The following is a 65,885-nucleotide window of genomic DNA, read 5'->3' as shown; positions in this document are numbered from 1 at the left end:
ACGGTTCATGAACATAAACGAATGAACGTTCACAAACAGATTATCGAATGTTCACGAACGTACATGAACGAACGAGAGCTTTGTTCATGTTCGTTCATTTAACTAAATGAACGAACTTTCCGCCGAACGGTTCGTGAACTGTTCAGTTCGTTTACAACCCTACCACCACCACCACTACCACCACCGTGTTCAGGTCACCACCGCATTCCAATCGAAATGACACAACCACTTTGCCTCTGTGATCGTCATCATCTCCATCATTTTTATCATCAATTTATTTTGAAGATGTTAATAACAATGGAGGATCTACTGAATACGAATATATGGCTTTTTGTTGTGTAAATTCAAAATTTTCAGGTGATAATCAAATGTAATTAGATAACATGTGATTAGATCTATTCTAACATTTGAATTTGTAAGTTTTATTGGTTATTTAATTGACTTTGTTGTTTGGTACAATATTGCCTACAAGGTGTTGGATGAAATGTTTAAACCAAATTCTCTTATATATGATTTGGTATCAAATCATATTTGATTGAGTATTACATACAAGGTGTTTGATAATATGATTTAATCATCTTTATGATTCTGAATCAAATTTGATTTTGAACATAGTTGATTTTGTATATGTTTTTCACAATGTATGCGTAAAATCAATTTTGATTTTGAATAGTTCATTATGTATAGGTTTTTCACACTGTATGCTTAAAATCATTTTTGATTTTGAATAGGTTTCTTTGTATGGAAGCCATTTTCTTGACAATGTATGCCTAAAATCATATATGATTTTGAATAGGTTTAATGATACCGAACTCATTTGTTTTGTCTAGATGTATGAATAAAATCAAATATGATTTCGTATGGGTATTTCACATTGTATGCATAAAATCATTTTTGATTTTAAATGGATTTCTTTGTATGAAACTCATTTAGTTTTGTTTCAATGTGCTATACAAAATGTTTTTCCCAACGTATGTGTAAGATCATTTTTTATTTTGAATATAGTTGATTTTGTATATGTTTTTTCACAATATATGTCTAAAATCAATTTTGATTTTGAATAGTTCATTATGTATAGGTTTTTCACACTGTATGCGTAAAATCATATATGATTTTGTATAAGTTTTTCACACTGTATGCTTAAAATCAATTTTGATTTTGAATAGGTTTCTTTGTATGGAAGCCATTTGCCTTGACTCAATTTGATACGTGAAATCATACATGATTATTGTTTTTGACATGTATATTTTCATACAGTTCCTATGTTGAAAAAAGCACTTAAAATAAATGTTACACAAACATTTCAAACACCAGATGGATCGTAGTATGGAACACTTGAAAACTGTCAGAGAAATTACAGCAGTGTGAAGGTACGAGTCACAACAACAGGATATGTAGAAAGAAGAAACAAAAAGTAGATGAAAAAATGGATACTGATGGAGCTACAAACAATTAGACAGTCATTTTTTCTTTATTATACATGTTTAGAAAAAATAATTTTTATCTGTTTACAGATTTTATACTTGGATGGTAGTTTTCATTAGTTGATCATTTGTCTACAAATTATGTTCTTGTTTAACAAATCAAAATTGGTTGTGAAATATGATAAATTGTGTTTAGTTCTATTTTTCATATTTAATTTTGTAAGGGTTTCTTGATATGAACTCCATTTGTATTTTAAATGTATGCATAAATCAAATTTGATTTTGTATAACTTGTTAACACTGTCCATATAAAATCAAATTTGATTTTGTTTAGGTTTCATGATATGAACTCTATTTGTTTTTCTAAATATATGCATTAAATCAAATTTGATTTTATATAGGTTTTTTGATATGAACTCTATTTCTTTTTCTAAATGTATGCATAAAATCAAATGTGATTTTGTAAATGCTTCTTGATATGGACTTCATTTGTTTTTCTAAATGTATACATAAAATCAAATTTGATTTTGTAAACTATGACTGCTTAAATGCTAATCAAATTATATTTCACATGTATAATGTTAAAAATCAATGCAAAATCATTTTTGATTTTATGCATACATTTTAGAAAAGTTGCATTCTAAAACCCTAAAATCTAAACCCTTGGGGGCTAAAAGCTAATCCGAGGGGGAAGTGTGATCACAGGGGCCTTTGGCCCCGCACTTTAGTTTAGGGTTTGAAGTCGTAGGTTTAGCCTAACGGCTAACCCTACACAACGGCTAACCCTACGACTTCAAACCCAAAACTAAAGCTTAATTTCTAATCAAATTTGATTTATGTATAATGTTAAAAATCTATGCAAAATCATTTTTGATTTTATGCATACATTTTAGAAAAGTTGCATTCTAAAACCCTAAAATCTAAACCATTGGGGGCTAAAAGGTAATCCGAGGGGGAAGTGTGATCACGTGGGCCTTCGCCCCGCGCTTTAGTTTAGGGTTTGAAGTCGTATGGTTAGCCTAACGGCTTACTCTCGACCTTCAAACCCTAAACCCTAGAGCGGGATTTAGTAGGACAGGGACGTAAAAAATCAAATTTGATTCAGAGGGGGGGGGGGACGCATTCTAAAACCCTAAAAAGGACACTCATTTCGGAGCGGATGGAACTCATTTGTTTTGTCTTAACGTGTGCACAAAATCAAATTTGATTTGTATAGGTTTTTGAAACCGTATGCGTAAAATCAATTTTGATTTTGTGTAGGTTTCTTGGTAAGAGCTAAATTTGTTTTGTTTAAATGTATGAATAAAATTAAATTTGATTTTGTATAGCTTTTTACACTGTATGCATAAAATCAATTTTGATTTTTAATAGGTTAGTGATATGGAACTCATTTGTTTTGTCTCAATGTGTGCACAAAAATCAAATTTGATATTGTATAGGTTTTTGAAACCGTATGCGTAAAATCAATTTTGATTTTTGTAGGTTTCTTGCTATGGACCAAATATGTTTTGTCTAAATGTATGCATAAAATCAAATATGATTTTATATAGATTTTTACACTGTATGCGTAAAATCAATTTTGATTTTGGATGGGTTTAGTGATATGGAACTCATTTATTTTGTCTCAATATGTGCACAAAATCAATTTTGAAACCGTAAATGCGTAAAATCAATTTTGATCTTGTGTAGGTTTCTTGGTTTGGGCTAACTTTGGTTTTTCTAAATGTATGCATAAAATCAAATTTGATTTTGTATAGCTTTTTACACTGTATGCCTAAAATCATTTTTTGATTTTAAATAGGTTTAGTGATATGGAACTCATTTGTTTTGTCTTGATGTGTGCACAAAATCAAATTTGATTTTATATAGGTTTTTGAAATCTTATGATTAAAATCAAATTTGATATTGTGTAGGTTTCTTTATATGGAACTCATTTATTTTGTCTAAATGTATGCATAAAATCAAATTTAATTTTGTATAGCTTTTTACATTATATGCCTAAAATTATTTTTGACTTTGAATAAGTTTTTTTTTGTATGGAACTCATCTGTTTTGTCTCAATGTGTGCACAAATCAAATTTGATTTTGTATAAGTTTGACACATATGCATATAATCAAATTTGATTTTGAATAGGTTCTTGATATGGAACTTATTTGTTTTGTCTAAATTCTCTATACATAATCAACTTTGATTCTATACATAAAGTTGTAAAAACAGAAATCACTAAAAATATCAACACAAAATCAAATTTGATAGTAGGCATATAGTCACAAACACACAGGTAACTCTATAAACTGAATACAAAATCAAATTTGATTGTACAAACAAAGTTACAAAATCAAAATCTCTAAAATCTCTATACATAATCAAAGTTGATTCTAGACATAAAGTTGCAAAAATAGAAATCACTAAAATATCAACACATAATCAAATTTGATTATAGACATATAGTCACAAACACACAGGTAACTAAAAACTCAATACATAATCAAATTTGATTGCACAAACAAAGTTACCAAACACAAATTTAACAAATTCAAATTTTAGAATAGATCTATGTACAATCAAGTATGTTTGACTGTACAATCAATAAATACGTATATAATTGTCACACCCTCGAAAATAGGGGCTAGCACATGGGTGTGACTTCAATAATATCATAACACAAGATATAATGAACGACTACTAAACGTTGTTGTTTTAGAAATTTATTAAAAGTAACATTGTTTTCCAAATTCAAATACAATACTTGAAAAAGTAGATTGTTGTAAAACATTAGACATTTATATAAAAGACATAATTAAAGATAAAGACTTTAGCAAATCGACGAGTCATTCCTAAAGTCAAGGTAGTAGGGCAAGGCCATGAGATTTCCTGCGTCATCAAGTAGTCCAAAGCAAAGCATCTAGTTACCTGAGAATACATGCTACAATTTGTCAACATAAAGTTGGTGAACATAAAGTTGGTGAGCTTCACAGGTTTAATAATATATAGTTTCCGTGAACCACAAGATTTAAGTAGCAATTGTCCTACAACAATGCTATAGAAATAATGTATGCAATTTTTACTAAGCTCATGAAACGAAGCTCGACAAGTTAATATAGTGTGCCTCAACAGTATCTTGCTCATAATACTTAATAGTTTACAAGTATGCATGCATCCGTTCGACCACCACGAGTCAAGTTGGCGCTACCAACCCGGACGGGGGTGTCAACCCAAATAGTACTATCCAACATACTCACTCTTAAATCCATAACTAACGTTTCACAATTAGGAGGGCTTATAGATGGGCAATATAACTTAGACATATAATGTATACTAGCTTTAAGTACTTGCGTTCACACGTAAAACATAGAGCATGTATCTTACCCCAAAAATATATAAAGCAAAGTGGGGCTATAAAGACTCACCTTAGTAGTGAATGCGAGAAAGTAGTGATGCAAATAGTCTCCAAGTGTTTATGATATTAACCTAGTGCAAGAAAAGTATATAACTCTCTTATTATTGTGCTCAATTGATATAAACAAATGATTAAGTAAATAATAAATAGATTTTTAAAGTTTTTCATCACCCAAATAATATACTTAATAAATTATAAGTGTATTAATAAATAAATACTTTTGTCAAATAACTTTCATATTTAAAATTAAAATCTCTTGAAATCTTATAAAAATTAAATAAAAAAAATGTTAACTAGAATAATGTAAATAAGATAAATAAACAAATAAATAAATGCAAAGAAAATATTTTTACACTTATGACTCTTAGTTGGGTTTTGTAAATTGTTATAGTAAGTATAAATTAAAAATTTGTATTAGTAGTAGTAGTGGTAGTAATAATAATAATAATAATAATAATAATAATAATAATAATAATAATAATAATAATAACTGTAAGGTCCTATGGTTGTGTGGATCGTAATATGACGTGATTCGTTATGTCAAGACTGCGGAATCCTCTTGAGATAACTAGATTGCTATTGTCTTTTGTTAATTAACAAGTAGTTAATCAACCTAAGGTCACGCACGAAGTAGCAATTCGTGTTAGAGAACACACGAAGTACTTAATCAACTTAATTCGTAGATTCGTCAAAAGTTCATTAACCATCAATTACTAATTACGTGTATTAATGATGTATTTATACTATTAGGGTTATTGGTTCGTGCGGGCTTGGGCTTCACACGAAGTGAGCCAAGCCGATCCACCAAACGTCTATGTCTTCATGCTGACGTCAGCACGAGGACCACTCAACGTGCTGATGACGTCAGCACGAGGTACGTTCTCTTAGATGCTTTATTTCGCCCGTACATAACGTTCAACCACCGTTTAAGTATTCTAAGACTCTTATAACCTTGGTTCTACGTCCTTGTACTTGCAAAACAATATATAACACACAAACACAGTAATAAACCTAAATAGATATAATATTGAAGTTCAAACGTAATCATTAAATACCAACAAAAGTTCTTATTTAAAATGATTACAAACATAATTCCTAAAACATAAATGATAATCAAATCTATGTTGCTATTATCACACAAATCTGCATCTACAATAACAATAATATACTTTCACTCAAAATTTTCATTTTTCAAAAATGATGAAATATAAATCTACACAACTTCATGAAGTAATATTTCTAGGAGTTAACCATTTGTACACACATATGCATATTCATAACACTCTAATGCATGTGGAACCGAACGAGTGGTTTGTTGCCGGATATATCTCCAATGCATTAGTGTATTGTTATGATACATATATATACAAACATTAATGTCCCCAAAATCAGGATTCAAAGTTGTATAGTAAATATTTTTGTTAATAGAAATATCCAAGTATACTATATATATAAATACGGGAGCTCAAATTATAGATGCTCCAAAATAGTTTTAAATGAACTAATGGTTCATGTCTCAAAAATATTTAATATATGTAGACATAAAACTTAAAATTCCTTGTTTCAAAAAAATGTGTAATGATTAAAAAAAAAAAGTTTTTGCCACTACTTTCCTTTGTCAGTATCCAACAAAAGATGAAACATTCCTAGAGTTACCAAAATAATTTATTTCTTTTTATAAAAATAAAAGTAATAAAAATAAAATAGCAAAAAGATATCATCATCAAATCTGTTGTACTTTGTGCAAACATCAACTTTTGAAGACGAATAAACTGATAGAGTTTCCCTCATACTAGTGTCATTTTCCATTTTTACCATGTAACTCAAAAAGAACAAATCTGACTTTTCAAACTTACTTTCATCAATGTTTTCAAATATATATATATACATACACGTATGAAAAGAAAAATAATAAAATAACTTGATGAGTGATGGTATGGTACAAATCAGTGTCATGGACTTTTATATTTTCATTTTATAAGACATCACTTTTCTTAAAAACTTCCATGCAAGACATCAAGAAGTCTTCTTCAAATGGAACTACACCATTTAACTCAAAAGTATATATATATATATATAACTCTTATAAAAAAGTAATTAACCAAGCTTTTTAAAGCCCTCATGTAATCTAAAACTATATTGAAAAAATGCCACATAGGATTTTATCCTATGTGTCAACTACATATTTTTTTCAAAAATAAACTATATATTTAGAAAGAAAATGAACTTATATATATATATTAATAAATAAATAAATATATTGTAGAAATCTAAGATTTTCTCATTAGATAAACTGATATCTTCTCTTTAACTAAAAAATCACGTATATACCTAATGATATTTTATCTTTTTTATTCAACATTACATAGAGTTCTTTTCCTTTTCTTCTTATGATGATTATATGAATATACAAAAATAAAACAAATAAATAAAACAAATTAAGTGTAAAAAAGAGATTTAATTAGTTAAAAGATAACATCGAAACTCATAAATCTTAACATTATATTAACTACACCTTGAATATATGTTCCAAAATTTAACTTTTTGTATTAATAAACAATATCCTCTTTTAAGTATAAAAACTACATGTGACTTTTAACTTTTTTGAAAAGAAATGTAGTGGAATTGTCACTCTACATTACGGATCAAATTGTATGTCTTTGAGTTCTGTTGTAACAAGACGACTACATGATACATGTTGTAGATGTAGATCATTTATTGGCAACAAAAGGCAAATTACTAGAATTACTAGAAGAAAAACATATTACTAAATTCTTAATGATAATTTAAAGTATAGCTTAATAGCTTAAATCCTTCTATCTCTTTAAGTTCATATTTTGTCAAGGTTTTGGTTGAATCTATTTCTGTTCAACCATATGTTTATATGTTACTAAACTATTTATATAGTTCACATCACGTAATTCTAATGAAATATGTTCGCTATCGTTTCTTCATATATAAAGTGTATTATGTAGTTTTTTATACAGCTCGAGCATCGCGCGGGTCAAAAACCTATATATATACATGGATGTAAATATAAGTACCCATCAAAACTCACATTAGTATTTTGAACAACATTTTTATAAAGCTTTTTGGGTGGTGGTGAACCTTAAACAAGATTAGATAAATTAAATAGGTAGATAAAAAAATATGATATAACATAAGTGCTTCCACAATATGTAAACATGTTCATCTTTATCAAGATCCAAGTTTTTAATACCATGGTTAAACGCTCAAATAACAATAGATGATTAAAACTTGTTAAAAGAAATGGTGTTTTGTTGTTGGTGGGTTTTGTATTTACCCAAAAAATGAAGGAAAAAGAAGTGGGTCTTGAGTTTAGATGATGAAAAGTGATGTTGTTGATGCAAGGTGGTGTTGTGGTGGTGCTCCGGCGACGGCTGGTCCCCTTGGTGTGGTGGTGACGTGGCTGTGAGGAGGTGGTGGATGGTGGCGAGTTGGTTTGAGAGTGAAAGGAGGAATTGGGTGAGTTTAGGATGAGTTGTGGTTGATGAGGATGTGTTTTGGAGATTTACCGGTGAGGTTGATGGCAGCGGCAGGAGGAGGAGCTGTCGGAATCTTCAAGTGGGAGAGAGAGAGAGTCTTTTATTGTCTTGTATGTTTTTGTTTGTTTGTGAAGAGTGGGATGTGAAGTGGGTATAGGGAGACCATAAGGATTATAAAGGATTTCTTCATTTAATTATTTAGTTTTATAAAAACTATTTATTTATTCATTGTTGGTGGGCTTGGATAGTGGAGACCGAATGTAACAACCGCGAATTTTGACACTTTGACTTTTATGCAAAATGTTTTAGTAAATTTAAATAAAGAATGATTTAGCTCATTTGAGATTAAATAATGGGCAAAACGTTTAATGGGTCACTTGACCACTCGTTGGATAGTATGATCTTAGACGACAAAAGGCAACATTTTATTTGAGCTAGTGATGTGTGGGTCGGGTCAACCCATGACCCAAGACCCATTCCCCTTCTACCACCTTATCCTCCCTCCCGTCTATTCATTCTCCATCCCTGATTCTCTCTCTTGAATTCTTACAAAAACACACACACACAATCTCACTCTCTCTCTAAATTCTCTTCATCAATTAGTGTATCTCAAGCTAGATTAATGCAAGATTTAGTTTCATCATCATCTCACGTTCATCATATCAAAAATTTGGGTCTTGAAGTCCAAGGATTCTCCCATTCGGGTCAAATTCGGGTCTGAGCACGAGGTGAAGGTTTTGGTAAGTTAAATTCATCCCATAGTTATCATTTCATGTTTATTTACATGTTTCTAGTTGATTGCAAACGAATTCGGGTCACAAATCGGGCAAAATCGAATTAGGGTTCAATTAGGGTTTGAAATGGGTCAAAATGAATTTGGAACTAGATTTGATGTTTTGGGAGAAGATTATGAGATGGGTTATGTTGGTTTATGTTTATATATGTGTATTTATGCTTAAAAACGAGTTAGAAAGGTCCTTGGGTCGATCTTGGGTCAAAAATGGGGTTTTGGGATGGTTTGGATCGTTTTTGGCCATGTTTCTGTTGCAGATTAGGCTCACTGCGGCGCAGTGGGAGGTGCTGACCCCACTGCGGCGCAGTGAAAACTTGCTGAACTAAAAACTCTTCGTCAACTTCAAACGCTTATAACTTTTGATCCGTAAGTCCAATCGAGTCATATGACCTATCGTTGGAATCGTATAAGAGTCTACTTTCTTGTAGTAACATTCATTTTTCATAAATCTTCCTCTATATTTAAAAATGTCGAGTCAAATGTGTCTTGTACTTACGCGGGAAAGCGGTTAGACGTCTAAGAGTTGTGACTCGACCTTAATCTTACCAAACCAACTTGTTTAGGATTATAGAAGTTGACTTTGATGATAATATGATATGTATTGCTAGGTTGCAGACTCGTAGCGGTTGTTGAGCGTTTGTAACTTTTCATTAACTCGTTATTGTAGCTTGGAAGCCAAGGTGAGTTTCGTAGTTCCCTACTCGATTGAGATTCGGGCTGGAAAGTGCACCTATACGTGTTTAATTGTTTGATTGACTTATTGATGTGTTGTTGGTTTATTTGATTCATGATGCATACGTTTATGATTGTATATTGTGTGATTAGATGATGCTTCGAGTTGTGGTTTGATTATTGGTTAGCTTGTAACTGTTGATGGATTGCGCTTTTGATTGTGATATGATGAATATTTAGGATAGATGTACCTACATGGAAGTCGGTTATACCTTCAAGGAGTTTGAGATGTGGAGGGTTAGCCGCTGGTACACCCTGTATACAAACATCGAGAACTCGTTGAAAGTAGAATCCTCTTAAGTGTATGTACGTATAGTTTTGGTTTGTTTGATGATTGACGGATTGTTTGATGGATTGTTTGTTGGATTATGCATATGTTTGGTTAATGTGGTTATTTAGGATAGATGTACACACATGAAAGTCGACTATGCTTTCAAAAGGTTTGAGATGTGGTGGGAAGGCTACGGGTGACCCTGTATACAAACATCAAGGACTCTTTGAAAGCAAGCCCTCTTAAGTGTATGTATGTATAGTTCAATTGCATTGGTTGTTATTGATGAGATGTACGTAGCCCCACGCTAATGGGAAACGTGAGCGAGAATGTTCGCACCTCTGTGGGGAATCGTGTGCGAGGCCGTTCGCTCCCCGGGGTACGTAAGCTTGCATTTGATGAGATGATTGTCTGTTGAGACAAATGTTTATCCGGGGGTATAGACGTATACACCGGTGTTGATCGGGTATATAAACGTATATACGCCGAATGCATTGCATAGATGGCCATACATATCATACGCATCACGACATTGGCATGCATATCATACACATTATGACATTGATATGCATACGATTCCTATTTGGCATTGACATTATATATGTTTACCATTACACGCTTGTTTATATTGTGAAATCTTGATGTGTTGTTAGTGTGGCACGTGAAGGCTACTGGTATGCTTGATCTTCCTTATATGTATTGTGATTATTGGCGATGGCTTCATGTGATCCATCACTACAAACTCACCAACCTAGTGTTGACCTTGTTTAGTGCACTTTTCAGGTATTCGTGTGTAGTTGGAGTATTGATGGCTACTTGTTGTTCCCCCTAGAGCTTGGATTGGGACTCCCATGGATCCGTGATCCGTTGTCCACTTAGGGTTCATGTATAGTACTTATGAAATTAGTTTTAATGACCCGTTTTATTTCTCATTCATGACTACTTGTTTACTGTGCATCTTGTACCTTAAATGTTGGCTTGGATTCACCGAATCCTTTATTTTCATGTAGTTATGTTCTACGATAATTTCACTGTGTGCTATATAATTTCCGTAATATTTCGAGCCCTAGCTCGAGGTGTTACACCGAATTTCAAAGGGTTTTTTTTTTTTGAGTTAGTTTATATAAAATTTTATTTGTAAGACTCTGTGCCATCATCTAGTAAATTGTAATTATTTTATGTAATATTTATAGATTATTATACTTAGGGAATACTTGAATAATTTATATTCATATCCGAAATTTATATGTGAGGTAAATAAAAATGGATTCTTGTCTATCTAATAAAATATTGATTAGTATTATTGGTGCAAGTGTACTAATGCAACTAGTCTATGTGCAAGTTTAATTATATAAATGATTTTTAAATACGTAAGAAGTTCTAATATCATATAAGTCAAGCATATTTATATTTATATCTACTATATGCACATATTGTCACATATACTCATATCGTTGTAAAATGTCGCATGTAATACTCAATGTTATAAGTTTGGCCGACCTGAAATTTGCGGGGTGTTACAATACTCAAATTTGATTTAGTACATACATTTTAGTTTAGACATTTCATCAAACACTTTGTGGGCAAAACTCGTTATAAAAATTTTAAACAACAACAACCAAAGATACAATTTCTTATCATTTGAAAAAACAAAAATAAGAGAAAAAAAACTACAAATCATGGATAAAAATGGTTTGTTTATCCATTTTTTATTTAAAAAAAACATAAAATACATAAAATATCACTCTAATAATATCTAAAACATTAGCTTCCATTTGTTGTTGTTGCTAGTGGTTTGAGATGAAGATCTAGATTGTAGTGATGGTGGCGGCGGTCAGATATGGTGGTGGTCACCGTCCAAGGAGGAAAAGAGAGGGGAGAGTGTGTGTTTGTGTGTGTGTGTGTGTGTTTTGATCATGAGAAAAGAGAAGAAGAGAAATGGAAGATAGGGTTCTTTTTTTTAATGTAAATTACGAATATACCCATCCGTGTTTTATTTTTAATTAGGGGTAAATGTTAATCTCAACCATTCATGGGAATAATCCAAGGGCTGAGATTAAGCCCTTGAGATCCATGGAAAATTAATGATGTAAATGAACAAACACCATGCATATTTAAGTATGTCGTGATAATAATATTGTTTGATCAAATAATTGCACTATGGCTCAACCGGAGGTGTGAATATGGTTGTTGGTATTTATCGGCTCAGAGGGTCGGAGACCGCTTTACACCTACGATTTGTTGATCCTAAGCCGTTCGTGTTCGACCTAGGGTTTTAGGGATTTGTTTAGGATTTATTCGGAGGTCGAAGAAACTATGAGTGAGGGTTTATGTATGTGATACGTATGATATGATGCCTATGCCGTGGGGCTTCCTCCTCTATTTATAGAGGGTAGATAACTTGGAGAGGAGGGTAAGAGAATTAGGGTAAATCTCTTCCTCTTTTGTGAATATCTTGTTTCCTTCTTGAGGAAATTTGTGGCAATCTTGTTACCAAATCACGTCCGAGTATATCGGAGTTTAATACATGTTTTATAAGATAATTGTGGAAGAGATCTTTGTCTGATCTTTCTTGTGTATTTCCTCGGAGCTGGGTATTTGTTACCTTCGGAGCTCCGGGATAATTATATTAATCAGAGGTTAAGCTCCGTTGTGACGTATATGCTTATTAACTGCACGAAGGTGACTTCGTATCCTGCTTCTGCTTAGGGTACGGAGCTAGAGCTTCGTATGGGTATATCATCAAGCCCCCTAGTATGATGGGAGGTTTTATCTGTAAAATATCGCATTAGACTTCAAAGAAAAAATAATGTTACAAGCATACCTTCGATGCTTCGATGAGGACTCCTGAATCTGCTGGTGATGCGGTCAGTTCTCCGAGGCGTGGTTTTAAGTGTAAATACGTCATTTTGGTCTTCCGCGTATTTGCACCTCCGATGGGTTAATACGGATGCGCGGATCTCGAGGGGAGATTTTAATCGATGGTTAGGGTCATCGATGCGGCGTTTTTTCCAACCATATGTCACATCCTTTTTATTTTCTAACAGCTCCAATATCCTTCTTTGTTTCCCCTATCCCCTTGGTTGTTAGGGTTACTGGATTATTATGAACTGCATGTGTCCATGGTACATCCTCTGTCGATCATTGTTATGGTATCGTTTATCATTGTTTGTCGGGTGTTTGAATGAGAACCCCGAATAAGTTTGTTTGGATATTTTTTCAAGTTTTATGTTCGTGATGGTGCAGGAAAGACCCGGTAGGCTATTTTTTTAATATAGGTGATTCTGACATGCTGAACTGGAGGCCAGGGTTTATTTTTTAGTGAGGAGTATATTCATCCGATGTTTAGGGGTATATTGGATAGGAGTAGGTTGGTGCCGAGGGTATTGTTTGGGGATAGCGATCTGGCTTGGCGTTCTTTAGAAAATGAGTTGATTCGCCAAGTGCTTGTCTCTCCTTTTTCACTGATTCCATATCCCAATGTAATCTTGTATCTTGCCGGGATTACGTTATCATGGGAAGGTTCTCCTGATATGCCCGTCTTGATCTGGTGTTGCGACGGTACTATCCCTTCTTCCTTTAATCTTCATTCTGCGTTCTTCGAATAGCTGATGTTTGTATCTTATATTTTTCATATGTCCTTTGTAGAATTGACCCTTAGGGACGCTGTTATTATGAATCCTCGGGGAATGGTGGTTGGCAGAAGGCCCTTGGTTCCTTTTGATGGTGAGGGACCTTCGTTTGGTGGTGTGTAGTTGCTGCCTCCCAAAAGGAGAAGGATTGGTGAGGGCCCTTCTGCTATAGAAGATGTTGTAGGTAGTGAGACCCATGTGATTATACTGGATTCGCCTACGAGGGATGAGACTGGTGCAACTATCATTCCTCAAACTGCTGGTGGCCATGAAGGTTTGTATCTTTTCCTTTTGTCCCTCCCCCCTTTTTTCTTTTCCTTTACTTTTTTGTTATTATGTGCATTCTTTTTCCTTTTGTAGCTGGGACTTCTGACCCTGGACAGAGGCCTGGAGAGGACCCAATTGATGAAACTGGAGCCACCACAACTGTCATGGGGACTACCTTGGTTAGGCCTACTTCCACCGGAGCTACCACAACTATCGTTAGAGCTTCTTCTAGAGCAGGTATTTACCTTAATGTGTTGGCTTCCTTTGTCTGTTTTGGTTTGCTTGATTTGTTTTCTAATCGTGAACTTTATTTTAGGGATCTCACTTCTTGGTGATCTCCCTGATTCTCAGCTTTGGCCGTCAGAGCCTGAATATGATTTTCCCTGGTCGGTTGAGGACCATTTTGGAGACCATGCCTGTTCAGAGGCTTGCTGAGATTTCTGATCAAGCTTCGTTTACTGCTGGCAATTTTAGTTTTGCTGCTGCTGCCAGGATGCGCCATATGGAAGAGAGTTTGGAGAGGCATAGGTCAGAATTGGTTTCCCTTAGGGCTGTTTCGTCCTCTATGAGTGCTTCGACAGCAGCTGCATCTCTGCGGAGGGAGTTGTCTGAATCGCAGGAGGCACTATCTCAAGCTACTCAGAGTATGGACGCTGCTCATGAACGTATTGCCTCTCTTGTTTCTGAAGGCCTTGCTGGTATGATCAACAGGTTGGAATCGGAGCTCGTGGATGCCAGGAATGCTAACCGGCAGCTGATTTCTGGTGTTATTTCTCATGTCTTCCGAATGCTGATGGCGAGTCCTGAGTTTGGTCGCAGCCTGGATGAGCTGGTGGAGGCTAATCGGGCTGATGCTCGGGCCTCTTTTGCCCTTCGTCTAGAGCGTGATGGGATAATCACGCTTGGAGGTGATAGGGAGAGGTTTGCAGGTAGAGAGGTGAGGATTGATAATGCCGAAGAGGTGTTAAGGAATATGACCTATCCCTATATCCAGCAGATAGCCTCTAATCTCGATGCCTCTATTTCTGATTTGTATAATATTAGGCCTCAAGGGATGTAGATTTCTTGATATAATGACTCCTTTTTTCCGTATTGCTCCGTTTATATTGCTTTCCTCTTTAATTTACTAGAGAATGATATCCCTCATAAGTGCATTCCTTTTTTAGGGGAATGTCTCACACACTAATGCTTATGTACTTCAATCATAAGGAATGAGTAACTTATGCATTAGCCTAATGGGTTATTACCTCATGATTGTTTTGAAAAGTCTTACGGGCATCCCCTTAACAATTCAAAGATTTAAATTTTATGCGCATTTAGAATAATATTACGATCGTTTTTATTTATTTGGGAGCTTATAAGTACATGGAAATAGGATTGTACAAAAAGAAATTTGTATTTTCCTAGCTCCTACTTTTGTGCTGCCCTATTTGCTTCGTTTAATATGGCTTATCCCGACAGGAGATCATGCTTCAACCGGTCTTAATGCCTTCCGAAGTCTTTTGTTTAACGTCCTCTTCGCTCTCCGTTTCTTCGGAGCTTTCTGTGCTTTCCTCTTTGAAGGATCATTCTTCCGCTGTGGGCCCCATTCGTCCCCTGGGCCCTTCTGGATAATTCTTTGGTTACGTTTATACAGGGCTACGGAGGTCTCACCCTTTGTGTCTGCAACCAATGGGGAGATTATCATTTGTATTCCCCCGTGAGATCTGTATTGTACGCATCCGTGTATTGTGGATACTATCATTTCGAACTTCCTCAACCCTTCTCTGCCTAACAGCATGTCGTAGGGTGAGTTTTCTTTTATCACTACTGCCAAAATCCTTGCGGTCCTCCGCCATGGGAATCCTCCGATGGTTATGTCCAACCATATTTGTCCCAACAGGTGAGTTCGTTTGCCAGTGAATCTTATCACTTCGCCTTTTAGTGGCAGTATCGTTTCCCGCATCTTCTTTGGCAATCGGATGAAGCTTTATTCATAGATTATGTCACGTCCACTTCCGGTATCCACTTGTGTGTTTTTCAGGCATATGCTGCCTATGTTGACACTTATCAATACCGGGTCTGCCGAGCCTTGTCCATCCTGACCACCGAAGTGGTAATGTTTTGGTCCTTCCTTGATCAGGTTACTTGACAGTATCCTTCTTCGGTGTTCGTCTAGTTCCAGCTCATCGAAGCTCGGCTTGGTTCGCTTTACCAGATGCGACAACTTGTTTTCTCTTGCTGCGTCGTCTATCTGTCTTAGCAGTTCTCTGCAATAGTCTGTGCTATGACCATATCCATTATGGAAGCTGATGTGCAAGAAGTTTTTAATTTATAAAGTACAAGGTTAACTTTTCTACTACACTCACTCACAGGCAGTGGATCCGTTCGTTCATAGTATAGTAAATAGGTAAGACCAGGATCGTTCGCATGGACTATGTCTAAGAACTAAGCTAGGTGTAATTTTAGGATTTTTGGGGGTTTGTCACGATTTAAATAAAACTAAAAAAATAAAAACATGAAATGATTGATTTAGCAAAGTAATAATGATCAAAACATTGCATCTATTTGGAACAGTTCACATGTCATGATCATTTAGAAAACAGTTTAGATATGTTGAACAACTCTTCTCACGTAAGGATTCTCATTAGATTCACTAGACTACTTAGTAGGGCTGTTGTTAGACTCACACTACACCATAAACAGATTCTCGCTAGATTCACTGCCATGCATTAATACCTGAGTTTTGTAACTATGACTTAATCTTTTGTGTAAGTCAAGATTCTTTTAGGTTTCTTAAAAAGTCACTTGATACTGATTACCCTAGTCACCCGGATCCGGTTTCTGCTCGCCAGATCAACTAGATTAACCTAATAAAACACATGTTGAGTTGAGCCAAATTATTAATTAACTATCCCCCGCTCGGTTACAAGTCAAGAGACCACATTAATTATAGACCGATTAATGTTTCGCAAACCATATTAAATGACCCTAAGGCCTTAGCGCTAGGTCGACCTAACCAAGTCAATAAAACAGGTTTGTACATGAAAACTAATAACATTTGTGTGACTCAATAACCATGGATTTGCGACAAGCATAGAAACAGTTCAACAATCTAATATAAAAACTATCATGGCATGATCACATTATCCAAACAAATGCAAAACTACTTAGCTACTCATGACAAGACAAATAAACCTAACAATCATAAATAAATCCATAAAGATAATTGTCAAACAAATAGTCTTGCAATAGTAACCTAATAACAATAATAAAAGTACTAAACAATAAAGAGAGAGATCAAACTAAAGAGGTGAATAACAGATGATGCCGGATTACTGCTGGTCAAGGTTGCCGTGGTGACTTCCACATGCGCCACCACCGAACACACTCCTAGTTGATGAACTCTCCAAATTATTGAATGCGGCTGTGTTAAATTGATTATTGTTTGAATAATTGATGCTTGATCTTCCGGATGATATGGAGGTGTTACGAGGGTTTAGATCTGATGAAAATACCCTAGAACGGCCCCCAAAGTCTACTGGAAGATGTGAGCTCCGAATCTTAGGGTTTAGGGGGGTATTTATAGGTTTTCAGATGAAAACCCTAGTTGGCCGATCGACCTAGACCAGCGGCGCTAGTTCTGGGCTGTAGTGGGCCAACGGCGCTGGTGGCTGCTGTTCGTGCTTTTGCGTCTTCATTTGGCTCCCGAATCACTTCTTGTGTCTTGTAACTTCATAGGCTTCCTTCTTGAGTCACTTGATGTCATTTACCCTCTCTCGCATCTCCCGTGAACCTGCACAAACACATCATTCATTAAGTACCGATAGTTCCAGAATAATAACTCATTTAAGTATAGAAATGAAGCCTTTCACTAGGGGTTTTTATCACAAAATGGACGCTCATCATATACCTCCACACTTAAGCCTTTGCTTGTCCTCAAGCAAATAGTCCAATAAAAATAAAACAAATGATGAGTGGACATCTTAAGTGTCAAAGTAATCTACTATATTAGATTCATTTGAAAGCGTAGTCATGCAAAATGATTTGAGAAAGCTTTAGACAAAATCAGTAAGCTATAGCTAATGACTAGATAATCAGTCAATCGAAACTAAAAGCTAACTTTTTATTTGTGTTAATACCTCTAAAACAGTTCTATACTTCCACATATCTTACAGCTCAATCTTACTACCTTCTGCCGAATAGTTAAGCACTTAATTCAAGTTTGTATAACAATCAAAACTACTAGCTACTAGCAAGGCATTTATATTTCAAGGTGTGTGTACTTGTGAGTCACTACTTAGATATACTTCTACACTACAGTCATGTTTGCTAGCTAAATACAAAAGCAGTCATACAATATTATCATCTTTAATAGTTGAGACAGCGGTGACAGGTCGGTGATTCCTCACGTGCAGAGCGACATAACTCAACTAAAAGTTTATATCAAGACAACGGTGACAGGTCGGTGGTTCCCCACACGCAGAGCGACATAACTTGATGCATTTATATGGATTTTACTCGTTAATAGTTCTTTGAAGTTATTTAATCTACTGATTGCCTTTTCTTTAGATTTACTACATTATTCATGCAATAGACATTATCAGAGATCCCAAATGACTCAAAATCCTACTCTGCATGCAATTAGTTCACATTAAATAGTGTAAGATTTAAGGTAGACCATACATCTAAACTATTTCCTATACAAGCACGTATATAGATTTCCTTATCTATCTTATCCATATTCCTCCTTATCTAACTTATCTTCTTATCCTATTAAATGTTATATAGATTTCCTATTATTAACATTTCCTATTATTCTAGTTATATAGATTTCCTATTATTAACATTTCCTATTATTCTAGTTTTGAAAAGATCATGGTTGGAATTTGTGCTCTTTTTATATACATAAAAATGAACTAATTTTATAAAATAAAAAATTACAAAAAATATTTAATTAGTTATCACAATCTGTTTTTTTATATTACAAAATACACATATGATACAATACATACTACAACTTATATGATTACAGACTTGTTAAACAAACTTCCTAGAAAATTAAAAAATACAAACTGATCAATGGAGTCCAAACTATACTACATAATACAAAGTAATTAACAAAAAGATAAAAACTGTTCAAAAGATGTTCATTGCAGTGATATCATACAATGCTAAAACATATTATAATACATAACCATCACCATAACTTGGTTTCATCGAGACATAACGGAATCCTCCTGACGGTTTATAGATTCAAGGCTTGATCTACTGGATTCCAAAGAACGAGATTTAAATAACTCTTATCTTTTCTAAAGTTTAAAAACAATTGATGGTAAAATGTATTTATCTTAATTCATATATGTTTTGATAATAATATAATTAACAAACACGTTAATAGTATAGAAGACAAATGTATATTATTCAATTCAAATGAAAAGTACTTTTATGGTCAAATTGAAAATAAAAACATCAAATTTAAATTAACAATAACGATGATAAAATATGATGCAACAATTCAGAAAACGACTACCAGAGAGAAAGAAAAAGGAAATTGTATTCGACCGGGGATGGATGTACACTCGTAAGTTAGCAAGGTAGGGATAATCGTCTAGATCTTATTGCGAAAGAAAAAGTCACCCCTCCACCGCACTTGTACGGAGGTGCATGCGTAAAGGTTTGGAACTTTTCTATTATCTTAATCTTAAAAACAGGACTCTACCCTATTCTCGAACCATGTTGAGCTCCACCATGCCCGCATTTCTATTTTTCTTTTATTTTTGAAGGGGTCAAAGAAATATCTCCAAGAAAACACATTTAAGAGATATAGTCAATAAATAAAACAATAGTCAATTGTTTTGATAAATAAAGGCTACAACATTTATTTTGACTTTGTATAGAGTCAGATCTCATTGCTCAAACATTCATAAGTGGGTTATATTTGGCTTCAATCTAGTTATTTGTATAATAATCGACTTTTAAATTTTCTCATAAGGGTTATAAGAAACCAAAAATAAAAATATAAGGGGTTGTTAAGGTCATACCCCTTCCAATGGGTTGTAGGTATTAGGCTACAATATAGTAATATCAAAATTTGAGGAAAAAAATGTCATTAAGAAAGTTGAAAAAGACAAGGTATTGTGACTTCATGGGTGTAGAAAGTAAAGTAATCACATTTCCATACATGAGATGTAATGATGTATAGATGCATGTCACCATCTTAATTAGTGTATGTATCTTATATGTAAAAGGAAAAACAATGTAACAAATTACCTCGGTAAATTAGAATATGGAGACATACATTGAGGCTCCAAGTAATTATTTATTTATATATTTATTATAACACCTGTCATTTAAAAATATATATTTTCAAAAATTTTCCCCTAACGGCATCAAAAGAAAGCGAAAGTAACTTTAAAAGTCCAAGCCACAAAATCTGTTTGGTTCATTTATTAGTTGTGTTACTAACCATATTATCAAAATAAGTTCAAATGGAAACTCGATTGCCCAACATTAAACAACCGACAACATTGTCAATACAAGTCATTACTATCTAAACATAAAGCAAATGTCTAAGGCGAGCAACCACTATGGGTAAACTATGATCATCTTTGATATCACATATTTTATATAAATTTATTTTATGCGATATCACCACTTTTATATGTGTATTATTGTCATTTTTATATACTTTTATATTTAATATATGTGCTTTATTGGATTATAGGTTTATGAAGTGGAATATGACGATAATGGGCTAAATAGAGATTAGTTATGAAAAAAATGATGATCGGAGCGGAAAAGACGATAAATGTTCACAAACGATGACTCGGTTAATTGGAGTTTACAAGACATAAACCTGTGAGACGAGGCTAAATGTGCAACGTATAATATGGACTAATAATATAAGTCCAAAAAATGGTGGTGGTTTTGTTCGTGTATTCAGCCGAGAAAGAAAGCAAGAGTGGGCTAAGCCCACTGTTCTTTTGGCCCTTGTCCACTTTGAAGTCAACAGGCAGGAAACCCAAAATTGGGGGTTAAGTCAACATAATTGACCTATCACTATATATCTCTTAATAACTATAAACCAGTCACTTAAATTCTATTTTTGATTAAGTTAGAACCCTTGGATGAAAAAAGATCATAACTTCTGTCTGTTAGATTCACTTTGTAACTTGCACGCGCTGAATGTGTACCACTACCCTTTCAATATTCAATTCCAGTATTAAATTTAACTATAACTATTGATAAATAATAATAATGATTATTATGTAAACAATTACGTTCTTGAAACTTCTAATTCGTCAATCTTTGTAAAACTTATACCTACTTTATTAAAACAAGTAGTAATCAAAACAGTAATCCATCATATGCATCAAGATATCGAACTTGTAACTCAAATCGAATTAAGGGCATTCTTTGTATCCTTCAGTATCATATGGTGGTATCATATTCTTGGAAAATTCATGGTATGTTCTTTTACTAACCCATTTACATTTTCTTGAATTTTTTCTTCAATCTACAAAATATATGCACACATATTTTCAATAATATTATGGGTTTCAATTTAAGGTTTTTTTTGGTCGCCCATTATTTTTAATTTCAATTCAAGGGTTTTGTTATTTTGAAATTTTTTTTTTTTTGCTAAAACCTTACCTGTCTTGATTTGATACATAAATTATATGGGATAATAACCTGTGAATGTAGTGAACTATAACAAAATGTCTATGTTATGTATTGATCTAGTCGGAGTCTATGTTATATAATTAACTTTAAAAAAATGTCTTAATAATGTATGTTACAGGCTATTCTAAGTTACCAGTTACCAAATTTAATTCTCTTTATTTTTACTGTAACGTGGCATGTTAACTTGAGCTTTGACCCAGATTTTTCCGATGACAAAGAATCAATCAAAATCAAAGACATCAATTCCCATTACTGTCATTACAATTTACCTTACCAACAACACAAAAAAATTCTCACATTACACAAATATTGATAAATCATATACGAATATAATTAATCCCAGCAAATTGAAATCACAAAAAAACCGCATAACAAGAAGAAAAAATATATAAAAGAAAATTGACCTTCCATAACATACAAAATTACAAATTTATCTTATATCTATACGCATAAGATTATTTAGTCAAAGAAGTTCATTAGATCAAAAGCCTACTTTTAAAATCCAAAACAAAAATAACCCATAACCATCGGAGATCCAATCGACATGGTAGTTTGAACCACCCAACAGAGGCTTCCAACAATCGCGAGCATTTGAAATTCCGATATAGATATGTATGTATTGTATATATATCTAGAGCCCGGAAATGGAGGTCCAATTAAGAAGATAACGAGCGGCTGATCGGAAGTATAGAACATGTCAAGTAAGAGAACAAGAAGTTCTCAAAAAATGGCCTCATTTTGCAAAAGAAAGTGATTGGGTTCAGTTTATGATCTTGCTTTCGAAACCATCACCACCGTCCACAGTTGCCATTGTTATCAGCAACTTATGCCTTCGAAACCACCAACACTATTTGTGTGATTTTAAGTGATCGATTGAGAATACGATAGGGTTTAAAACCCCTCTTTTAATTTCTTGGATCCTGATTTTGTGGGTATATGAATGATTCAGCAAATGGTAACTGACTACTTGATTAGCCGGTCATGGGTTACATTAACTAGACAAAATAATAAAGTTAATTACTTTACATAGACTTTCCGTTAGATTAATACATATAATAAACATTTTATCATAGTTCTTTACATTCAGAAGTCATTATCCCTAAATTATATGATTTATCAATTAACTTTCTTTATTTTTTTGTTTTTGTTGAACAACTTTTCTTGGTTGATTTAAGTAATTAGTAATGGGGAAGAATTTTTTGTGTAATATAGATTTAGAAAAAATATGGACTTTTTTTTTATTACAAAGTCTAGTCGGGTTTTGTTTTCTTTGTTTTTTTTTCTTGGTTACCTTCTTCTGTTATAAAATTGTAGCTAATTTACGTATTTAGTAATGGGGGAGATTTTCCTGTGTATTATACATTAAGCAAAAAATTGGTTGTAGATGGGAAGTTTGAAAAGCAACAAAATTTATCTCGGGTAGACATAATGACTATACGGGTCAAAGTGGGTTTACTGGAAATGGGTGGTAAAGCCATTTTCGCTTTGGTGAATGGAGTGGTTAAGATTATTAGAAAATTTGCAAGGTCAAAAAATGAGCTTTTAGAGCTTAGGGAGAGGTTGAAGGGTGAGGTTTATCGAGTTAGGCATTTTAAGGTCAAAAACTGGAAGATAAAGAAGCTGAGGTAACTTAGCTTTCAATGGTGGTAGTGATGTTGGTCAGGCATAAGTTCACTTATGTAAGTATCATCATTGTTGTCCCCTAATAATTAAATAGAATATAGATGGTGTCGTAAATATCTAAAAAGATTATTCATTTTGTAGAAAAAACTTTTTTCTTGGTATTGGTGGTTGTATGTAGAGTGCATAGCTTGCCTAGAACAAGCATTGAATTTGTTCATTCAAATTGGGAGGCTGAGCATGTCTTCATATTGTAACGTGAATTTAATTTTTCATATAAGAACAATATGGTTACTTGGCAGTATATTTAACATTAAATATGTGTGAGCAGGCTGAGTTATATGACGAGGGGAGAACATCAAGCATGCCATCTCTTACTAAAAGAAAGCAGTTGATCCTTTCCAAGGTGAAGAAGTAAGAACTTCTACAAATCAATGCATGCAAAAAATTGCACAAGTTCCAACTCAGCTCAGTAAGTTTGCTTCCTCAATGTAGATATTAGTAAGGCCGGTAAGTTGGGGTCAGGTAGACTAGCTGATGGGTGAAATCGGGTTCAAGTTGAAATAGGGCAATTGTTTGTCTCAAAACAGGCCAGGGACCGCTGCACAAACAAAAAAGATTAGCTACACTTTGAAATCACATTAGCTTATGTATATAGAAAAGTCTCAATGCTTATCTCATTAGCTTTAACGATTTACATTTGGATCTAATACAGTAATATATTTTTGCTCCTTATGGATTGAAGATGTTCTAATATTTTTATTTCTTAAGTTAACTGTATAAGGTGCTTTTTTTTTCCATAAAACTATGGGGTTAATATCAATGCTTAATGAGGCTTCAAGTTTCTCCAAAGCCGCAACGCATTGTTAGTGCCTTAGATGTAGTTTTGGAAATAGCCATTGCTAATACTTTTGGGGCTGTTTCAGTATAGAGTCAAGTTGGAAGTCCAAAAGATAACATTATGCCGAGAGTCATGTTCTTTCTTCAAGTATTGATGTGGAATAATTAGGGTTGTTTCAGCCAAGACTCAAGTTGAATGTCCAGAAGATGCCAATGCCGAGAGACATGTTCTTTCTTCAAGTATGTCTTTAGAACTTGCTCACTCTTTCTATTATGGCCAGGCTTTAAGAAACTTTAGCATTGTGAATTATATATGTGATGATGGATGTATACACGTGTTTTAACGAAAGGGAGACAATGCAACAACTAGATTTCTTGATGTTATAAGAACGATAAATGGGCTTTGCAATTATGATATCAAACTATTACTTTCACAGTTGAAACTCATCATGATTGTTTTTCATCCTCATCCAACTTAATACGTAATTGACTTGATGTCAATATTTTGAGTTGCAGGTTGTTGTTGATAGAGAATACGGTACCAAGCTTCTATCATTCCAAGAACTATCTTCACATGATAGAGGAGGCACAAGTTGAGTAATTGTAGTAGATAACATGAAGGTTTTGTTTATATCTCTGCAAAATATGCTTAAATTTTATTTTATTTTTTGACCATATTGGTTTTTTCCGATAGACAAAGAATACAACTAGCTGTATATGTCCTTATTTATTATCACATTTATGTAATTAAGATGTATAGGTGTTAATCGATAAGAGCCAGTTATTTTAGATTCTCTGTGATTCATGTTTGTTAAAAATGTGATATGACCAATGAACCAAAGCATAAAATGATAAATTGGCACCACTGTTTTGTCTCCCTTTTCTAAAATATTAGATTGATCTTGAAAATAATTATTTGATTACGTCTGTTTAAGGATGAGAAAAAAACCGTTGACCCGCGCCCGACCCGGAACCGGCCCGAACCGACCCGGCCCGGCCGAAGCCCAAACGGGCCGGGTCACGGGTCACGCATTTTTGGTTTTCGCGGGTCACGGGTCACGTGGGTCGGGTCGGGCTGGGTCGAGTGAAGGCAAAAACCAAAAAAAAGTGAAGGAAACCTGTAACCCGCCCGCGACCCGCCCGTACCCGAACCGGCCCGGACCTTCACGGGCTGGGTCACGGTTTCGATTTTCATGCATTCGCAGGTTGCGGGCCGGGCTGGGTTTTCGCGGGTCGGGCCATTTGCACATCCCTATGTGTAGTCTATAGACTCTTCGCAGAAGAAGTATTCCGCCCGAGCTTTTGAATTGTTGAGTAATACAACTCCTATTCGGGCTAACTTTCATTAGCTGTGAATCAATTAACAATATATATTTTAATTAATACAACTTACAATATCTCATAATGTAACATTATGAATTTAACTTCTTAAACTTCTTATATTTGTCGCTTTTAATTGTTGAAATAATATTACCATTTATCATGATATTATCAATTACTCCGTATCAAACTACACGAGAATACACAATGACACAACTTTATATAATAAAGATCAACGATAAACTATATGTATTAGCATGCATCATAACTTTTGATATATTGTTTAATGTGTTTTCTCGCGTATTACGCGGGTTCATAATCTAGTACATTATATATTGGTAGACGATTAATTTTGTATGTAAGTTAGAAGGGAGGGGGAGTTACGAATTACGAGGAGTACGAGGGGACGTGAGATACAATTACTAGGAGTTTTTGGTGTGGTCGGTTCGAGAGGAGGGCGTGAGGTAGCCGCCAAAGGAGTACGAGAATTAATTGGCAAAGGGTTTGGGATTGGTTCGAAGCCGCAGCCGCAAATAAAGATTTCAATTTAGGGCATGCTTGGTTAGTGGTAGGGAAGTTCTATTTGGACACCGAAAGAATCTAAATGAACAATGAAAATCCAACCTAGTCACTTAGGTATTGACACGTGTCTTCCAATATGGGGATTCTTTTTTAAATGGTTTTGAACAAACATATAATTATCAAAAATTAATTGCCACTGCAAAGTTTCGAACTCAAGACGCACTGGCTCACAGTTTCCCTTCAATGCCAATTGGGCTAACTCATCTAGTGCTAGGATGCTTTACTAGTTAATTATATCCTTTTTGTACGTGGCTAAGATATCAAAAATAAATCATTTTAGGATAAGTGTGTGCTGCAAATTTTTTCACATTTTCTAACATTAAACTTAAATTTTCAATATTGATTTTAAATAGTTCCTAAAAATACCCCTCTCATCTATTTTATATTTATCTAAAATAACTATAATACCCTTTCTCTTTCCTCAAAAGTCTTAACCAATCATTTTTTTTCTCCCCCATAAATCATTTCATGTTCTCTCATTAGAGATGTCATTCGATATACTTTTGATGAATTTTTAAATCTGAGGACGGAACACGTACGGTTAAGGCATTTGATCACACTCTACGACCTATCACACTTTATGACATATCAATCACACCATCTCACCGCCGCAAAGTGCGGATACTTACTCTCGTATAATATAATAAAAAAAAAAGATGTTCAACCCATTGCTTCTAATATCATATCATTATATCACCATGGTAAAGTCTTAGTTACACATGTGAGGTTGTTGGTTTTAGATTTTTATTTTTTCCCACAAATCTAGTTGCAAGTAGCAAATGAAATTTAAAATACACAAGCCTTTATAGGCTATTCAAATTTTAGGTTGTTCGGGTTTGGATCTTTTGGCTCGGATTTTGGGTAACCCAAATAAAATATTTGGGTTATTCGGGTTAACCCAAATGACGACCCACAAAATAAATAATCCGACCTATTTTCAATATTTTGCTATAATGTTTTTGAAAAAATACCCTACTTAATGTAATGAAACAAAAATATGACTACTCACTTGTCAAAAGTCCATAAGTATATATAAGAAAATTACGTAGATGGTCTAAAAATATATAGACATTTACTATATTTGTTTTTATATATTTGGTCAATGCATTTTTACCATCTAATATATATTATTAGTAAGAAATCAGATCATCTAATTAAATCATAACAAGTGTCCACAATCAGGATCACAACTTGTATTAATTTAAATTTATATTATCTATAAAAATACATCATCATAGCTATGCTATATGACATGTAAAACTAAGGGTGTTCAAAGTTGGATATCCGAAGTTTGAACTATCTGAAATTTCGGATAGTGGATTTCAATATTCGAACATATATCCGAAATTTCGGATATTCAAATTTTAAGAAATATATATATGTTTTTTATAGATATTTTCGGATATAAACTATAAATTTCTCAGATAGTTTCGGATAAAATCAGGTACTTTTGGATATAAAGTACTAAAATATTGAATTTATTTTTGAAAAACAAAGTTTTTCAAAAATCACTATCAGAATCCGAAATTCCGGATATTAGAAGTTCAGATATCCGAAATTTCAGATATCCGACTTTTCAGATAAGATCGGATCGGATATTCGGATAACGGATTCGGATACGTATAGCTTTGAACACTCCTATGTAAAATCAACAACCTCACGTGTAACTAGGACTTTACCATGGTGATATAATGATATAGTATAATAAGCAATGGATTGAACACCACTTTTTATTATGTTATATGATAGATTGTCGATGCCATCAAAACCCGTCACCGACATCACTAAACTGCCGTCGTTGGTACCGTTATCGCATTGCGCGTGTATCATGCTAGTTATATAAAGTTAAGTATTAATATTTTCATTTAATAAAGATGAAATAATTAAATATAATCTAATGGTTCCAAATTAAAGATGATACTCATCTAAGGATTTTATTTGTATAAGAATGTATTTAGGAGTTGATAAATTTATCTATACTATATATAAAAATTATAGGGCCATGTTAAAAGTTTATAAAAATAGGACATGTGAATTGATCAAAATACCCTTAATGAATTAAATCATCATCAACTTAATGTAATAAATCAACATCAATTCTTAATATTAAATTACATCATTAGTCTCTTATATTATAAAATATCTCTACTAACCTCCTTTAGATCAAATACATTTACCTACACCAATTAGTGCCGCCACCACTATCACCATCCGTCGCCACTATCACACCATCGTCATCGTCGACTCGCCGCTGCATTGCGCGGGTACCATGCTTGTATTCTACTTACACATATGTGTATAACTATGTTTGTTATTAAAAATATACATTATGTAAATATATACTGAGCAGAGCGGAGAATCTTTTTTGATTCCAGCCGAGAAGACTAGTAAAAGGAAGGATCTATGCTATATTATAAAACAATCCACTTTTGAACTTTCAACTTTTCAACATTCAACATTAAATCTTAACCACTCAGTTTTTCTCTCTCTCCTCAAATCTCAACTAATCATTTTTTTTTCTCTCTCTTCTATAAATCATTTTATTCCTCTAACTATTTCAAAATCTTTTATCTCAAAAAACCGTACATCGATAAATTATGAAAATTATATGTCATTCGATATACTTTCGACGAATTTTTAAATCTGAGGGCGGAACCCGTACGGTTAAGACATTTGGCTATCGCACTTATGACCTATCACCCCACCATCTCACTGCCGTAACGTATTCTCATTATTAAAAATAAACATTTTGTAAATATAGAAACAATTCTCACTATAAGTGAGAGCGTAACACATACTTATCCTAAAACTTTAATTAGTCACGTATAGAATATATGTAATTTGGAAAGTATTCTAGGATTTCTAGCATCAAAATGGGTTTTAAAATAACATGCAAAAAAGCAGGCCCATATTGTGCTAAATTAAAATAATATTGAAGCCCCACTTTTACACGTGGCATTTAGGGTTAAGTCTAAATAGAAAGTGGAGTGTTTAAATAGTATATCCCTAGTGGTATTAGGGGTAAGTAATAGGATTGATTATCACTAGTGGTGCTTGATTTATTTTTACCTACGTAATCATTGGCCAGTATTAAGTAATATATTACTCCCCACTAAATTGCGGGTAATGGACTAAGTAATCAATTTATTAACCGTATTCTTCCAAAATTTGATCACACTTTTCCTACATTTACTCTAAACAGCTGTAACTTACTTTTTAACCTTTTATTTTTTTCACTTCAATTAGAAGTTGATTTAATTGTTTTTGTATACATTCACACTTCATATAAAAAACTACGTCGGTTTATATGTAATGAAATATTATACACATATAACTACAATTATTTTTATTATTATTAATGGTCCCTGACACTAACTTTTGTTAGTTTTGACCGTTTAAATCCATCACGTGCAAAACATGTGAGGGTATAATCGTCTTTTTACTAACCATAAGGACTATATGTGATAAAAAAAACCCTTTTATAATTAAGAATTTACATATATATGCACATACGTATCTAGGGATGTGCATGGGTCAAAACCCGGCCCGACCCGACATGACCCATGACCCGCGATTGTATAAAAAATGGAACCGTGACCCGGCCCGTGAACCTCCCGGTCGGGTCGGTTCGGGTTTGGATTCTGACGGGTCGGGTTCGGTTTTAAGGTTTGACCCGAAATTCGGGTGAAGAAAATGATGACGGTTGATCTTCATTTTGCTTTACGATTCATATATGGATCCTGTTAGCCCATTTTTTGTTGTAGACATGTGTGATTTGTAAGAACCAAATTTTGGATGATTGGAAAAAAGATTATGATGATGTTTCTGTGTACATTCAAGACTTCAATAGTATTATATGTATTCGTATATATAGATGATTGGAAGAAAGATTATGATGATGTTTTTCTGTGTATATTCTCTCTTGAAGAAGAAAAGTATTATAGTTTATGAAAGCCTTTTGTTTACTGATTTGAAAATTCAGATTTTGTAATATGTGCGTACGTTTCTCAATGTGTTGGAGTGTTAGACTTTGAAACTATAAATAGATTGTATTATATTTTTTTATTTGCTGTCCCAATTCCAACCACAAGTTTTATTTTTTTACATACAAAATTGTATTCATCCAATGCCATAGGTCAAAGATAGTTGTCATCCATTGAGTAGTCATAAATAAATTAGTACATATATCTATACTATATTAATAAACAAACTAGTATTTCCCTTTTCAACTCTCTACCTTTAAAATACTCAAACTACCCTTATTTTTCAACACATTATTAACTCATACACTAAATTTATCCAATATATTTCTAAAATATATTACACCCATATTTATCCAAAATATCTATCTTCTTTATTAAACTTAATCTCTATAATATTCTTAACAAAGTTATTTACAAAAAATACATCTGTTAACCATAAAATAACTACACTATCATTTACATCATTTACTTTTAGATTAATAACCACATCGTTACCACCACCGCCGTAACATTGCCCGGGTACCCATCTCGTATGAATATATATAGATAGATGTTAGGGTTATGTAAACAATTTCAACTTTTCAAGTTCCAGTTATTCCTTTTAAACTCATACCCTATTTTCATTCTTTTCCAACACACTTTTCTTTCTCTGTATTTATATAAATAGACTATGAAATATGAAGCACACCTTTCTTGATTTCTTATGTACTATCCTTCATTTTTCTTTCTTTTCAGATATATATCATTCACACACGTATATGTGATATACGAACATATATATATTACCGATATACATATATATATACTCAAGTCAGTGTTTCACGGGTTTTATCGGGTCAACCCGCAAAACCGCGGTTTTGACCCGGCCCGAACCGAGAACCGAGAATCACTAAAGTTATGAACCGAGAACTGGCCCGTCTAGGTGCCGGGCGGGTCGGGCTGGTCCGGGCACGGGCGGGTCACGGGTTTCGGTCCAAATGCTCATCCCTGTACGTATCTGTATTTTATATTCCTTTTACAGCTACATCTCACATACAATCTCCTTAACATAATTTTCTAATCTTTTGCAAGAATTTCATTTGATTTTTCACAAACTCTAATCTAAAATGTACAACTCTATGTGTAAATACACATATCAGTGTTATGGAAAGAAAAATAAAATCCATACATCCATCTATATATACATCCATCCATATGTTCAATATATATATATACACACACATATATTTGTGTATGTATGTGATCCTATCTATAGGAGAGGATCCCATATTTCTTCAAAAACCCACCTGCTGGAATCACTCACCGTTGCTGGTAAAAGGCACCGGTCGCCTCCCCCTTTACTCTCTTGCCAGAAAATGCACAAATATCCCTTGATCTAGTTATCCTCCCCTTCCATCTTATTCTTTATCTCCTTTCTTCTTTACTTCTTTTACACCCGTACACTTCCCGGTGGTGTTAACATTCTTGTTTCTTCCATCATCATGTTTTTTTTTCTTTTTTAAATAGGGTATCATTTTTTCTTAATCAAGTCTCTAACTTATTATTGTTATTATTATTAAGGGTTTTTTATGTTTTTTAATTAATAAACAAATTAATAAACCTTCTGTTTTTTTAATTAAGAAAAACCTTCTTTTAATTAATAAAAAAATTAAGGGTTTTTTATGTTTTTTTTGTGTGTATTTATTCATTTGATCTTTAATAGATATAAAAAAGATGTTGACTTTGTTGAGAAGTGTAAATTTGAATGCTTTCATTAACTTCTGTGAAGTCTCTCACTCGATGGTTTAACCCACAAGTGTAGAATACAATAAGTCAAGTAATCACTAGATAGGACTAGTATGAAACGTCAAGTAAGCACTAGATTGGACTAGTATTACGATAAATATAAATGCAAGAATATATATAACGTAATACATACTTAAGCAATATAAAGATAAGCAAGTAAAGTAAATGGTGAGACACTATGTAATTTTCAAGTGTATTTTATTTATTGATGTTAAATAAAATACAAGGTTGTTGCTGAACAAGATATTACAAAGTAAGTATCTAAACAACCTATGAATTACAAGTGATCTAATTTTGCTAAATAAACTCCTTGATCGAAATACTTAAAGTTGTGAAGTATAACTGTTTAGATCGAGAGTATTTGAGCAAAGGCACCAAATTGCAAAAGTATGTAATTTGGACGAGGAAGTGACTTGGTATTTATAGGCAAAAAGAATAAATATAATATTTTTTTTGCCGTACAAATATGGTTACATGTATTTAAGGAAATTACTTTAATTCCTTAAATGCATTGATTAAAATACAAGAATAAAGTCACATGATAGTGACTTGTCTTCTAATTAATCAACCACCTTTACATGCGTGTAAGGCTTTTAACAAAGGACAAATAGATTGTCCGGGTAAAGGCATGTAAAGGCATAAAGTCAATTCCTCATAATCAGTGTTCAGACTTGTAAGGTCTAGAACACTGATAAGGACTCCAGTCAGGAGATCTGGTAAGTCTTCCAGTGAGCTCCGCTATTTGTCAGACTTCTTTCTTCAGACTTCAGTGTTCTTCAGTAGAAAGATCTTGACTGGAGTGAAGTCCAGTGAACAAATCTGGTGGAATCCAGATTCCTGTACAAGTAAGTTGTTCACTGGTCTTCACATAATTTCTGGACAAATCTTCAGAGGGCTCCAGTAGTTACGTTTGGAGCGAGTCCAGTAAATCTGGACCTAACAAATTCCCCCTATTTGTTTAGAAATTATGCAAGGATTTTCAAGCTCTTATCTATACAAGTTTGTGCTTGAGAAATCCTTGAAAAAATTTGACTAAGTCTAATTTGAATTACTGGAGAGCCACTTTATAGATCATCAGTGTTCCCAGTTTATACATTTTAATTTCTAAACTTAATCTGGATAAGTACTTGTGAAAAATAGGAATTGCAACTTATATTTACAGACATCAACTGGAGGAAAAAAAAATACAAGTACAATATCAGAATCAGGCCATTTTCTTTACAGCATGCTCAGATGGCTCTTCAGTGGCCTTCCTCTTTACACCTGGAGATGATGAAGTAGTAAGAGAAGTCCTTAAGCCCAGCTCCATCTCCATCTCCATCAGTTCCTTCCTCATCCATTCCTTGCCAATCCTCTTCATAAAATACTTAACATCCTGGGAAACATCTTTACCCTGAATGAAAGGCCAATCTCTCTTAGTTCTGACAATCCGAATGCCAAATCACAGGGATCATTTGTGACATTTTCTCTTATTATTATTATTATTATTATTATGCTTTATTATAATTGAATAAATTAATATATATATATATAATGTATATGTATATACTTGAACAACATACCAAGCAATATCAATGGAATATGGAATACTAAGTAATCCCCATTGTATTCCTGACTATTATCATTATCTTTCCCTTTCCCATTAATTGTTTTGAACCAAGCACCCCCTTAGTTTTCGAATTCAACATAACAACCGCAAGCCAACGATTTGTTGGAACTCTTTTATTTCTCTCTTTTATTATTATTATTAGTTGCTTATTGCAATACTTTATTACTATACAATTATTATTATTATGAATTCTATCTATTTGATTATTGTTAATTTTATTTATCTTGACATGAGTAGCTAAATCTTTAATCATCTACTAAGATGAAGTGATACAATTGAATGATGGTTGCACTATTTTTATAATTCAAGTTGATGTAATTTAACGTTGTGTCGAGATCTCAGCTTATTAATTCTTTGTTATCTAACTCTTGATTGCGGATACTTTTTGCATGATCTTAGTGGTAACTTAGGTTGTCTAGAAGTTATTTTGATTGCTTGGTTAGAAGCAATTGTTTCTATAACGGGTACGGTAGAAAATACTTAATAGTTAATAAGAGTTAACGGGTTAAGGGTTGGGTACAATCAATAGACACAATTGTTATCTAAATAATCAAAACAAATTGATTAATTGGGTAGATTATATTAAACGTTGGTAGTGCCAGTTTTTTATGATTGAACTAGTTAATTAAGGGAATTGAATAAAGTAACGAACTTGACGGGTACAGGGTGAGTCTTTGTTTAGTTCTCGGTTATTAATCAATATATTTGAATTGGTTTGTTCAATTAAGTGCAACATGAATTTGTAGTGTCATGGAGTCAAGGTAGATGATCTTTAATAAAGCTTGATATTAAATCAATCTCTTTTCGTTTAGTTCTACGGAATTACTAATTTTTATTAACTATTTTCAAATCCAACGTGACGGGAGTCTTTAAAATCTAAAGCTTTTCTAAACTACATTAAACTCTCCATGTGTTCGATCCTGACTTACCATTAAGCTATATTGCATATGAACGGGTCCACTGCCAGAGAGTGTGTAGTAGTCGGTTCTAGGGTATTTCTTGTTTTTAAATTTAAACTCGATTTTTACACATCAATCTTCAAGCAATCTACCTATGCCTCACTCTTTATTCATCAACACTAAAAGCTTTCTAAACCTGAGGGAACAACACATTTCAAGAAACAAGTGTTAGCTAATGAATTAGCTAAGTAAGATAACACATGGTTATAAAAATATTTGTCCAATTAAAACATTATATAAGAGTCGTATTGCATCATTAAAGCACATATCATTACAAAACATCTCATATAGCCATAAACATCATACATGTAGGATCGTTCATCCTAGTCGTGCCTAATCATCTTTTCATCATCGCATATAACATCATTTCAGGTGTGACATAAGTCACGCAGATCATATAAGGTGTAGGTTCGTGTGTAGGCGGTCCATAAGACCTAACGGGAATCTGGATGGATAAGCCTTTCAACGGTCCATCAGTGTCATTAAGGAATAGCAAGCCATTCCCGGAGTAATCCGTATGCTCAAGACAAATAGGGTGGGTTAGACCTCCCGTATTACTCTTCACATCTATGACCGTGTTGCAAGGAGCCACCCGAGCAACCACATCTACGCACCCGCCGGGCAAGGGCAAGTACGGGTTAAGCTTAACACTTTCATCTAAATTACGAGCTCGATTTCACATCTCATATAGTTTAGGTATTCATATTACCTAAACATTATCACATATACATCTTAACGTTTGGGCCATTAAACGTGCACGTGTCATGGCAACTTAAAAGTCTAGTGAACTAGATGAACAAGCCACACAATCATGCACATTTCAATACGTCACAAGACATTACATATCATTTCATAATATAACATCACATCACATATCATTGGGATTGCATTTCAGGCCTCAATAGTCATATACATAGCCCATATTACCTCCCGTATAACCCCGAATACCATAAGCAAACAAGATCTCATTAGGGAAGTTAAAATATGAAAATCATGCTTTTGTTGAACCCTCAGCGTGTCAAAGTAGTGTATCTTACCTTGGTACAACTTACCAACAAGTTAAGAGTATCTTATAGTGCTTGCTAAGTATCCCCGACAACCTATTATACATTAAACATACATTACATAAGTTAAACGGAGCGAAAATGGTGAGCTGCAGTTAGTAGGGCGCACTACAAAGTCAGTTGGTCGCACTGAACATTTTCTGACCCCCAAACTGACCCTTAGTGGGTCGCACCACATTCAAGTAGGCCTCACTGGCTTCAGATTTTCCAAAAACGGGATTTTCATGTTTCTTTCGTTCCCATCTCAAACCCTCATGACCTGGAACTTTCTAGATCACTTCAAGGCATCTTTTAAGACTTAACTAACATTAAGAAACCATCAATTAATCCTTGTATCACTTACAAACATTTATCACTCGATTAATCACACGAATGACTTGAAACCGATAAACGGATTGCAATTAAAGCATACCCAACCCCTAAACCAGAGATGAGTAGACAAAATCCATCAAAGACCATTATCCTATGATTTTAGAATAAAGAATTACCTGTAAGGATGGTTGAGGGATCAAAAACCTAGAAGAATCACCATCGAATTGATCCAAAATCGCATAAAACTTAAGGAGAGGCTCTAGGGTTCTTGAGGGAGAAGTGTTTTAACATTATAATCTGATTGTAGCGTTTATAGAACGTGATATGGCCCAAGATCTGCTGGACCAACTTTCCAAACCTTAACATCTAGACCCTTGGACTTTCTTATAACTCGTTTCGTCACTAAATTACTCGTTTAACACATATGGAAACCCTTAACGATCCTTAAATCTTATCGGGACCACTTTGTGACTTTATTAATTATTATTCTATCATTATTTTCATCACTTGAACATATTTAATGAAATTAATCATTAACACGTAAGGCACATTAATCATATATAATGACCATAGTCATTATCACATAAACATATTTATGGTTAAACACGGAGCCCTAACAGAAGGCAAACGTTGACCAACAACATGGTCAATGGTCGACATAAAAAGTTTGGGATGGTACATTTATTTTTTAAACAATGGAGTAGTCTAAGAGACAAAGTGAAACACGTGGGTTCGTATATCATATAATACTGACACGTACCTTGTTATATTACATTAATATTATTAGCAATAGCCAGATAAACCAACCAGAATCTTACGTTTAATGAATAAATGCATGGGCCCCCATGATTTTTATGGATTAAAAAAACAATATGTGAGTGTTCCACACCTAAGCTTAGATACCCGAGAGCCTTATATTCCCACCCCCTATACATATATGGTGGGTTATTTGTAGTACGGGGGGAAAAAAGTACAAAAAGTACAACCTTCTTCCTTCTTCTCCGGCGACCTTCCCACCTCTTCCTTCTTCTCTGGCAAGACAACTACCGCCATCATTGTAACACCCTAACTAAGGCGGAACAATGAGATATACAGAAAGTCGAGTATTCAAAACAAAGGATTATAAATAACATTCACCATAGCTTTATTTGATAAAAAGAATTTACAATGTACAAACATGTGAACCAATTTCCAAGTACAAATGCATCCACCATACTTGGATATTAAGTCCACAAACCAAATAACAAGCACATGAAATAGTAAACTACAATGATCAAGGTGGATTCCATTGCCTATCACAAGGTTTGATCTTTCACTCCAAAGTGCAATGCAAATAATCATGAAACATATAAATCCTCAATGCTTAAGCTTATTTCCTGAAAAGCACGAAGAAAAAGTGTCAACTATGAAAACGTAGTTGGTAAGTGCATAGGTTTTTATATAAATCTTGGTACATGCCCATTTTAACACTTAGAAAGTATATAATTGTTACATTTCGAAATTTCCAAACCATAAGACCGACAAAATTCTCATATCAAACCATCAAGCTTTCCATATACTATAATGTCATTTCAAAACTTGGAAGAATCCATGGTAACTTATAAAGTTCTCATTTATCAAAATCATTATGAGGGAAAATATATCAATCGATTTATCGTATATCATACCCAAAATCATTCGGTTATCAATATTCCATTATCACCAAATTCAAGAACTTTCAAGATTCCATATAGGGTCCAATACCCAAACTGTATGTTCAATTCGTAATATTCAACATAATAATATCAATTTCATTTAGCCATGAGGGCATAATTCACGTAAACTTTGATGAGTAAATGCTTGAGCCACTACTACTACCATTTTATCAAGTCCAACAATATATATAATTCATTTCATAGCACAAGTTGTCAATCAAGTGTTGTATAATAATAGGGTCGTGCCATGGAGACGACCATTTAAATTTAAGGTAGCTAGAGCACCACTATGGTCGGACTGGAAGTGAGGGTCATCACAAAGGCAACCAATCTTCCACCGTTATACTTATGGGTGGGTGGACGAAACCTAGTTGCGCAACTCTCTAACTACAGGCCACCATTTTCGGAGTAAATAGTAGTGTATTGAAAGAAAACGGGTTGACAGAACTCAAGCTCATCATAAAACATTTACCACATTGAACATACGAAACAATTTCATTTTAAAGTCATGTTATCAAGAATCATTTCATATATTATGTGTATAAAAGCAATTTCATATTTATATCATGTTTTTCACCCCAATAGTTAAACACATAAAATAGTTTGAAAGGGGGCTATGACTCACCTTGATATGTCGCATATTATACTCATCTATCCAAAATGGGTACTTCCCATCTATAGCTTCCTTGACCATATATCCATTATGTTCCTCCATCATATTTCAAGCCAAGACTATCCCTACGATAGGACTAATATACGTAAGTTACTATCTTAAGCCATCACTTAGAAATATCATTTTCATTATGTTGCTATCAATTGTGGGATCCAAGTATATTGGTAACACTCACATCGTTTTGGTTGTAGAGATTGATGGTGTAAAAGGTTACTTTCATTACATGCGTAGTTATAAGTTGTTAGATTTTTGGCAACTTAGCTTCATTTGTGGTTTCACTTGATATATTAGGTTATCATATAGAAATGCCATATTAAGTTATGTTATCCTTATTCATCATTTGTTGTGTAACCGATTTTAGCGCGAATTAGCAATTGTGATATCAATATATAGCTTGGTTAATGTAATTACTTATGTCTATCTCACTTAATTATCTTTGTTTTATTTTTGATTACACTTATCTTATGAAATTCGTTTAAGTGTTATGGGCCATTATCAATTGGGCCAAAATGTGATGGGTTTTTAAGTGACTTGGGCTTAATTTAGTTATTGGGCTTAACCTTAGTTGGGTTATGTGCTTAATGGGTTATATTGGTTATTGGACTTTATGGTTTGTTGGGCCAAGTGGGCCTACTGATTTATGGTTCTTTGGGTTTAGTGTTTGGGCCGGTAGCCCATTATGGTCTTTAGTGCATCTTTTAGCCCAGTATACATATGGTTAGTTTCCTTTCAAATTTTCTGTTTTTAAATTCAGATTTTTATGAAATGTTGGCTACTATTTTTGGGGCCCAATCCGAATTATTTGGACCTTCATGATTTTTACACAGTGACTTATATGTATCTAGTATTTTTGTGAATTTTTGATGAATTTTTAGATGATTTTTGGTGTCCTTAAAAATTATCCAAACACAAACTGTCCCAAATGGGCACTGCTTGCGACATCAGAAATTGTATAAAAGTTCTCGACGTTCTGATTGTTAAAAAATACCATGATTTTATTTTAAGTTCACGACACATTGAAATTACTTTTTACCAAGTATGACCTCCTGGAACCTTATGGATTAGGAGATAAAAATTGTTAAAGTTTAGAAAATATTCATACAAAATTACAGTTTTGACCAGTTTCAGTAGAAAAATAATATCTTTCGTTTGGTACAGCGTTTTTGAGTAATTCCAGTTGGAGGTTAAACTTAACTCATTTATATACAACTTCTATTTTGAAAGTTTTTCTTGAATCTGCCCTCACACGTTCAGTTTATCCGATTTAAGACAGAAAATGGTTTCTGTCAGATTTGTCCTTGGTCATTTCAACCCACCAATGACCTTTCTAGCTTAATTAACACTTAAATTCATCACTACAAGATTGATACTTTATTTTGTAGTTCTTTAACATCAATATTTACTGATTTCAAAAATTTCAAGATCATTCTTCATCACCTTAAACTGATTTTATACGATACTTAATCAACAATGATATAGTTCTTACAAAAATCATCAAAAAAAGTGAATGCTAACCATTTTATGAACAAATCTATTAACAAATCTTTTATACAACACAAAAATAAGTTCATTTATGAAAATCACAAAAAATAAGTTCCATCTATATCAACACAAATCGATTTTTATGAAGATTCAACAACTAGTTTAAAAGCTTTCTTATGAATAATCACTTTTGGATCTTATTTGAGTTGAATCCTTGAATCTTTCCTCTAGATCTTGACATGCAATAGCATGAAAGAAAAGATTCTATCAACATGTCCTCATTAAGTGTATTTTGAAGAAGAAAATCAAAGAAAAACATAGTTTTTGATAAAGATTTTTTAGTACATACAATAACATGATAGATTAAACAAAGAGATAGAGGTTTATACCCTTGATGAACTTGGTTTTGATGAAGAAAAGGTGCAGATTTTCATGGCTTTCTAGACTCCATATAACCCTTAATCCAAGCTTGGAATAACCCTTAAACCTTATTTGAATTAACCCTTTAATAATCTAGCCTAAAACCCTTATTATTATAATTGATAGGTTAAAGATTTGAACCTCCATTTTGGCTTGTATGTGGCCCGAAATCAGCAGCTATAGGAGCTGTTTTGACAGCCTTCTTGAGCTCCAATATCATCTATTTTATGTGGGGTTGATTATGGTATATATTTGTTACGACAAGGAGTTGCAAAGATGATGTTTATTGATTGTTTTTGGGGTGTTCAAAAGCATTTTTCTGCCTTATTTTTGCTGTCCACGAGAAGAGAGAACAAGAGAGAGAGAGAAGGTGGAGGGTGTGTGTGAGAGAGAGAGAACTGTAAGAGGAAATATGTGTGTATGTGTTGTGTTTGAGAGAAATGAGAGTAAAAGAGTGAAGTGTGTGTGTGTGTGTAGCCGTTCAAAAGAAAGGGAGGGGGAGAAAGTGGGCTAGGTGTTTGCTCATTGGTTGACAAGAGTAGTAAAAGACTAACCATGGTTTGGTGGTGGTGCTTGGTGATGCACTTGGATGGATAGAAGGCTAGATGCATGCTCATGCCATGTATATATATGTATTTATATATTTATGGGTGTGTATATATATATGTAAGGCTAGAGTGTACACATGAGGGTAAGGCGTAAAAAGTGTAAGAACTAGTTGCTTGCCTATTGGTTAGTTGATATGTATGCATGTGGTGTGTTTTATATATGTAATTTTTTTATGAACTCATTTATATAACCATGCATATATATGTCTTTTATTAATATTTGTTGTATTATATGTGTACATAATTACATATGTCATATTATTATAAACTCCAAATGCTTATTATTATTATTTGGGTTGTTGGATTAATTGGGATACTTGAATTCTATCTTGGTAGATAGTGTACGCATTAATTCAAGATCATCGTTTCTTTGAGATTGACTTTGATTATTCAATTAGAGTTTATAAGGCATTTCTAAGATGACTAGCTATTTTTAAGCATTCCATTGAACTAGAAGGCAATTATCATTGTGCCTTAAATGTCTAGAAGGTCAATTCCCTTAATAAACCTCTAGGGATAGATACTTAGATAAATCTAATCTAAGTAAATTGTCCTAGTTGAAAATTGAGGGTTGTTACAATCATCTCCGCCGACTTTCCGGCGAGAATCAGGTTCGTTTTCAGGTGGATACGGTACGGGCCAGTGGCCCTCATCCGTTCTAAACTGGCCGTCAAAGGACCCATATGGGAATCGTATGGATTTGATGGGCGGCAATCCAAGAGATGGTGACGGTTTGCTACGGTACGGGTGAAGCCCTTGCTGCCGGCGTTGGCGTTGTGGTTGGGATGATCGGAGATGATGGTGGTGGCGGTGGTTGTCTCGCCGGAGAAGAAAGAGGTGGTAGCTAGCGGCGGCAATCTCGCCGGAGAAGAAGCAGGTTGCTGGCCGGAAAAGGAGGAAGAAGGAAGTTCTGAGCCGTTAAGATCTTTGATCGGACGGCTGGAGAGTGTTCGCTGGTACTTTTTTTCCCTATGTACTAAAATTAACTTTATCATATATATATATATATACTTTTAATTCACCAAGTACTGTCACCACCTCATTCACCAACCACCACAATACATTGCATTCACATTTGAAAAGGGTTGAGTTTTCTTCATCTTAAATTTTCATCAATCTTTAAACGTATCTAAATACGATTGAAATTTTTTATTAAGATAATCAAAGTGGTAAGAAATTGTTGGATTTTGAATCAAAGTCATAACTTACTAGATTATATGACCCATGTTAATACATGGGCTTTAGAATGTTTTTGTTTTAAAAGAGTAGCCAATAAATTCAACCTGCAAAATGATTGTTTTATCCCTTCAAATAGTTCATAATGGCTTAGTTGTTGATGTTCATGACAACAAAGAGTAACCTCTCTCCATTGGGTGGGTAATGTAAAATTTGGAGGGAATGATAAAGCAGGGGAAACAAATGCAATTGAAAGGCGATTGGTAATTTTACTTGTTATCTTTCTTTATTTGAGGAGCTAATTGCAATTTAGAAATAAAAAGCAAGGACTTAAATTTTGTTAAAGGATAAAATGAATGGTAGGATTAAGGTAATTAAATGACACAAAAGGAATTATAAAATAACCCTTCCTTCTTTTATAGGTAGGAAGATGCACAATGATCAAGCAAAATATTGACCTATAGAGCCAAATGTATATTCTTTAAAGCACAAATTGTTGGACGGCAATAAAAGTTTTTCATTGATGGTATTTTTGTCCGATATTGAATTTGTATTGTTGTGAATTTGGTTTATGAAAGTTGGGGTGAAATTGATAGACGTTTTTTGTCCATGTGAGAGTAATGCCGAAGTAAAGATGTACTCCATACACACCCTCTTTATTTAAAAATATAGAATGGTCTTCGACTAACCTTGTCCAATCTTTTGTTTGTTTTTTTATTATTATTTTTTTGTTTCTTTGAAGACAAAAAAAATTAGTCTATTGGTGGAACCCACATTCCAACCTAAGTTTCATTTTTTCATACACATAACACCATTTTAACTTCGTAAACCAACAAATTCTTGATCATCATCTAACCTTTTTATATACATGGCTCAAATCGAAATTTATGAATTTATTGCTTTTGGATCTGGGTCGGTTTCTTTTTGTATATCTATAGATCTAGGAGTCTACAAAGCTCAGATAATCATATAGATAAAGTTTACAAATATGAGATCTATATCTATATCCAGGTCTTCACACTTATTTATACAGAGGTGTGGTGGTGGTGATAGGTGGCGGAAAACCAAAGATGAAAGGAAGTACAATGACGACGGTGGTCAAACAATGGTGGTGTGGTGACAATGGTGGAAAGTGGTTGTGGTGGTGGTAGTTAAAGGCGATGAATAGATGTACAGTGGCAATGGTGGTTGAAAATTGAGAGTAATAGGTAGAAAGTGGTTGTGGTGGCGGTAGTCGAAGGCGATGAAGAGTCTTTGAGCCTTAGCTCAATGGTTGAAAGATCATTCCCCTTGCATGAGGTCTTGTGTTTAAGCCTTAAGGGACATAGAAATTAAGTCCCTTTATGAAATCTTGGCTTGGGTATACCCAATTATCCATGTTCAAGTCTGAGGGGGCAAGATTTATCCCTATTAATTGTCGTGCCTTCGGGCAAATTAGTAGGGGAATTTCCCCCATCAGGTATTTGAAATAGGCATTTCTACTTCGAGAGAGCTCTTTAGGGCGGACCCCGTTAAGACAACGTATTCTAGACCACTGCTATCGAATCGCGACACAAAGTGTTGAGCGAAATAATATCTCTTGTAACTTTCTGTGTATGACAGTATATTGAGGTCCTTGAGACATCAAATCATAATATCTATTACATTTGTCGTCTAGAGCGCCATTGAAATTTCATTAAGATTCTTCGAAGAGTGAACATAGATGTCTGAATATATGAAATTGTCCATTTAGCCTTCCAAAATAGAGTCGAATTATACTTTTTTTGGGTATAGTTTACCCTGGTGAATTTTAAGTCGAATTATACTTGAACTACAGTACAAACCAAGGTTCATAAACAGAATCCTGCATTTACTTTAACACCATTGCCAATGAACGTGTCAAGTTTACGCAGCTGAATGGTTAGAGATATGGTATCACTTGCAGAAATCTCACCCATTATAACCAAACCATTCTACCGCAATATGTATTAGAAGTGCATTCATTTAGTGGCATTATAAATATGGAATTGCTATATTATAGTTTTTTTTCCCCCTTTTTCTTCTTGTTCCGTATCAGATGGTGTATGTAAATTGAAAGAATAACATATTTCAACTGACAACTGGATCAGCTTCAGAAATGTTTATGGAGGATTCTGTGTTTCCCAAACTTTGGGTCTCCAGGGTTGGGACAATTGGAGGCTTCATTCTCCGTGTTACTGTCATGTTTAAACCTTCTGTTGTGTGAATTGTTGCCCCAGTCGTCATTTTAACCTAAGAAAGAAACAGTTTTTTGCTTCCGTAAGGTATTGTGTCCACACATGAATGATCATGGGATCAGGAGGTTCCCATCCAATTACCTTTTTTTTTTCTTTTTCTTTTTTGTTTACATATGAATGATTATGGAATGGCAAGATGGCAGTTTGAGTATCGTGTTTAAACAGGTGGGGATGAAATGCATCACTTTTAGGTCAAAACATGCTGGATTAATTAATAAGGATTTATGCAACAATATACAGTTGCAGTTACAGTTACAGCTTTGAAAAAATTGATTTGGGAGGTTTGTATGCATTAAATAATGACTTTGAGCGACGTTTAACTTGTTTCAACCATTTGACATGTTTAAGGTCAATCACAACCCAGATATATCAATTGATAAGCAAGTTGATCAAAACTGTCAGCTCTATTAGTTACAAACTTATAACAGCCCCCCAAAAACAAAAAAATTTATGCGATGCCAAAGACGATCACACATTTTTCATTTGTTTCCAAACCACCCCCCCCACCCCCCACCCCCCCCAACAAACATTTCTTTTTCATTTTTACTGTAGCGTAATGCGTCTATTTTGCAACACAATTACGCTATATATTCATGTGAATAGTCCATCTAACTTTAAGGTCAAAGCGGACTTCTTTTATAACCATGGTACTTATAAGATATTATCATATAATGATGTAACTTGATCATATAATGATGTAACTTGTTTAAATGCACTTAATTTTATTGGGAGGGAATCAGATTTTATATAACAAAGAAAAAATTGACTTACTGGCGGAGCTCCCAATGCCATTTGGAAGTTAAATCTACGAACAAGCATCGCAACTGCTACTATCGCCTGCGAACATAAGTTTATATGAAAAAAAAGGGCTTAGACTTTACTTTCATACGACACTCAGAAATTTTAAAGCATAATGACTAGCTGAGGAAGGGCATAGATAATTGGTCGTAGTTATTATGAAGCTTACCTCAAACGAAGCAAACATGTCACCAACGCATTTCCTTGGTCCACCACCAAAAGGCAAGTAACTGAAACAGTTATCAACGTATGAAATGACTCATTTTGTCGACATAATCATACTTAAGCATCAACAAAGTGAGCATCCCTCAACAAAAGAATTTTCCGAATGAATACTTCAACTCTTACAGCCATATAACTTCAGTTCAGTTAAAGAGGAATCTCTCCATTCTATATACTCACTAGTTGATGGTATTGTTTGAGTTCACAAATTATGACCTTTCAATTTTTACACCTAAATAAAGTTTGTTAATCAGCTTAATAATACTAAGACAAAAAGAATCTGATTGATATTATTGCGTGAGCTTGAAGATTTTATAGCTGAAGTTTTCTTTTTATTGTGAAGCATGCTAGTGCAAGAACATGAAAGAAACAATCATTATACTTATTGTTTTTTCTTAGAATAAACTTAAATGCAATAACTAACGTTCTACAAACACAAATGTACCTGAAGTTTTGGTTGCTCTCGTTGGGATTTGGTCCGTCTAAAGGCCATCTTTCGGGATTAAACTTATCTGCATCTACCCAATGTGTAGGAGAGCGATGAAGATTCCAAACAGAGATGAAGAAGTCTTCACCCCTATCAACATACAAATAAGAATTATTAGAAACTTGATCTTGCAAAGGCCTTAATATCAAAGGTGGACTCCGACTCATTTACTAGTAAATCAGTTAATTAGAGTTATTTATTAATCTCTAGCAAATTAAACGGGTATGAAAATAGCTTAAGATATGTAGAACTATGGAGCAAAACTGCTAACCATTTCACCTGTTTCAACCCGATACCTATACAAAAAATAACCCATTTTGACATCTCCGAAAAAGTGTAACAAAAAAAACATAAACAAAGGTGGGACTCAGTGGAGTTAGTGGGTCCGCATCCCGTAGATTGCAGCAGTTAATACTCTAAGTTTAACACCTTTTATATAAAAAAATCAGGTGATAATGTGATAAAACTGCCTGCAGGGAGATAATTATCAGCCTGTACATTTTGCCCCTCAATAATTTTCTGGCTCTGTTAATAGTAAGTATTACACATTTGACATGGAAAAGAACAAAGAGAACCAAGTTACATAACTTAAATAAGGGATAGGCACATGCGTAAGGAAACCAAGTTACGTAAGTAAAACCTTTTAATTGGATACTTGTCAAGGACATCATCTTCGAGGGAACGGCGTATCAAAACAGGTGGTTGTGGGTAGAGCCTCAAGGACTGCAATCAATATTAATAGAATGTTAGGGAACAACACTAATCATGTATGCTTCAGTCACCAACATATAATTGTTCTTTACTTCATTAATCACTCGAGTTGTATATTTAAGTTTCTTCATGTCTTCCATCGTTGGAAATCTATCACCTAGAACTGCATCAACCTGACAAGCATGTCATCAGTTAGTCAAAATTCAATGTTTTGTATTCAATAACTGAATTGAGGTTTAGATTTCTATATTGTGAGCATCCTCCGGCCCTTGAGAGGGAGTGATCACCAACAGAGAAGGTAAGATGGTCAGATTGATTAACAGGTCAAAACAGCTTCTAGTTAAAATGGTAAAGTTTGGAGACAGGTTAGAATGTTTATCAAACACCTTTTGGCCACCAACTAAAAATAAATTCATAAATAACTACTGTCTAAATATGATTACAACAATTTTATTAAAATCATAATCTATCCAGTTTTTTATAAATAAAATGGCTTATGAGGATTAATGCATTATTTTACCCATTTGACCCATTGAATATAACATAGAACTCGCATCGAGCCATTCAAAAGTCAATGGATCAGACTTGTCACTGCTAACCACAATCTATTTGCCAACTAACCTCATTTTGAAGCTTGGACATGACACTAGGTTCCTGCAACATAAGCAAAGTAGCCATAATCACAATGCTAGAAACAACATTAGATGTACTCTCTTGCATGCTTATTTAAATGTAAATAAAGGAGGAGACTAGAAGAGACATGATAAATAAGAATTTTTATAAAAGATAAAAATGAACTTATTGCGTGATCCCACATGAAATTTCAAAAAGAATCCATGCAGGACTCTTCAGAACAGAAGTAGTATTGAGGTACCTTGGAAAGAAGATAAAAGGTCCATGTCAATACTGCAGCAGTCGTCTCATGTCCTGCAATAAGCATTGTCATCAAATCATCCCGAAGTTGCTTGCTCGATACCTACACATTACAAATACAATAGATTACAATTTACAACTATCAACCACGAAATTGGTTAGAGGCGGCAAATTCCGACCCTCTGACTTATGAATACGATGATTTGGGTTATGCTTGATTTCTTATGGGTCAAATGGGTAAAACTTAAGAAACAACAGTTGTAAGGAAAACGGGCCAGATGGATCAAAAGATTAAAAAAACTAGCATGGTACCCGCGCAATGTGGCGGCAGTGGCGGGGACAGCGGTCTAGTGGTGTCGGTGACGGTACTATTGGTGGTGCTGAATATTTTAGAAGATAAGGGCTTAAAGTGTTGATTATTAAATAAGGGTTTAAAGTGTAAATTAATTCATTAAGGGCAAATTTGGTAATTTATAAAAACTCTTTCCATAGTGGGTGTTTATTAAGGGCAATTTAGTACTTTCATATGTAACTATTGTGTAACACATATTATAATCGTGGGGTGTGATAATTTTTATTATGAAGTATAGAAGTATAGATATAGATATAAATGTATTTCTATTGCAAAAATAACAGGCCAAAAACTGTTTACACTAGCCTGACCCAACCACAAAAATACTTGCTTTGACCTGAACGAGTCCCGTGTCCTGACCATCCCACCCAAATGCCACCTTAAACCAAGACGATAAATAAATCATACATTGTCTCCTGACGCCAACAGGAAATGGAGAATACTTGGATCATTTTCGTTCATGTACTCCTCATTAAAATCTACATCTTCTTCATCAACCATCCTCTGAATATAGATGTACATAAGACGAAATAATGTTGAAATATCAAATGCAATCAAAATCACTGGTTCTCCAATTACAGTGAATATAAAATACAATCAAAGTCAAACGAGATTCTTTCAACTTTGGAATGGGTGAGTTCTTTATGATTCCATTAAATTTGTAACCCATAAATTTACTACATTTCCATTCTAAATAAACTTATAGAATTACTATAATAAGAGAATTTTGTTTTGAACCAAAATGATTCCAATATGAGGGGCATTTAAGACAATTAACTGATATTCTAACATATCTAATCAACATCACGATTCATCTAAAACATAGCTAAACAAAAACAAATTAACACTTGCCTGAAATATATCCAATTATTTACAACCGCTCAAATTACTTCTATTCGAAGATTATCAGATCATTATTCTATAATATAGCTTTTTAATCATAAGTGTTAGAGAGTCAACCCAACCCAACCCAACCAACTTGAACCATCCTAAGAACATTACGCATTTTCAGTGAAACGTTTTAAACATGATACTTAACCAACTAGACCCATTTGAATCATTATTTTACCATAATATAAAGAAATACATGGATTAATATTATAATAACAGCTTCTTAATCACAATTTAGTATATTATTCATACAATTATCCTAACCTGATCTGGGCCATTTTGGAAAATTTATCCATGTTGACCATTTACCCAGCCCACTCAACCCACTAATGTCCCCACAATAACGGAAATCATTAGAAGCTTCACCTTGCAAATTGCAATTAGATCATCCAGGGTTGTGTTGATTAGCTTAAGGGCTCCATTAACCTTCTTCTGTCTCGGTGAGATATCTTTCCATATTGGAATCTCCCACGTTGGAATAGGGGATACACTTCGATCCTCTGCTTCTCTCAATACTGTGTATACTGCCTGGTCTAAGACAATCATTTCACATGAGCAAAAAATCAAAGAAAAGATAAAGGAAAAATCTACCTAAATTAAAGTTCAACATACCTCCACGATACCATTATCCGTGGTCAATGAATCAAAATCATAATTAAATACTGCTTTCCCAATAATATCTAATGTCAAACGTGAAAAAAGTGATTCCATCTCTACATCCTCTCCATTGTATGCAGCAGCATCAAGTTTTTTGCATAGGCGATCAGTGGCATCTCCAAACAGGCTAATCATTGCTGCTACATACTACAATTGAAAGTCACTTATAGATAGCGTGAATCCTATCTACTATTACTTAATGAAGTAAACTAAGAAAGAGAAAAAATGTGTAGCTAACTAGTAGTACATGAGGGAATTTAACCTATACATTAAAGGAAGTGGTATATACACAATAACGTTCTTCAAGCACAACACTTTAATGCAAACATACATGTACATGGTGCACTATACTAATTGTATCTGTTGTGTATGGACCACTTTTGTTGTGTGCATATCACCTCCCATACATTAAAAGTGGCAAATACAGCTCCAAATGGAACAGTTCCGGTCGATTTGGGTCATTCTATATTCGTCTGCTTTTTACTCTTTTCAAACAATAAATGTATTATTTAAAAGAGTAATAACAAAAATATATAGTTGACTAAACAAACTATACTTTTTATTGGATTGTCTGGAAGGTCTTAATTACTTGGGCTAATAAAAACTTCTTTAACTGAGAGCAGATATGGTTTAAACAGGTTAAAGCCTAACCCAACCCATTTCCATCCACCCTGAAATTATATATTAAGAGTTTTTTATTTAAAACTAAAATAAAATAGGACAAAGAAAGTGTAGGCAGGTCAGCCATACCCATCAGAACTCGTCTGACCCACCCAGTGTGTCACTGAGAATTCTATCTATAATAATTACTAATTAATTAATAAGTATAAGTAAAAGTTTTGTGCTGGTACAATAACGAGGCAGTTGTACCTTGAGATGTAGTGCTGGTACAATAACCCGTCGTCTGACTCGCCAGACCTCCCCATCAGCTGGAATTAGTCCCGTTCCCATTACAAATTCTAGAATTTCGGCTAATATACCCTAAATATCAATTATCAAATTTGTGTACCTTGTTAGTATAAGATAATCAGTTTAGGTTTTTTAATATTAACGAGATATGGGGGATAAAGATGTAAACCAGAAACATATAAGTAAAAAGAAAGACAGATGCTTACTTTTGAATATGCCTTTGCATTGTCTTTCAATATGTGTTTTGCAATGTTCGGATCCGACACAATCAGAAAAGACTGCAACAAAAGACAACTATCTCAACAATAGCACACATTTTACTAGAGTTGGCAAAATGAGCAAGTTAGTTAATGGGTCAAAACGTGTCATAGTTAGTATGATGCGGTTCAGTGGTCCCGAACCACCGTTTACAAATATTCTTTTAACTTCATCGAAAATTAGTGAGTCAAACATTAAATTATTAATTTATACCTAAAAGATAATGACCGAGATCAAACCATTCATAAGTTAATGGTTGAGATTACCAACTATATGACAAAAGAAGCAAAGATATTATGAAGGAGTCAAACCTTGGGACCAAAAGTCAACCTGAAAATTCCACCATATGTAAGAAAAAGTTCATACAAGGGGATGAAAAACGCCTCACTCCTAATGGCACTAATTGCTCCTTTTGCCTCTGGAATCTTTGGATAACTTTCACCAGAATTTATCAAACTTGATAAAGGTTCAAGAAAATCTGAAGGCAAGCCCAATTTTGCTAAACTACTCACCAACAACGATCCGAAACTGTGTTTCATGAAACAAACATTACCAATAAGAACAAACATTTTACTATGTACGCACATGGGCATATTGGTAATAAATCATGCGAACATGATATTGAAACACCTGTTCATTAACACATGACATGACATGACATGAAGAAGAATAGTACGCTTTCCGTCCCATAAATGCCATACTTCCCAAGTTAACATTTCCTTTTTGGGACATTTTCAGTACAGAAAATTTCTTTTTGTCGATTAATAATTATAACATTATTTGGAACAAATGTAAAGGCATTTCAGATATTTGGATAGTAGTCAAACATATTCATGAAATATATCTAATCAGTGGAACAAATAAAATAACAGATACATGAGGCAGAACACCTATTTAAAAAAATGCGGCAAAATCCTTAACAAGCAGTAAGAGCAAATTTGTATTCATCATCTACCTATCTCTTGACTTCCAAAATCAAATGGACTACCATTCAAATTGAGAATCTTTATAAATTACATCACATATACAATCCCAGGATTGTTTGAATCTTTCATTTGCTATACTTAATAACTTTCGTTTAGAAATGTTTAAAAATCATTGACACTTTGATTTTGATTAGTAAATTATTTGCCGAAATTTTCCTTTTCTTCTAAGGATAAAGGTGGTACAACACCTTCCATAACTGTATTTCCATTTCTATGTAAGATCAAGACTTTCTTTCTTCTTCTTTTACCATAAGAAACAACATCCGACCACGATACCTAAGTATTTTTAAGAAAGCATTAAACTAATCCTTAAAATTTCACGTCCTAGTATGGTAGTGATGTACACCCGCAGCCTAATCACAATCAAAAGTATAATTAGCTAATTTATACCCCTGCCGGTCCAAAGCTATTGTACACTTATCTACTTACGTTAATCCCAAGATAATTGTCCACACAAAAACAGTTTACCAAATTTCGAGTAATCACACTCATCACACAATTGTGCTGATTATACATTCGTAAAACTGTATTTTATCTAAAAGGGTAAAACAGATATTGAGTTAACTTAAAAAAGTACACCAATTGTAATTTATACGAATTCTTATTTCCGCAAAATTACTTCTTTTGATCTACAATAATTAGAAAAGCATAACAGTATGTGGAAGACAATGTTCAAACTAACTCAACACCCACTAACTCAAAGCCCACTAACTTTTTTTTTTCATGAAATGTTTTTTTTCATATAATTACTCACAGAAAGTCATTCCATTACAATGGCAAGTAAATGTAAAAAATTCTTAATAATTCAGATTACAAAATTCAAACACCCACAAAGTAAATGGAAAAAATAGTAATATACCTAGGCTTTTCAACAGTGAATGCCCCCGAAGCGATTTGGGCCGATAACTCGGCCCGACGCCGTTTCTCTTCTTCACTAAAATCAGAATTGGGTTTTCTTCCATTTGAAGAAGAGCATTTAATCCCACATCTCCCTGAAACCCCTGCAACAAAATCACATGTCAAACAAATATATACATAATCCACAACTTCTAATAAATAAATAACTAATTATATAAATTATTAAACTTTTTTTGTTAAAAAGAAAAAGAACCCATGTTGCCTAATCAAAAACAAACAAAACCCACCATTGAATTTAGGAACTGAAGAAGATTTAAGGTTGAATTTGTTGTTGGATTGGAGATATAAGGAGGGAAATTGAAGGGATGTTAAACTGGCAGACATAGTTTACAACAGACAGACAAAATACAGTGACAAAGAAAATGAAAGAGGATATTATATAGTGTTTTTTGGTTGGTTTTATAAGTAGTGTGTGTTTTATTCAAAAAAATAAAATAAAAATAAATAAAAAGCAAGTAGTGTGTGTGTATGTGTTTAAAACGTATAGTATATTGAACTAATCGAAGTGAAGGACAAAGAGACAACGATGGAATCTTTAAATTTTGGAAAATGATGAGTACTTCACTACCTTCCGGATGCCATTTCCAGCAGGACAATATTTAGCTTTTAGCCTAACATCCGATTATTTTCGGATTAATAAATAGATATCGATGTAATAATCAAACCAACAAATTACAAACACATCAACAAAGTAAGGTAAATCAAAAATCACATTCATCTCTAGTTATTATTTAAAAACTAAAATTTTTATGAAAACTAAAAAAGGGGCAAAAAACACATTATGATTTGAAACTAAGTTTACATTATGTTAATTTTTAAATCACAGTGTATCTTTAATAGTACGTAAAAACAAAAATTGGCCGAATATATAGTGATTTGAAATTTAACACAATGTGTTTTTACGTGTTTTTTAAAAACAAATGATCACGGTGTGTTTTGGCCAGTTTTCTAATTTTCACGAAAATTTTAGTTTCAAATTAACATTTCTCATTTTAATAAAAACTGCACTTTAAAATTTTTAATATAATAATCCACTATACATATAAAACCCAAACCCAATGCAACAACAAAGGTTCGTGATTGTACACCAAACCAAGATTAGGTTAAAAAAGGGTGATGCTGGATGTTTTTGGTTGTAGATCGGTTAACGAAAAGTGCCTTGTTTTTGCTCATCCATGAGTCATCATCTTCCGAAGTCCTAGCCGATATATATGTGAAAGAAGTTGTAGCTCGGCATGGCATCCCCGTCTCTATTGTTTCGGATAGAGATACTCGATTTACCTCCCGTTTTTGGAGGAAGTTTCATGAAGATATGGGTACTAAGTTACATTTTAGTACCGCATATCATCCACAATCGGATGGTCAAAGTGAAAGAACCATCCAAACATTGGAAGATATGTTACGAGCATGCATTATTGATTTTGGAGGACCATGGGATGTATACTTACCTTTGGCGGAATTTTCGTACAATAATAGCTACCATTCTAGCATTAAGATGCCACCATACGAAATGCTTTATGGTAGAAGATGTCGGACTCCCATTTGTTGGGGAGAAGTGGGACAATGGGAATTAGGAGGAACTGATGTCGTTCTTGAAACTACACAAAAGATAGACGAGATTCGTGAAAGACTTAAGGCGGCTCAAGATAGACAAAAGTCGTATGCCGATGTTAGAAGAAGGCCCATTGAGTTTGAGGTTGGTGATCGAGTTATGTTAAAGGTGTCTCCATGGAAGGGCTTGCTACGATTTCGCAAACGTGGAAAGTTGAGTCCACGATTCATTGGCCCGTTTTGGATTTTTGCACGAGTTGGCAAAGTGGCTTACCAATTGGAGCTACCCGAAGAGTTATCTCGTATTCATAACACTTTTCATGCTTCACAACTCCGAAAATGTCTTGTCGATGATGCAACGTGTGTTCCATTGAAAGAAATTGAACTAGACAAGAAGCTAACTTACGTTGAGGAACCGGTGGCGATTGTTGAAGAAGAATTGAGAAAGATAAACAATAAGACGGTACGAACGTTCAAGGTACAATGGAAGCATCATAAGAACTCCGAGTATACGTGGGAAACAGAGCATGACATGTTGGTTTACTACCCGTCTTTGCATATGGCATGGATCACGGGGACGTGATCGATTCTAAGTGGGGGAGATTTGTAACATCCCAGTATTTTAAGGTAATAGAAAATTAACCTTTTTGTAGTTTTGACATTAAATTAATTTCCTAGTACTTTGTTTTAAGTTAAGGGATTAATTTAGTTGGAACTTTAGTGGCTAGCGGGTATTTTACCCACAAAATACAATATGGGACGTGGCTAGCAGAGAGAAAAGCCAGCCACTAAGTTGATGATTCATGTTTTCCCACTCAAGCTCTTTTCTCTTCTAACTACTCTATTTTCTCAAAATCCTTCCATGGTTCATGCAATAGAAACTCAAATTGAAGAAGTTTAATCTTAAAAGCAATAACAATAATCATCTCCTATTGTGTTAGAATTGAAATTTGGGGTTTCCTTGGAGGGGTGGTGACCGATTCTTTAAAGAAGAAAAAGAGGAAGAATTCCAATTTGAAAACCCTAATTCTTTGTTTCCCATTCTTGAGGTATAGATTTCATAACCTTAGTTTGATTTGTCATTTAAAATTAGGGTTCTTAGCCTTAGAGTTGGGGTTTTTGCTATTGGGGTATTCAAGTAAAACCCTAACTAAATTTGAATAATATATGGATTATTGATTTAAAAGAATTTGTTGTTAGTGAGAATCCCCTTTGGTAAGAATCTCATGGTGTTTGGCTAGTGTTTATCAAATAAAGCTTTATTTTGAGAAATTGAAGATTTGTTAGAAAGTGTTTAGTAGCCAAACACCATAATCTTAGAGTTGTTGAATGTAAGTAGTTGAGTCATGGAACTCATAAATGATATGTGATTACTCTTGTATAGGTGTTGAAGATTAAATTGTCGATCTTGTAGCCTTGTTGTGTTAACTAGCCAAGTTTATGGTAAGTGTATATGCATATAATCATGTTCTTGTTACTAGAGGTCATAGGTGGGTAAATTCCTATGACCCATTTGATAGTTGTTTGTTAGAACTAGTAGGTGGGTAAATTCCTACTAGTCAATTTGTTTATAAGAGCTAGTAGGTGGGTAAATTCCTGCTAGCCAAACTATCCATGGCCATGTTGAAAATGAATGTATGTTGTTTGAAATGTATGAAAAGGCTAGCTTGCTAGGCTTATATGGTGCTTGATGCACAAATTTGAAATGACATGATTATGATTATATGTGTATGCATTCACTAAGCGTTGCTTATGTTTTAGTTGTTTAACTCTTTTATAGGAGTTGGTAGTAGCAAAGGTAAAGAAGTGATCGAGTGAAGTTAGAATTTGGAAGCTCTTGCCATTTGGAAGGTTGGCATTTGGATAATTTGGGTAGATGGTCCCTTTTGATACCCATTGGCTTTTGATACATGTTCTTTGGTCAAATTATTTTTGGATGAACTCCTGAAAGGTTGTAGTTGCGTTGGAAACTTTAGTAATGGTAGAATTTGTAACTAACTTGACAATTACCCAAGTAGGGTTATTGACCCGCTTGTGAAATTTTGTAGCCAAAAGTCTTGTTAAAAGGAATGATTTCAATGTATGGGTGACTTATGCTCTAAAGGTCATGTTTTGGTATTCGGAAATGTTGAAGTTGAAATGGTGTTTTGGTTTAACTTTTAGAGTTATGTGTTGGAAAACCTGATTTCGAACAAGTGGTTTTCTGCAGGTAGCCCCCACTGCGCCGCAGTGGGAGCCTGCTTTAGCTCACTGCGCCACAGTGGGCTTTTGGTTAATGTTAGCCGAGATATATCACTGCGCCGCAGTGAGTGTGTCCTGCCTCACTGCGCCGCAGTGAGCTTTCTTTCACTTTTGGCAGAGAATTTCCACTGCGCCGCAGTGGAGGTGGTCTTGTCTCACTGCGCCGCAGTGGACACCAAAAAAAAAAAAAAAAACAAAATTTTTATTCGATTTTGTTTTAAAAAGGCTTGGGTCCTTACATATGTTTTAAGATCTAATTGACTAATTGAGTCTTTTATGTGTTAGGTCAGAAATTGACCAAGTGAAATTTGTTTAGAAATATTTGAAGTTCAGAGAAAATACTTGTACAGAAATTCTAAGGACTCTTTCGGAATTAGTTCTCTGAAGCTTCACTTCAGATCAAGATCAGCCCAACTGAAGACATTCATTCTGAAGTCGAAGACTGAAGAGTGAAGACTAAAGAAGAGAATCCACTAAGAAGCAGAGCTTTGAGGAGATTCTATCTGATTGAAGATCTGAAGCTGCTCAGTGTAAAGTACTTACACCACTTTGCACTGATTACAAGGAAGCATTTTTTACTTTACCATGCTTTATCTAGACAATAACATTATCTCTGGAAAGCTTTTTGGTTAAATCAAATGGTTAGGAATAAAGTGTGAAATGTCACATCAAATGACTTTCACACCTAACATTAAAATATACGATTTAAGGAATCTTATTGATTTCCTTAAATGTATCCCAACAAAGTATTGTACAGCCTAGTCCGTATCATCATGGACTTCGCATATAAATACAAGGCTTCTCACTTTTTGCAATGAGCTTGGAACTTTGGCATTGCAACTTGTGAGATATACTCTAAGTAATTCTTACGAGTATTTCCTAGTTGTTTAGATCATTTGTATTTAAAGGTTGTTTAGATATTTTCATAAGTGTGATTATCTTTGTTCCGCAACAACCTTTGTATTTTGTTTATATTAATGAATAAAATACATTGAAAAATACATCTCGACTCTTTGCCATAATACTTGATTATACATATTATTTATATAGTTTCAAGCACTTGTTCTCTTATTTACTTTGTGTTCATATCCAAATCTGGATCGTAATTCTGAACTAGTCTTTCTGTAGATCAGAATTACTTGTCAGTCGGGTTACTTGATATCTTGTTATATTTGCCTTACATTTTGTGCAGGGACTCACATTATGAATGATAATGCTAGGCAGACGAGGGTTGTTGTGATCCTTTCGAAGGTCTTCCTCCTTTATAGGGGAATTTCGGCTTGGAGAGAAAGCCAAGATCTAAGTTTTGATGATAAAAGCCAGGAGTATAATTTCTTTAATTATTGGCTGCAAGTGATAAGATCAAATCCTGAAATTATAGGGGAACAATTTTTATCCTTTTCACCTTACTGCGGGAGCCTTTGTCACGGACTACCTTCGTATCGTAACATGCGACTGCTTCCTCCTCGTACCGCAGGAGGGATATGTCATCGGTTCGTTCCCAATGTAGCTCCATCGACGTCAACCTTAATGACGCCAGATGATACCGAGCAAGTGACAGACGATATTAATGGGCCTGTAAATGACGACTTCGAGATACCCCAGCGACAACTATTTTAATTAGGTATAAAATGTCGTCAAGATCAGGCTCTTTAGTTCGGATGCTCGAAATTGTTTTTAAATGTGGTTTGAGGTCGTTTCAGAGGTTGTATGGGGGTTAGTTTGTGTGTTTGAAAATGTTTGGTTTCATTTTCTACTAAGTCTCATATGTCAGGGGTTGTAGATCTCAAGTCGTTATGTGTTTTTTAATGTTGAGTGATTGTTTTTATTAATATCGTATTTAGTGAGTTTGGATGTAAAGATTTTACCTTAACATATCTGGATTTTCACATACATTATTAGTAATTTTGATATTTTTAATCAAAATATACACGATATTTTGCCTTCATTATGAATATATATTTATATATATGGCTCACTGAGTTATCAAGTCTCACTTTTTCTAATATATATTCACAAATCACAATCACTAGAACAACTATTCTTTTTACATTATTTCTACGATCTTAAGAGGGTTTGACAACCATCCAGTGACGGCTTGAGGTTTTTAAAGACCTGAAACGAAATTAATTTTGGTGGTTTAGTTCATTATCATATAAATTAAAATAAAAAAAAAAGCAAAAAAAAAAAGTATCTCGACTTTTGATATTGAACTACTAGCAATAAAAAAAATGCACATGTTGATGCAAAAACCAAAAGGGTGTTATTGTAATGCAAGTTATATAACGATACTTAGTCCAAAATCCAAACATTAAGTTTAATATATAAAAAATTGAGGCCTTAGAGTTTTGAGAGGCCTAAAGCGATTGTCTAGTTTTATAATACTGTTGAACCATCTCTACAATCATGTCCTAAACAAAAGTCAAAAGACTAGAAGAGACTAAAACATCTATTCAACACCAAAAAACCACTTCGTGATACAATTTTATAACGTCAAAACAAACGATGATTAACTGCGTACAATATACTTTAACAACAACGATCTTTTTCTTTATTTTACCCACTTGAAGTCTTGAACCACCTATAAAATAAGCATCAACTAAAAATGAACAAAGCTTAATAGTACAATATGGAAACATATCAACAATTTTCCATAGCTATTTCCACACACATAAACACACTTTTGAAAAGTCTAGAATGAAATTAAGAACAATAAAAAATGGGTGAGAATGGCAGGGATTAATTATGATCCCATAAGCCAAATGTTGATTTTAGTCTTTGAGCTTTATTCCCGTTGTCATCTTAAGTCCAAAGTATATTAATATTAATATCTTATATATATTTGTATTTCTTAAACGAAACACTACCCTGCCACATAATACATACTCGAGAACAACGAGTTCAAGTCAAAATATTTAAACTATAGTAGGGGTGAGTACGGTTCGGTTTGGGTCGGTTTTTGACTAAAACCGAACCGTTCTAATTTGGTTTTTGAAAACTAAAACCATTGGTTTTCGGTTTTTTCGGTTTGAGTCTTTTTCGGTTCGGATTTTCGGTTTTAATCGGTTTTTAACGACTTGTGGTTTTAATCAATCATATTAACATATCTAATGAGAATGAGTATAAAATGATATAAATACAAAATAATATAAACAATATATATTTTTCATTCGGTTCGGTGTTTATGGTTCGGTTTTTCATATGAAACCAAAAATCAAACCATAACATTCGGTTTTTGGAAAATCAAAACTTAAAACCATTGGTTTTTTTGGTTTTCAGTTTTTTCAGTTTGGACTTTTTGGTTTTTATGGTTTTTTGGGTTTTCGGTTCGGTTTTTGCTCACCCCTATATAGTATGAGTAGATGGTTTGAGCCAGAAATATTTTATTTTTGTCTATTTTAAGAAAAAAAAAAAAGTTATACCATTCCAGCTTTAGCTAGGTCTTAAAAAGACTTTTGGTTTTTTGGGAAGAAGACCATAGTTAAGTTCCTGACACCAATAAATCTAAAAGAGTAATCATACATCAACCTAAAAATTAACCTAATAATCAACTCTGATTTGTTTAGATTGATTAATCATTTTCTTAAATGACATAACCATGACAAATTTGGTAGAGATTGTACTTGAAACTGATGTGTAGAACTCTAGTCCCGATTTCTAAACGAAAAAATAAATTTGGAAAGTTGGTAAAGACTTATTGATGAATTTTTCTTGTCCTTGAACAGAATTGATGGTTGGAAAAAGAGAGAATTGCTTATATTTGATTAAATTTTATTTGATTGATAATCAGCTAGGCTTTGGTTTCGTTCTAGAGCAGTTCAAAGCAAGAGACTTGAACCGGCTTATAAAAAATAAATAGGCCCTTTTGGTTCCAGCTAACTTCGCTGGCCCTGAATACTGAAACCAAACTAACCTAATTGATGCACCAAGCATAAGAGAAACCTAACTGAACCAGGTGGACCAACAAACTCAAGGAGGCTCTCAAGCATTGCAGAATCTGACAGAACCGTGAAACAACTCATAGCATTACCATAATATCAACGATTACCAAACAAATAAATACAAGTGTTAAAGCATCATACAGATCATACCAATAGCAAAAACAACAAAACTTACACTAATTATTTTCAGACCCTGTGCCATTTTCAGTAACAAAATCGTTCACCCATATGTAGAAACCAAAACCAACTAAATTTAACCCAAAACACGAGACTCGAATTCCTTCCTAATCTTCACCCATTCCACTATGTTATCAGCAGCACCATCAAGCACAGAATGTGATCCCTTCTTTATGGCTGCGGCTATTTCTGTCACACAAGCCTCTGCTGTCACCGCATCAGAAGACAGCTTCAATGTCTGAAAAAATGGAACCAATTCCTCCACCAACTTAACCCCTTCCCATTCTTTCTTCAAACTATCGATTGCACTTCCTCTTTCATTCCTCCACACATATGGAATTCCAGTTTTCACACCCAATTGCAAATGATCACACACGACTTTCACCACGAGTCCACACCATATGTCCTCCATTGTTTCCCACCTGAACTTCCCTTCTTTTGTGAGCTTCAATGCTGGCAAAATCGCAGGACCGACAATCTCGCGGTCAAATGCTATGTTGATTCCACTCATGGGCATCAATGAATACTTGGGTATAGTCATAACCGCATCAACATATCGTGAATTTCTAAGATCTGGTTTCAAGGCTTGGGTGGGTGCATCATAGTCTGCTAAATTGAGCCATAGTCCACATGAGAGAACACATGGGACCCCACTTCGTAAGCTAAACGGGTACCCACGAACAAAATCTGCTCCTTTCCTGTACGGGTCATAAAGTGTGTTGAAAAATAATGGAGTTGCAGGTGTTTTCAGGTTTGTAATGTGTTGGGTGACAATGTCTACTAGATCACCATTTGTATCTTTAGCGGGACTGCAGTCATCATCAAGTGATATTATGTACTTTCTTTTAGATACAAGATAGCCAAAAAAGCGACAGGCGTATCCAGAAAACTTGGAGACACCTGAAGAGGTAAATAATTTTTCTATGTCTGATTTGGTGTAGATATCAACGTTGAAACCTTTAGGGATTTTCAGATCTTCTTTAAGGTCAGGATCTTGGACTATAATCAAATGAAATCGGGAAAACATGGGCCTCCATTCCTCCAAGAAGGAGGTAAGGTCAGAATGGAAAGCAGCAATCACGATGTCAACTTCATTGCTATCAATCGTTACTTGAGACATAATGTGAAAAATCCTAGAAAAGATGATCTAATGAAAAATCAAATACAGCTTCTTTTTGTGAACCTCAATATTATTTGAATCAAGTGAATGAGCGCCAGCTGTGTTGGAATTAGAACTTGTCTGAACATCCTGTCACACATGTTTCATATGTCATAAAAAAAGTCAGACCTAAAACAAGGTAAATTGGATGATTGAAACTAGGTGCGTTCAAAATCGCAGGGTCAGGCAGGTTAGTCAATGGGTCAAAATGAGTACTTTTTGGCATGGGTTGAAACAGCTCAGGTTGGGTAAAACCAAATCACTGTATACTGTATGTTCAAAATATATGTTTATACATAACTAGTATAAAAAGTAACTTATTTCAATAATTATCTTCAAAATAAATATATAAAAGAACTTCAGAAGTTCTAAGCATTACAAATTGGGTAACTTTTGAGCCATTTGACTACTTTTACTGTTGGCTAAAATTTTAAACTATTTTACACAGCTTATCATTTAGGGATAGGACATAACAGAAACAGACCCGGCTGTAAGTAAATAAGTAACTAAAACAAAACTTACTGGTGGGAAGGACAGGAGTCAAAACAAGCTGAATATTAAGTCCTTGGATCATAGAGAGAACTTCTTCCTTCTCGGTTGCCACAAAAATCTTCAAGATCCTCGGGGTTAGTTTCCCAGCCTTGAGGGTTCTCTGAAAAAATGAAAATTTATAATCACATAACATCACATGACAAATTAAAAATTACCCACAGATAGTTCAGATATATAACTTAAAATGATGACATCTATGACATGTTCGTACATCTAACGTCCCTTCAAATTTGCAATTTTAAGATGCCTAATTATGTTCTTACAACATTTTGTTTATGACGTTTGTATAAGAAACTATAAGCCCATTATCACAAACTAAAATGAACACTATTGCCTTCGGTCCACAAGTGTTTTGTATCTTGTCTTTTCTTTATTGAAAAGATAATACTAGTTTCCATATAGTTAAACAATGTTTCTGTCAGCCCCAAGATCATATGACTTAGTGGTCATGGATATGCAGCACTAACTAGACGAAGGTCAAGGTTTCAAATCCTGGTCCATGCATTTTGTATCCGGTTAATATGGTCTAACTAATCCACGTTAGCCAAAAGACAAACCAGTAGCCTAGTCATTGTATCCCCCTCTTCCCTCCCACAAGCTTACTTCCAAGTGTCGAACCTCATGACCTATAACTTCCCTTTTACACATTGTTTTCCTAATTAGCTTCACCTTAAAAATATAAGAACTTCCACCAATGGAACTTTATACTAGCGTTATTCACGTTAACCTTAAAACCAAGAGTTCCTAAACTTTACGACCAATTCTCGATACTTACCTATTTTTCCCCACCATCTATACTACTCGGTAACAATATACAGGAAAACCGAAAACCCCAACTCCTCATCAAATTAAGCAATTCCAATTAAAAAAAGCGTGACATCGACTTCCTTTTCCAACCCATGATACTGATACATCACCACTTTCCAGCACCACCAACCGATATCCACCAACATGAGCCACCGATATATTTTCTTAATTAAACATGTATCATATTATTTCGTTTTATATGAACATCTTTCATTAATTACTTTTAGATAAAAATTGCACAACTAATCCTTTTTTTATAGCAAAACCAAGACGTCTAAAAACATCTCAATACTCAAAACAATTTCGATATAATTATTATTATTACTATTCAAATTCACCTAAAGAAACATATCGATACATATACAAAAAAAAAAAAAGCAATAAAAATAACAAATTAATGAATTTTGTAGCAGCCCTGTCGGGGATTTAGTATTGTTGGTGTAGATTAAGAAAAGAACAACAACAAATATAAAATTTGATGGATGATTATTAATTAATTTATCTTTTATTTAATTAAAAAGAAAATTAAAAGAAAAGAAAAAAAAAAAAAAAAAAAAAAACTTACAAGAAAGAGATCGATGAGGATATGATCAGGAAGAAAAGAAAGATCTGAATAAATATTTTGAAGATTCAAAACAGTTGCATCAATTGCAAGTGACACCAAAGAAGGCGGGTTTCTCATTCATTCGTTAATTAATTTTTCCCTTTTTTTTCGCTCTATTTTTTTTTCTGTCGAGTGTTTTCCAAGCTCTTTCTTTCTATTTATTTATTTAGAGTAAAGTACACATAACGTCCCTGTAATTTTCTTAATATTCATTAGTCGTCCCTGACTTTAAAATATTATTTGTTGGTTAAACTGTTATGAATTTTTAGTTTTTTTTAATGTCACTTGATAATGAGTGAGATTATTAGAGGAGATGGATACAGGAGGAGGAGATGATTTCGGATCTAAAATGATATGAAGCGGGAAAAAAATTGAGGCATTTAATCATATATTATTTAGGTTACATAAAGGGAGCTAAGGAAGATTTTCAAAACAGATGTATTTATGACATGTCAGTGCTTATGGAAGACAAAGAACGAGATAAGGTTCAATAACGAGAATATTAATATCGAAAGAGTAGATCAAGACTACTAGCTATTTATGGTTAAAGAATAGGACGAGACCTTGCTCATTAAGTTGGCAACATTGGAATTTGTTTAATGTTTATATGTGAATATTCCCGTGTATTTATATTTTGTATCTATATTGGCCATTCTTCAATTGTGCAAGTTTGGCGATTTGTGAATAAAAGTTACTTTTTAAAAAAAAAAGTTTAAGTTACATGGGTATTAATGTTTTTTTGACATCAGATAAAGGATGGAATGGAATTTTGTTCACTTACCCCGAATGATTATACATTCCGATAAAATTTATCAACCAAACATACCATGAAATAGAAATTTCTGTTTTTTAGATATTAGACAATGAATGTAATGAAATTCTTTCACATACCTCGGAGGATTGTATATTCATTCGAATGAGGAATCTCTGCATCCATGGTAATGAGATTCTTTTAAATTTAATCAACCAAACACACCATGAATAACTAATTCCAATTTCATCACGAGCTCTGAAACAAGCGTGCCTTTAAGGCTGAAGTACGTACGTATCCTTATATATATATATATAGCGCATTAACTCGAATTAATTTCTTTTATTTGAAAGATGAAATTAAATTTTTTTCACTTACTTTTATACATCCCTTTATACATGGAATCTTTGCATTCCATGGTATTGAGATTCCTTCAACATTTACCAACCAAACATACAATGGAATGAAGATTTCCGTTTTTCACACATTAAATGATCGATGGAATGAAATTCTTTCACTTGCCCCCGAAGGATTGTATATTCATTCAAACGGGGAATCTTTGCATTCCACGATAACGAGATTCCTTTGATATTTATCACGAGCTCTGAAACAAGCGTGCCTTTAAGGCTGAAGTACGTACATATCCTTATATATATATATATATATATAGCGCATTAACTCGAATTAATTTCTTTTATTTGAAAGATGAAATTAAATTTTTTTCACTTACTTTTATACATCCCTTTATACATGGAATCTTTGCATTCCATGGTATTGAGATTCCTTCAACATTTACCAACCAAACATACAATGGAATGAAGATTTTCGTTTTTCACACATTAAATGATCGATGGAATGAAATTCTTTCACTTGCCCCCGAAGGATTGTATATTCATTCAAACGGGGAATCTTTGCATTCCACGATAACAAGATTCCTTTGATATTTATCAACCAAACCCACCATGAAATGGAAATTAATTTCAATTTCATCATATTCTGTCAACCAAACATGCTTTTAAGGTTGAAGCTTGTATCATATCCTTATACATATATCAATTACTAACTTGAATTATTATTTTTATTTTAATTAAAAAAAAGAATAAAAAAATTAAGAAACAAAAAAATACAAACTGAAAAAGAAACAAAAATAAAAAACTTTTCTACCATTTTTCACTTAAGAACTTTCTTTCAAGATCCCTACCTTTGACTTAACAATGTCTGAAATCTGGAATAAGTCTGACCACTTCCTTGGAAAATGAATCCTACTAAATGCAATCAACTTCAAACCTTAATGTATTAGACATATTTTTGAAACATGGGTCTTTCATTGTAATCAAAACCCATTACAATAATCAAAATTTAACACTTGATTGTGTTTAAAAAATATCACAAATGTATAGTACGAATTCGATGTGTTTAACAAATATTACACTTTGATTGTGTTTAACAAATAACACTTGACAAATACTACCATCGTCACTTTGATTGTGTTTAACGTTACCGTTATTATAGAAATATGTCAATACATAGTGTATTAATCGTTTTTTATATAAAAAAACTTTTTGAACAATATTATAATCATATTTTAACATGTCATATTGATAACATAATGTTGGTGCAGTTTATGTGCACCTATTATTGTCCGCTGCAATGCAATTTAGGACAAGAGGCTGCTGTATGAGACTATGCGTATGAGATATTATCTATATTACATTGTGTATGAGAGGTTGTGTATGAGATGCTGTCTATACTATGTTATTTATACTACATTGTCTATACTATAGTGTCTATACTACAATGTCTATACTACAATGCCTATAAGACATTATTGAAGTATACGTGACATATAGTATACGACCTTAAGCCCAAGCCCATTCAATATTATGTGTGAGTATATATATGTGTTATAGGTCTAGGGTTTCAGGTTAATGGTTTTAGACTAGTTAGAAGCTATTCACCGGAACGGG

General features: G+C 33.8%; 3 protein-coding genes and 1 long non-coding RNA gene across 4 annotated transcripts; 1 reads left to right on the top strand and 3 right to left on the bottom strand.

Moving 5' to 3' along the window:
• Positions 1-23,360: 23,360 nt before the first annotated feature.
• Positions 23,361-24,940, top strand: LOC122605739. The gene is made up of 4 exons (XR_006324696.1): positions 23,361-23,569; positions 23,643-23,783; positions 24,238-24,391; positions 24,668-24,940. It is a non-coding gene; the product is annotated as an uncharacterized LOC122605739 (long non-coding RNA).
• An 18,860-nt stretch (positions 24,941-43,800) lies between these two features.
• Positions 43,801-52,497, bottom strand: LOC122603146 (protein LUTEIN DEFICIENT 5, chloroplastic). The gene is made up of 16 exons (XM_043775772.1): positions 52,363-52,497; positions 52,077-52,218; positions 50,543-50,759; positions 50,180-50,251; positions 49,935-50,045; positions 49,020-49,211; positions 48,774-48,935; positions 47,925-48,020; positions 47,166-47,267; positions 46,913-46,945; positions 46,384-46,464; positions 46,221-46,303; positions 45,539-45,670; positions 45,041-45,101; positions 44,845-44,910; positions 43,801-44,068 (listed from the first exon to the last, which is right to left on the bottom strand). The coding sequence occupies exons 1-16, from the start codon at positions 52,457-52,459 to the stop codon at positions 43,907-43,909; spliced, it is 1,809 nt and encodes a 602-aa protein (XP_043631707.1). The 5' UTR covers positions 52,460-52,497; the 3' UTR covers positions 43,801-43,906.
• A 7,439-nt stretch (positions 52,498-59,936) lies between these two features.
• Positions 59,937-61,253, bottom strand: LOC122603711 (probable UDP-arabinopyranose mutase 5). The gene has a single exon (XM_043776492.1). It carries the CDS (start codon positions 61,163-61,165, stop codon positions 60,122-60,124), a length of 1,044 nt encoding a protein of 347 aa, XP_043632427.1. The 5' UTR covers positions 61,166-61,253; the 3' UTR covers positions 59,937-60,121.
• LOC122603712 lies at positions 61,210-63,286 on the bottom strand. Its single transcript, XM_043776493.1, has 3 exons — positions 63,129-63,286; positions 61,727-61,856; positions 61,210-61,294 (listed from the first exon to the last, which is right to left on the bottom strand). The coding sequence occupies exons 1-3, from the start codon at positions 63,243-63,245 to the stop codon at positions 61,275-61,277; spliced, it is 267 nt and encodes an 88-aa protein (XP_043632428.1). The 5' UTR covers positions 63,246-63,286; the 3' UTR covers positions 61,210-61,274.
• Positions 63,287-65,885: the final 2,599 nt, after the last annotated feature.

Source organism: Erigeron canadensis, chromosome 6, assembly GCF_010389155.1.
Source record: "Erigeron canadensis isolate Cc75 chromosome 6, C_canadensis_v1, whole genome shotgun sequence".
Taxonomy (NCBI): domain Eukaryota; kingdom Viridiplantae; phylum Streptophyta; class Magnoliopsida; order Asterales; family Asteraceae; genus Erigeron; species Erigeron canadensis.
The sequence above is the reverse complement of the archived record's forward strand: the minus strand, read 5'-3'. Positions and strand labels throughout refer to the sequence as shown.

Bases quoted from the DNA above. Each gene is read 5' to 3' on its own strand.
- LOC122603711 (XM_043776492.1), bottom strand. From the start codon at position 61,165: ATGTCTCAAGTAACGATTGATAGCAATGAAGTTGACATCGTGATTGCT.
- LOC122603146 (XM_043775772.1), bottom strand. From the start codon at position 52,459: ATGTCTGCCAGTTTAACATCCCTTCAATTTCCCTCCTTATATCTCCAA. The intron at 50,760-52,076 runs GTATATTACTAT...CATGAAACACAG, and splicing joins TTCACTGTTGAAAAGCCTAG to TTTCGGATCGTTGTTGGTGA. The intron at 48,021-48,773 runs GTGAAGCTTCTA...ATCTATATTCAG, and splicing joins ATCTAATTGCAATTTGCAAG to AGGATGGTTGATGAAGAAGA.
- LOC122603712 (XM_043776493.1), bottom strand. From the start codon at position 63,245: ATGAGAAACCCGCCTTCTTTGGTGTCACTTGCAATTGATGCAACTGTT. The intron at 61,857-63,128 runs GTAAGTTTTTTT...TCATTTTTTCAG, and splicing joins TCCTCATCGATCTCTTTCTT to AGAACCCTCAAGGCTGGGAA. The intron at 61,295-61,726 runs GTAAGTTTTGTT...CATGTGTGACAG, and splicing joins GACTCCTGTCCTTCCCACCA to GATGTTCAGACAAGTTCTAA.